The 72089-nt window shown below is 40.0% G+C and overlaps 1 protein-coding gene across 1 annotated transcript; it reads right to left on the bottom strand.

Moving 5' to 3' along the window:
* Positions 1-38452: 38452 nt before the first annotated feature.
* CCN3 (cellular communication network factor 3) lies at positions 38453-46731 on the bottom strand. The gene is made up of 5 exons (XM_043601639.1): positions 46348-46731; positions 45995-46220; positions 44708-44959; positions 43284-43498; positions 38453-39941 (listed from the first exon to the last, which is right to left on the bottom strand). Exons 1-5 carry the CDS (start codon positions 46417-46419, stop codon positions 39645-39647), a joined length of 1062 nt encoding a protein of 353 aa, XP_043457574.1. The 5' UTR covers positions 46420-46731; the 3' UTR covers positions 38453-39644.
* Between the last annotated feature and the right edge of the window lie 25358 nt (positions 46732-72089).

Below are 72089 nucleotides of genomic sequence, written 5' to 3'. Positions count from 1 at the left end.
TCAAGATGGGCTTTCTGGAGGAGGTGGCATGTGTGTGAACTGTGCCTGCACAGTCCTGGCTGGTGAGAAGAAGGTGTAGTACATTGTGAGTTCTTGGCTAAGGAGACTGCACGTCCAAGGGCAAGGCCGTGCCTGAGGGAGGATTTGCTGGGGTATCTGGACGTGATTTAGAGGAAATAAGGCCTGCTCACAAGTTAGGAAGCATTGAGAAATGAAGCTTGTGAACCAAGCTGGCACCAGATTACAAAGGGCATTGAACATCCTGCTAAGGATTTTGCACTTTATTCTGCAGCATTAGGATTTTTTTAAAAGTAAGTTTAAGCAGAGGATTAGCATAATCAGATTTGAGGTTTAGAAAGGCTCTGCTGATGGAAAAAAGGCAAAAGTGGGTAAGTTTGGTGTTTCTTTGGAGGCTCTTTCAGTGATTTGAATGAGACGTGATGAAGTATACCAGTGGCAACAGAAATACAGAAGAGAGATTGAAATGATTGATGTTTAGAAGGTGACTTCAATTGGGGCTTGATGAGAAAGGGGAAGGTGAGAGATGAGTCCAGAAAGACTCCCAGGTGTCTGGCTTGGGGGACTAAGCTGGTTGTGTCCCCAAAGAAGGGAAGAGGTACAAGAGACATAGTTTTGTGTTGGAAACTCAGGAATTCAGTTTCAGACAGGCTGAGTTTGAGGTGAGCAGGCAGAGGCTCGCACTGGTGGTATCACCTAGAGGACCCGGCTTGAGAAGCGAGCTCTAGGCGGAAGGTGTAGATTTGGGTTCCTTGGCTCTATTGGTTAATACAGGAGGGGGAGGAAGGATGTATGATGACTCCGAGGATAGAAGATTGAACCTGGTGAACACAGCACCTGGGGAGGGCAGGTCAAAGTGGAGGCACCTGAAAGAGGCAGCCATTGAGGCAGTTGGAGGAACAGGGGCAGGGATGCTCTGCTGGCTAACCGACCGGAGAGAGACTTAAGGAGAAAGTGGTACCTGCAGCCGAATGCCATTAAAAGGCCAGTGTGTGGAGAATGATAAGTATTTGTCTAACGGATTTAACCTCAGGATGGTCATAGTTGATCTTAGTGGTGGCAACTTTAGGGACGGTGGGGGAAGAAGCTGGCTGAACACCGAAGAAAGTGGACGGAGGTGAGAAAGTGGACCAGGGAGTTCTGAATGCCCTTGTGAAGGTAGTTTGGCTGTAAAGGGGACAAGAGATAAAGGACAATAATGGAAGGACCTTATGTGGTAAAGGGAGGAAGACATAAACTGAAGATGCTTAGCAGTGCTGGCGTGTTAACAAAAGAGCTAATACGGATCCAGATCAGGGGCTCAGCTACTGAAGACAGGGGCGTGGCTGGTACTGCGAGTGGCACAAAATGGGTGACCAGATGGCTCTGTAGCAAATTTCATCCACTGCCTCTTGTCTACCCTGCCGCCACCGCCCCCCACTCCTGGTGCCGTGGTCACCTTGCTTTGCGCTTTTCGCTCAGCTCCTGCTTCTTGCCCCTTTTGGTCTTATGACATAGTTGCTGGCATAATCTTTAGACAACTTCTCTGGTTGTGGGGTGTCTAGGAGTGGCTTACCAAGGACCAGGAGCAGAAGACACCACTTTTCTATTTCCATACACAGGACTGCTACTTAGGAACTAAGAATAAGCAGGACCTATACAAAGTTGATTTTGTGTGCCCCTTAATAAAATAATACTAATAAATAAGCCACAGGGATGAAAAGTACAGCCTAAGGAATATAGTCAATAATATAAAATAATATAAAATCATGGTGTACAGAGGGGTGCCTGGGTGGCTCAGTCAATTAAGCATCAGACTATTGATTTCAGCCCAGGTCATGACCTCACGGTTTGCGAGCTCAAGCCCCACGGCCAGCTCTGGACTGACGGTGCAGAGCCTGCTTGGGATTCTCTGTCTCCCTCTCTCTCTGCTTCTCTCTCTCTCAAAAATAAAAAAATAAACATTAATAATAATAATAATGATGTACAGTGATGGATGGCTACTCTACTTAGCATGGTGAGCATTGTGTAATGTATGGAATTGTTGAATCTATATATTGCACCTGAAACTGACATAAAATTGTGTGTCAGCTATACATCAATAATAATAATTTTAAAAAAGCATACTAAGAGTTTTCTATTTTTCCCAGAAGCAAAAAGTCAATACATGCAGTGGGAGGCCTGGTCCTAAGTCGCTGATAACCTGGCAGGGGTAACAGTAAACGTGTCCCTCGGCTGCCATTATTACTTTAATTAAATAGCAAATTGAAATGTAAATTTTGTGTCCCATTTTTTCTAAGTGACCAGTGTTCCCTAAAGGAAGAAGAAAGCAGAGAAGCTCATGATTTGGTCAGGGACTGAGAGCTGAATCAGCAATATCCATCATGATTTTTTATAGCTGGTGTTCACACAGCTCAGGATCTCTGTTTGGGTTGATTTTATGCTAAACATTTCAACTGCTGCCAATGCCCACACCCTTCTCATCCCCCACCCCCAAGCTCCCATTTCCAGCCTAACTCAGACTGGATACCGGAATCTTAATGAAATTTTTATCAAAGCATGACCCCGAAAGCCCAGGCACAATGAAGAAGGCACCTATGGAGACTCAGGCTGAGAAGGACGCTCACTTGGATGAGGGCAGCTTAGTGTGGGAAGTCAGAATCCAGATGCAATGGGGAGGGTGTCTGCATGGGAGACTGCTGGGGAACGTCAACACCTCATTGGATGGGAGGGCAACTATCTGAGGGAGGGGTTGCTGGGACTATGGAAGATTTGTTACATAAAATGGGATTAATCATGTCAGTAAATATATTAAAGATAATGAGAGCAAGACTTCTCTGTCAGAAAAAGGAGTTACAAATATGGAAAGAAAGAATACCCAAATTAACTTGATGGTGTTGAACTGGACTTGGAAGTATAATTGTGAACTCATGGTATTCAGTATATAGGTATATAGAAATACAGTGGCTGTACATGTGTGTATACGTGTGTGTGTGTGTGTGTGTGCATGTATCTGTTCCTTGTCTCTTTTTTTTTGTTTTAAAATTTTTTTTTAACGTTTATTTATTTTTGAGACAGAGAGAGACAGAGCATGAACAGGGGAGGAGCAGAGAGAGAGGGAGACACAGAATCCAAAACAGGCTCCAGGCTCTGAGCTGTCAGCACAGAGCCTGACGCGGGGCTCGAACTCACGGACCGTGAGATCATGACCTGAGCCGAAGTCAGACGCTTAACCGACCAAGCCACCCAGGCGCCCCAGTGTTCCTGGTTTCTGTTCACTGAGAGGGCCTGGGAACAGGGACATCCCTATAGTGGGAGGCATGCCTAGCACTTAGATCTTGGCTTCTTTTTTTTTCTTAAATGTTTATTTACTTTGAGAGAGAAAGAGAGAGGGGGGGAGAGAGATAGAGAGAGAGAGAACCCCAAGCAGGCTCTGCTCTATCAGCAAGGAGCCTGAGGTCGGGCTCGATCCCATGAGCACGTGAGATCATGACCTGACCTGAAATCAAGAGTTGAGCATGTAACTCACTAAGCCACCCAGGTGCCCCAAGATCTTGGCTTCTAAATTATGTTCTCCACTAAAAAGAACCAGGGCTCCTCAGAGAAGTGGCTAATTCCAAGTCCAGGGCAGGAAAAATGCAACATGAGCCTAGAACTTCTGCAAGGAAGCAAGGGAATGCTTAAACAGGGATGGAGATTTGTCAAAGGAAGTAGCAGCCAGTCTGAAGTGCTTCCTGCCAAGAACACAGAGATGACAGTAATGGGTGGTAAATAGGTGGTAAATAAATAGGTGGTAATGGATAAATTTGAGTAAATTAAGAAACTATATTCCATATAAATATATATAAATATATCTGTAGATGGATATATATAGATATATCAATTCATTTTTATATATAATTTATATATAGATAGATATAAATAAATACATGAATAAATTGAAAGTTTGCTGAGGAATGCAACATTTACATGGCTTCCAACCACTTTCTCCCAAAACATTTATTAATTTCAAAGGTAAAAGAATTACTTAGCAGAAAAGTCTGGAAGACATCATTCCAAATAAGGACTAAAGGGAATGCCATCACTAGCAGGACAAATGGAAATCATGTGTCACTTGATTAGATACAATGAAAACAAATTCTCAACATTACATTTGGGGTATCCCTGCCCAAAGTGGGTAACTTGAATCTAATCATGAGGATACTTTAGTAGAAAGACCTAAACTGAGAGCTATTATACAACGTAACTTGCCTGTAATCTCCAAAAGAAACAAGGTCATGAAAGCCAGAAAAAAAGGAGAGAAGTTGAGATCAGAGAAACTGTTAAGACTGATCAGAGAAACTGGAGAGACTTGATAACTAATGTAATAAGGGATTTCTTTCAGTATAGACGGTATTATCAGGACAACTGGTGGAGGTTAAGAGAAGCTGGAAGAGTGATGGTGGGAAGGTGTCAGTGTTAATTCCTGATTTTGATGGTTGCACTGTGGTCATGTACATGTCCCTGTTTGTAAGATATGTACCCTGGGGAGGTTAGGACATCATAGTTGCAACTGAATCTTAAATAAAGTTTCAACTTAAATCTTAAATCTAAATCTTAAATCATTAAAAAATCTCATTGTACTGTATTTGCTATTTTTCTGTAAGTTTGTGATTACTCCAAAAGGAAAACAGTATATAGATATAGTGTGTGTGTGTGTATCTATCTATCTATCTGACTTTATTTTTTAAAAACAGTTTTAAATTCACAGTAAAATTGAGGAGAAGGTACAGAAATTTCCCATATACCCCCTGCCCCACATACAAACAATTTCTCCCATTGTACTCCCTGCCAGAGCACTACATTTGTTACAATAGATCAACCTGGTGCTGTACATTCTATGGGTTTGGACAAATGTGTAATGATATTATCCATCATTATCGTTTCATGCAGAGAACTTTCACTGCCCTAAAAATCCTCTGTGTTCTGTGTAGTCATCTCTTTCCCCGTTCCAACCTCTGGCAGCACTAATCATTTTACTGTCTCCATAGTTCTGCCTTTTCCGGAATGTCGTATAGTTGGAATCACACAGTATGTAGCCCTTTCAGACTGACTTCTCTCACTTAGTGATATGCATTTAAATTTCCACCCTGTCGTTTCATGGCTTGATAGCTCTCCTCCCCCGCCATTTTTAAGCGCTGAATAATGGCCCCTTGTCTGGATATACTACCTCCATTCACTTTATCCATCAGCGAACTGAAGGACGTCTTGACTGCTTCCAAGTTTTGGCAATTACGAACAAAACTGTCATAAACACCCATGTGCAGGTTTTTGTGTGTCTTTGTGTATATCAATTAGAGGTAGATGTATAGATCAAACCTGTTTAAATCCAATCACTGGATCAGGAGGCATGAAATCCTAGCCTTTTCCTTAGATTCATCGTACTCAATAGGTTTCCAGGCAGGGCTACTAATATAATGTGCATTCACCTCATGACACAAATATGCTCATTTTTTTCAGATGAGGAGACTAATTCCCAGATAGTTTCAACAATGTGTTTTCCAGGTTTCTGGCCCCCTGACACCTAAAGCCAGCATCCTTTCTCCATGTCAGATTCATCTCTTCCCCTTTCGACATCTACAATGCTAATGGCCCAAGTAAAACTCTCAAAGTCAACATTTTCCATGTCTTCTTTTCCTATTTTTTTTCCTCAGCTAGATTTTTCCCTGTCAATGGCTTACTGGACTTGGTGCTCCCCTGGGGATACTTGTTTGAGGTTTTGGAGGTGTGGATGATGGCGTGCTTGGATTAACTCTTTGGATGTACTGCCCAGTCTCATTTCAGGTCAATTTAACAGACTCTTTGGATAACACAGCAGTATTTGGCCTTGGGTACTTCCATGCATAGAGTGCAAATGGCATGAACTTCAAAGTTAGCCCTTTCATGGTGCCAGTGCCATGAGTACTGATCATTTATTTGAGCTTTGACAGTTGTAAATTAATCTCAAATATACATGGAGGCCAGAACTAGCTGGAGGTGTGGGAACAGAGTGCTTTTACCCTTGCTTCCTGAAAATTTAGAATATTTCCCATTTTCAGTGTTTAGAAGTTTAGGGTCAATTTGAAGGTTATATTTATTTTCACAGCTTTAAACAGACCTGAGCTTGTTCTGGGATCTTTTCCTTGATCAAGATAATGTTATTTTATTTATGTCCCATGTATTTTATCAATATTTCTTTTTGATTCATTTTCCATTCTATAATCTTTTATTTTTATTTTTTAAAATTTTTACTTATTTATTTTAATGTTTGTTTGTTTATTTATTTATTTATTTATTTATTTATTTATTTTAGAGAGAGTGAAAGAGAGAGAGCGGACAAGCAGGGGAGGGGCAGTGAGGGAGGGAGAGAGAGAATCCCAAGCAGGTTCTGTACTGTCAGCTCAGAGCCTGATGTGGGGCTCGAACTCGCAAACCATGAGATCATGACCTGAGCCAAAATCAAAAGTTGGATGCTTAACTGACTGAGCCACCCAGTGCCCCTATTATCTTTTTCAGGAGCAAACCTATTTTTGAGGTATAATTTACAGCCAGTAAACACACCTTTGAAAATACAGTTTGATGAGATTTTATAAATGTGAATACCCATATGCACATCACTCCAGTTAAGATACAGCCTATTTCCACTAGCCCAGAAAGCTCCCTCATATCCTTTTGAAGCCATTTTCACTCTGTGTAGGGGGTTTCACCACTAAAATTTCTATCACCATTACTTTGGCCTGTTCTTGTAGTCCATATAAATCGAGTCATACAGCAAGTCCTCTTAGGTCTAACTTCTTTTGCTTAGCATAATTTTTTGGAGATTCATCCATGCTTTTGCATCTATCAGTAGTTCATTATTACTCTTTTATGCCTTTAATTTTTTTTCTTAATGTTTGTTTTTTAAAGAGAGAGAGAGAGATTGAGCGTGTGTGTGTGTGTGTGTGTGTGTGTGTGTGTGTGTATGTGTGCATGAGTGGGGCAGCAAGCCCAATGCAGTGCTGGAACTCACAAACCAACCATGAGATCATGACCTGAGCCCAAATGGGATGCTCAACTGACTGTTGAGAGGTGCCTCAGCTAGGCACCTCTGTTTTCTACTTTTAATATAGCATTTAATTATAAGTTTACATAATTTGTTCTTTAAAATTTTTATTCTGAAACAATTTAGACTTACAGAAAAGTGGCAATAATATTACAAAGAGTTCTTATAAACATCAGGGAAATTTCCTATTAACATCAAGGAAATACATGTGTTTCTACTAAGTCTTGTGTATATATATATATTTGTATCTATATGTACATAGAGCAGGTAAACACATGGATCCTAATATGAACACACACATCAGAACAAACATGAGGTCACTGTGGTATCTTTAACCTGAATCCAGCAGCATTCCGACAGTGAGAAACCTGATTCTCATTACCCACAACTTATTCACTAAATCGTTCATTCCTAACATACCTGTAAAGTACGTTCGGAATGGTTATCCATATTCCCCTGAAAAACAAATTGTCCAGCTAGAGTACAATGTCTGTATATAGTTTTTGTCTTTAGTTTTATAGTATACAGTCAAAACACGTTTGTTTGGGTTTTTTTGCTTTTTTTTTTTTAATAACAGATGTGTCCTCTCAGCCCCAAATACTTTTTTTTACAAAGATATTTAGGCCAGTTCATTTTTTCCCCATCCGCTTCAGTTGGGTGATATCCTTTATTTGTAATAAAGTTAGATTTATTTGTTACAGGTTGTATTTTTTTTTCAACATTTATTTATTTTTTTGGGACAGAGAGAGACAGAGCATGAACGGGGGAGGGGCAGAGAGAGAGGGAGACACAGAATCCAAAACAGGCTCCAGGCTCTGAGCCATCAGCCCAGAGCCCGACGCGGGGCTCGAACTCACGGACCGTGAGATCGTGACCTGGCTGAAGTCGGACGCTTAACCGACTGCGCCACCCAGGCGCCCCTACAGTTTGTATTTAATCTTGGTTTCTCTTCACTATCTTGGTTGAGTTTTTAAATTTTGCATATGGTAACATTCACTCTTTGTGGGGCATAGTTTTAGGGATTTTTAAAAATGCATAAAGAGGTCCCGGGGTGACTCAGTTGGTTCAGCATCTGACTTCAGCTCAGGTCATGATCTCATATGTCTTGAGTTTGAACCCTGCATGGATCTCTCTGTTGTCAGCACAGAACCTGCTTCAGATCTTCTGTCCCCCTCTCTCTGCCCCTCCCCTGGGCTCTCTCTCTTTCTCTCTCTCTCAAAAATAAATAAACATTTAAAAAATGCATAAAGTCATGTACCTACTACCAGTAACATCCAGAAAAGTTCCATTACTTTTGGGTAGTGTTCCATTGAATAAATGGTATATTATTTTTAGCAGTATGTATAAAGTGTCTATGAACACGTGTGTGCAGGTTTTCATGTGAATATGTTTTCACATCCCTGGGATAAATGAGCAAGAGTGCAATTACTAGGTTGTGTCATTGTTAATGTGTTTAATTTTTAGAAGAAATTTCCACATGATTTTCCAGATTGACTGTACCATTTTACACCTCCACCAGCAATGTCTGAGTGACCCAGCTTCTCCACATCCCCAGTACTTGGTGTTGTCGCTACTTTTTATGAGTCATTTTGACAGGAGTGCGGCAATATCCCACTGTGGTTTTAATTCAAATTTCCCTTATGGCTAATGTTGTTAAACATCTGCTTTTGTTTCAACTGTACACTCTTGTTGCATGCCTTTTGCCTACTTTCAAATTGAGTTGCTTGTTTTTCAATGTTGGGTTTGTAGAATTTCTTTATATATCCTATATAATAGTTCTTTGTCAGATCTGTGGTTTGCTCATATTTTATCCCACATTATAGCTTGGCTTTTCATCCTCTTGTCAGGATCTTTTGCAAAGTAAATTGTTTTTAATTCTGAGAAAAAAAATCCAGTTTATCAGTTTCCTTTCATGGGTCATGTTTTTGCATCAAGGCTAGCCTTTGATCCTGAAGTTTTTCTCACATGGTTTTCTAAACGTTTCATAGTTTTACATTTACATCTAAGTTTGTGACCCATTTTGTGGTTTTTTTTTTTTTTTTTTTCTCTTAAGGTGTGAGGTTTAGGCTAAGGATTATCTTTTTGTCTGTTGATGTCCACTTGGTCCAGCACCATTGTTAAAAAGGCCATTTTTCCTCCACTGAATTGCCTTTCCACTTTTGCAAAAAATTGGTTCTATATACCTACTCCTCTGCTGGTTCCACATGGTCTTGATTTCTGTATTTAATATTCTTGGTTTTCTAAATTGTTTTAGCTACTCTGTTTCCATTGCCTTCCTATATAACTTTTTGAGTAATCCTGTTTATATGTACAAAAAAAAATCTTGCTTAGATGTTGATACCAATTGCATTAAAATTTTGTGTCAATTTGGTGAGACTTGATATCTTTACTATATTGAGCCTTTCAATTCATGAACATGATATGTCTCTCTGTTACAGCAAATACTTGGTACCCAGGAAGAGACAAGCAACATGCACTTGGGGAATCAGGGAAGACTGTTTATTTTGCACTGGTGCCTGCTCAGTGGAGTCACCTCTGAAGGCTGAGCCCCGAGTCTTGGCATCGGCCTCTTTTTATGGGTGGGATTGTAGGGGCTCGAGAGAGAAAAAAAGGGGGGCACTTATCAGTTGTACTACAAGGGCAGTTGGCAGATGCAGGAGGCAAGCAAGATTACAGAAGCCAAAAGCATGCGAGGGGAGTATCCAACCTGGGACATCTGGCTGGCCTCTTTTATCTTGCTGTTCCCAGCTTTCCTTCTCATTTCAATTTATTTTATAGTTTTCAGAATACAAATCCAGACGTTTTATTGGATTCACACTAAGCTTTACTTTATGTAAACAGTTTATAGCTACCTATTTTATATTCTGAGCTTGATCGTTCTGTGCTCCAAAGTCTTAGGGAATCTAAATTGTCTGTTGCTGGTAGCTTTTACCCATGGTGGCTTATTTTCCGTGCTTGGTGACCTTTGATTATAAGCTCATATATGGGCTGCTGTGAATTTGTGGGAATTAAGGGTGTTGCCCTCCAGAGATTATTTATATTTGCTTTGGCTCAAAAGCAAAAGCTGATTCCAACTTGGGATCTTCCATGATCCTTGGTAAGTGTAGGGTCTAAAGTTTATCTCCCTCTTTGGAATCCTCCTTCTGTTCCAAAGCTACTTTTCTTATTTACATTGAAAATATAGCTTTAAGGCAACCTTAGCTTTTGTCTTTACTTACTTGCCGGTCAATTATTTTGAGGCTATTCTACATTTCTTTTTTATTCTATAAAGGCAATCTTGGAAGTTTCCTTTTTTTTTTTTTTAACTTTATTTTTTTATTTTTAAAAATTTACATCCAAATTAGTATATAGTGAAGCAATGATTTCAAGAGTACATTCCTTAATGACCCTTACCCATTTAGCCCATCCCCCCTCCCACAACCCCTCCAGCAACCCTCAGTTTGTTCTCCATATTTATGAGTCTCTTTTTGTTTTGTCCCCCTCCCTGTTTTTATATTATTTTTGTTTCCCTTCCCTTATGTTCATCTGTTTTGTCTCTTAAAGTCCTCATATGAGTGAAGTCATATGATTTTTGTCTTTCTCTGACTAATTTCACTGAGCATAATACCCCCAGTTCCATCCACATAGTTGCAAATGGCAAGATTTCATTCTTTTTGATTGCCGAGTAATACTCCATTGTGTGTGTGTGTGTGTGTGTGTGTGTGTGTGTGTGTGTATACCACATCTTCTTTATCCATTCATCCATCGATGGACATTTGGGCTCTTTCCGTACTTTGCTATTGTTGACAGTGCTGCTATAAACATGGTGGTGCATGTGTCCCTTCGAAACAGCACACCTGCATCCCTTGGGTAAATGCCTAGAAGTGCAATTGCTGGGTCATAGGGTAGTTCTATTTTTAGTTTTTTGAGAAACCTCCATCCTGTTTTCCAGAGTGGCTGCACCAGCTTGCATTCCCACCAACAATGCAAAAGGGATCCTCTTTCTCCACATCCTTGCCAACATCTGTTGTTGCCTGAGTTGTTAATGTTAGCCATTCTGACAGGTGTGAGGTGGTATCTCAGTGTGGTTTTGATTTGTATTCCCCTGATGATGAGTGATGTTGAACATTTTTTCATGTGTCAGTTGGCCATCTGCATGTCTTCTTTGGAGAAGTGTCTATTCATGTCTTTTGCCCATTTCTTCACTGGATTATTTGTTTTTGGGGTTTTGAGTTTGATAAGTTCTTTGTAGATTTTGGATACTAACCCTTTTTCTGATACGTCATTTGCAAATATCTTCTCCCATTCTGTCGGTTGCCTTTTCATTTTGCTGATTATTTCCTTTGCTGTGCAGAAGCTTTTTATTTTGATGAGGTCCCAATAGTTCATTTTTGCTTTCGTTTCCCTTCCCTCCAGAGACGTATTAAGAAATTGCTGCGGGCAAGATCAAAGAGGTTTTTGCCTGCTTTCTCCTTGAGGATTTTGATGGCTTCCTGTCTTACGTTGAGGTCTTTCATCCACTTTGAGTTTATTTTTGTGTATGGTGTAAGAAAGTGGTCCAGGTCCATTCTTCTGCATGTCCCTGTCCAGTTTCCCAGCACTACTTGCTGAAGAGACTGTCTTTATTCCATTGGATATTCTTTCCTGCTTTGTCAAAGATTAGTTGCCCATATGTTTGTGGGTCCATTTCTGGGTTCTCTTTTCTATTCCATTGAGCTTCATGTCTGTTCTTGTGCCAGTACCATACTGTCTTGATGATTACAGCTTTGTAGTATAGCTTGAAGTCTGGGATTGTGATGTCTCCTGCTTTGGTTTTCTTTTTCAAGATTGCTTGGGCTATTTGGGGTCTTTTCTGGTTCCATACAAATTTTAGGATTATTTGTTCTAGCTCTGTGAAGAATGCTGGTGTTACTTTGACAGGGATCGTGTTGAATATGTAGATTGCTTTGGGTAGTATTGACATTTTAACAATATTTGTTCTTCCTATGTAGAAGCATGGAATCTTTTTCCATTTCTTTGTGTCTTCTTCAATTTCTTTCATAAGCTTTCTATAGTTTTCAGTGTACAGATTTTTCACCACTTTGGTTAGATTTATTCCTAGGTATTTTATGGTTTTTGGTGCAACTGTAAATGGGATCGATTGCTTGATTTCTCTTTCTGTCGCTTCATTGTTGGTGTATAGGAATGCAACCGATTTCTGTGCATTGATTTTATACCCTGCAACTTTGCTGAATTCATGAATCAGTTCTAGCAGTATTTTTGTGGAATCTTTTGGGTTTTCCATATAGAGTATCATGTCACCTGCAAAGAGTGAAAGTTTAATCTCCTCCTGGCCGATTTGGATGCCTTTTATTTCTTTGTGTTGTCTGATTGCAGAAGCTAAGACTTCCAATACTATGTTGAATAACAATGGTGAGAGTGGCTATCCCTGTCTTGTTCCTGACCTTAAGGGGAAAGCTCTCAGTTTTTCCCCATTGAGGAGGTTATTAGTGTTGGGTCACTCATATATGGCTTTTATCATCTCGAGGTATGATCCTTCTATCCCTACTCTCTTGAGGGTTTTTATCAAGAATGGATGCTGTCTTTTGTCAAATGCTTTCTCTGCATCTATTGAGAGGATCATATGGTTCTTGTCCTTTCTTTTATTGATGTGATGAATCATATTAATTGTTTTGTGGATATTGAACGAGCCCTGCATCCCAGTTATAAATCCCACTTGGTCGTGGTGAATAATTTTTTTAATGTATTATTGGAGCCGGTTGGCTAATATCTTGTTTAGGATTTTTGCATCCATGTTCATCAGGGAAATTGGTCTATAGTTCTCCTTTTTAGTGGGGTCTCTGTCTGGTTTTGGAATTAGGGTAATGCTGGCTTCATAGAAAGAGTTTGGAAGTTTCCCTTCCATTTCTATTTTTTGGAACAGTTTCAAGAGAATAGGTGTTAACTCTTCCTTAAATGTTTGGTAGAATTCCCCCTGGAAAGCTATCTGGCTCTGGACTCTTGTTTTTTGGCAGATTTTTGATTAATAATTCGATTTCTTTACTGGTTATGGGTCTGTTCAAATTTTCTATTTCTTCCTGTTTCAGTTTTGGTAGTGTATATGTTTCTAGGAATTTGTCCATTTCTTCCAGATTGCCCATTTTATTGGCATATAATTCCTCATAATATTCTCTTATTATTGTTTTCATTTCTGTTGTGTTGGTTGTGATTTCTCCTCTTTCATTCTTGATTTTACTTATTTGGGTCCTTTCCTTTTTCTTCTTGATCAAACTGGCTAGTGGTTTATCAATTTTGTTAATTTTTTCAAAGAACCAACTTCTGGTTTCATTGATCTGTTCTACTGTTTTTTTGGTTTCGATAGCATTAATTTCTGCTCTAATCTTTATTATTTCCTGTCTTCTGCTGGTTTTGAGTTTTATTTGCTGTTCTTTTTCCAGCTCCTTAAGGTGTAAGGTTAGGTTGTGTATCTGAGATCTTTCTTCCTTCTTTAGGAAGGCCTGGATTGCTATATACTTTCCTCTTATGACCACCTTTGCTGCATCCCAAAGGTTTTGGGTTGTGGTGCTATCATTTTCATTGACTTTCATATACTTTTTAATTTCTTCTTTAACTGCTTGGTTAGCCCATTCATTCTTTAGTAGGATGTTCTTCATTCTCCAAGTATTTGCTAGATTTCCAAATTTTTTCTTGTGGTTGATTTCAAGTTTCATAGCATTGTGGTCTGAAAATATGCACGGTATGATCTCGATCTCTTTGTACTTACTTAGGGCTGATTTGTGTTCCAGTATATGGTCTATTATGGAGAACGTTCCATGTGCACTGGAGAAGAATGTACATTCTGCTGCTTTAGGATGAAATGTTCTGAATATATCTGTTAAGTCCATCTGGTCCAATGAGTCATTCAAAGCCAACGTTTCCTTGTTGGTTTTTTTATTAGATGATCTGTCCATTGCTGTGAGTGGGGTGTTGAAGTCTCCTACTATTATGGTATTACTATTGATGAGTTTCTTGATGTTTGTGATTAATTGATTTATATATTTGGGTGCTCGCACATTTGGCACATAAATGTTTACAATTATTAGGTCTTCTTGGTCTATAGACCCCTTGATTATGATATAATGCTCTTCTGCATCTCTTGATACAGTCTTTATTTTAAAGTCTAGATTGTCTGATATAAGTATGGCTACTGCGACTTTCTTTTGTTGACCATTAGCATGATAGATGGTTCTCCATCCCCTTATTTTCAATCTGTAGGTATCTTTAGGTCTAACGTGGGTCTCTTGTAAACAGCATATAGATGGGTCTTATTTTCTTATCCATTCTGTTACCCTATGTCTTTTGACTGGAGCATTGAGTCCATTGATGTTTAGGTGAGTACTGAAAGATATGAATTTATTGCCATTATGATGCTTGTACAGTTGGAGTTTCTGGTGGTGTTCTCTGGTCTTTTCTAATCTTTCGTTGCTTCTGGTATTTATATATATATATATATATATATATGTATATATATATATATATATATATATATATATATATATGAATATATATATATTCATCTTTTCTCCCCTCAGAGAGTCCCCCTTAAAATTTCTTGCAGGGCTGGTTTAGTGGTCACAAACTCCTTTAATTTTTGTTTGTCTGGGAAACTTTTTATCTCTCCTTCTATTTTGAATGATAGCCTTGCTGGATGAAGAATTCTTGGTTGCATATTTTTCTGATTCAGCACACTGAATATATCCTGCCACTCGTTTCTGGCCTGCCAAGTTTCTGTGGATAGGTCTGCTGCAAACCTGATCTGTCTTCCCTTGTAGGTTAGGGACTTTTTTTTCCCTTGCTGCTTTCATGATTCTCTCCTTGCCTGAGTATTTTGTGAAATTGACTATGATATGCCTTGTTGATGGTCGGTTTTTGTTGAATCTAACGGGAGGCCTCTGTGCTTCCTGGATTTTGATGTCTGTGCCTTTCCCCAGGTTAGGAAAGTTTTCCACTATGATTTGCTTACATAACCCTTCTACCCCTATTTCTCTCTCTTCCTTCTCTGGGACCCCTATGATTCTGATGCTGTTCCTTTTTAATGAGTCACTGATTTCTCTAATTCTTAAATCGTGCTCTTTTGCCTTAATCTCCCTCTTTTTTTCTGCTTCATTATTCTCTTTAAGTTTGTCCTCTATATTGCTGATTCTCTGTTCTGCCTCATCCATCCTTGCCACTGCTGCATCCATCCGTGATTGCAGCTCAGTTATAGCATATTTAATTTCATTCTGGCTATTTTTTACTTCTTTTAGCTCTGCAGAAAGGGATTCTAACCTATTCTCTACTCCAGCTAGTATTCTTATTATCATGATTCTAAATTCTGGTTCAGACATCTTGCTTGTGTCTGTGTTGGTTAAATCCCTGGCTGTCCTTTCTTCGTGCTCTTTCTTTTGGGGTGAATTCCTTCGTTTTGTCTTGTTGAAGGGAGAAAAGGAATTAATGAGGTAGAAAAATTGAAATTAAAAAATATTAAAATTAAAAATTAAACACACACACACACACACACACAAATCGAATAGATGATGCTAGATCCTAGGTGTGTTTTGGTCTGGGTGTAGAAAGTGGTTTGATGGATTAGAGAAAAAAAACAAAACAAAACAAAACAAAATAAAAGGGGGGGAGAGAGAAAAAAGGAAATCGTTTGAGAATTTGAAAAAATGAATATACTAAAGTAGACTAAAATACACAAAAGTAGAGAATATAGTGGAAAAAATTATAGAAAAATATTTTTAATAAAAATTAAGAAGACAAAAATATGATTTTTTCATTTTCTGTATTTAAGAAAAAAGAAATGAGAAAATGATAAAAAAAGAAAAAAAGAAAAAAGAAATCATTTGAAAATTTGAAAAAGTGAATACACTGTAGTAGACTGAAATAAAATGATGGGAGTAAGATACAATTTGAAAAAATTTACATAAAAGCAAAAAATATACTAATAAAAAATTAAATAAAAATATTTTTAAAAGAAATTGAAAGTAAAAATGAAGTTTTTCTCTTTATTCATTCAAAAAAAAGAGGAAAAAAAGAAAAAAGAAAAAGAAAGAAAAAAAGGAAATTGTTTGAAAATTTGAAAAGGTGAGTACACTGAAGCAGACTAAAATAAAATGATGGAAGTAAAGTAGAATTTGAAAAAATTTACACAAAAGTAAAAAATATAGTAATAAAAATTAAAGACAGATATTTTTAATAAAAATTGAAAATAAAAATGAGTTTTTTTCCCTTTCTGTATTCAAGAAAAAGAAAAGAATTGTAAAAGAGAAAAAGGAAAAAGAGAGAGAAAAAAAATTGAATAGATGAACCTGCTAACAGATTGAAGTAGGACTGAAATTGCTTCGTTTTCCCCTAGAGGTCAGTCCATGTAGCTCTTTATAGTCCATAAATGAAGCCGGAGGTGAGGTTTGTGTTCTTGAAGAGCGAAGTTGGCCCAGTTGGGCAGGGCTCGGTGTAACATCTCTGCTCTCCCCTAGATGGCGCTGCTAGCCTACTGGGGTGGATTGTTGCTGTGCTCGTCGGTGCACATGCGCATGCGCGGGAGTGGTGAAAAATGGCGCCACCCAGCCACCCAGTTTGTTCTCCCGGATCAGCAGTCACGTAGGGGTCCTCCGTCTTCAGCTCTCATTCACTCCCCGCTTTTCCACTCTCAGTGACCAGGCCCCAGGCAGTACCTTTCTCCTAAGTTTTGTCTCAGATGCGGCTGTTTTCCTCGGCCCCTTACTTCTGAAGGACTGCAGCTTTGACCCGCTCCGCCCCTCTGCAGGAGGGTCTCACCGAGCAATGACCGAATGAGCAAATGCTGCTGGACCCTGCTGTTGCCGGTGCCCTGAGACTGCGGCCAGGTGCTAGCCTGTCCCCCACAAAAAAAAAATGCAAGACAGTGTAGCCTCCAGCTTTTCAAGGACCATGGAAAATTGCAACACACATCTGGCACCAGGCTTCACCCTCAACAACCTTGCCCCAGCACCAGCGAATGTGGCTGCCTTCCGGGGTCTGCTGGGACCAGGTGGCTTCAACAGTCTCTACCAAATGTCCTTCCAGCAGTGGAACCACTTTTCCCCGTGTGGCCTGAGAACCACCCGGACCCCACGCTGTTCCTGGGGATTCACCTTTCCCACCAGAGCACCGCCAGGTATGGAGCTGTGGAGTTGCAGCCTTTGCGCTCCCCTTGTCTACAGTGTTAATGGAATTTAAACCCTCTCCTTTCTCCTTTCTCCCTTTTTAGTTTAGTTCCTGCGGCTGTTTCCAATTTTCCACTTTCTCTCCAGCTGCTTTTGGGGAGGGGTGATTTTCCCGTATGCTCCCCCCTCCCCAGTCTCTGTCCTCTCTCCGCCCACAAAAGGGTTTTCTTACCTTTCGGGGCTTCTTGCTCCCCAAGTTCAGCTCTTCGTTTCACGTACCTGCTGAATTCTGTGGTTCAGGTTGTGCAGATTGTTGTGTTAATCTTCCAATCGTTTTTCTAGGTGTGTAGGATGGTTTACTGTTGGTCTGGCTGTATTTCATGTATGTGAGACACACAAAATGCTTCCATGCTCTTCTGCCATCTTGGCTCCTCTCCGGAAGTTTCCTTTTCTTCATTCATTTTGAAAGCACATTTTGTACAGAATTTTTTTTTTTTTTTTTTTTTTTTAGAAAATAGGCCTTAAATTGTTGAAATCCATGCCTCGTTCTTTTAAATTTCTAGATTGGCTTTCCTTTCCCCTAAGTTTGGCCAACTCTAGTGGATTCAACCCATTTGTTTCCAAATTCCTTCTTTGCTGCCTTATTTGCATATATATTCTTTTATATTGCTCGCCTCTTGCAAATGTAAGAAGCTATTTGCTTTTTATCTTTTTTTACTAAAGGTAAATATGAACCACCTCTTACTTTTTTTTGTATTTTTACACTCAGTACAGTGCCTTACCTCTGACAAATGTTGGTTGAAATTTTTCTACCTTCCATATTTTCTATTAAAGTAGCTTGCACATAGTTGGAGATTTGGAGATGTTTGTTTCATGAAGAGTTTGCTAGAATTAGAGAAAAATGGAGAGTTGAATTTTCTTCTTTGGAAATATTTGAAAGAGGACTGTGGAAAGATTTCTGAGTTGTATGAAGAATGGAGATATGGGTTAGGAAGTTTACATGCTAATTTTCTTTGAAAAATCATGAATAGTTAAACAAATTGGGCCAGAAAAGAATTTTCATTTTCAAAACTGATTTTTGCCCTAAAGTAAATTACTTGAATGATACAAACTATATGTAACTATAATGCTCCCTAGTGGCTATTTTCTGCCAAAGCAAAGAACAGAATTCTAGCGTTCAACAAATAGATGTGTTGGATATTCTGAAATGCAAAGACTATATATATATTTTTCAAGTCTTTATTTAAATTCTAGTTAGTTAACAGACAGTTATAATATTTTTAAGTCAAAATTGCCCATGCAGAAATCTAAAAAAGTTTTCCTTTTTCTATAAAACATACCAATTACTCATAAAATAATATAATCTTGGCTGAAGAATAAAAATTCCTCCTTTAAAAAAAAAACATTTTACATACTAAAATCTTTTCCCCCCGGAAACATATGGACATTTGCTCTCTGACAGTCAAAAAGTTGAATTACTCATGACTCCTGCTTCCAAAGAGATTAGAATTATGTGAGGATACAGATATAAATAAAAACCATTGCTCACTGAGATAAATTCAATAGTATGGGTTTGCACAAAGGGAAGAGAGGGAGTAGATTGAGGATGGTCTAAAGAGAAAGTAATCTTTGATTTATGCTTTGAAGGGTAGGTTTGCATCTATTAGCTAGAGCAGTAGGAGAAGGGCATTCCAGGCAGATGACGGGCGTGGTACAAAAGTTTGGAGAGGAAAACATACCACCTACTCAGGCACTTCCTGGTAGGGGCTTGCACATAGGCTACATGTGGGACTCAAGCAGAAAATACTGGCAGGAGATGAGTACAGGAGTCAAACAATGCAAAAATAGTATAGTATAGTATAGTATAGTATAGTATAGTATAGTATAGTATAGTGTGAAGGAATTTGGGTTAATGTGTCAGAAATGGAAGATCACAGATTTTAATCTGGACAGTTTTAGTGAAAGATCTCTGGTACTAGTGTGAAGGAAGGATTGGAGAGGAGTTAGTACAAATCTATTATAACAATCCAGTAAAAAAAATTATGAGATGCCTATCAAGAATGTTGCAGTGGTGATGGAGAGCAGGAGAAAAATTCCAGAGAGGCTTTGTTAGACAATTGAACAGACTTGGTGACCAACTGAATGCAGGAGGTGGGAATAATGGTAAAAGCTGTTACCTGTCTGCATGGGGGAAATACAATTAATCCAGAGAAAAAAATTATAAAAGGAGAAGCAGACTGGGGCAGAGGTCAATGATAATAAGGATAATGAATTTATTTGGGGGTAAGTTCAGTATGAGACATCGACAACACATGTCGAGAGAGCTTTTACTAGGCATTTGGAGATAGGAATTTGGAGCTCAAGAGAGAGAGGTCTGGAGTGGTTCTACATTTGTGAGGGAATCTCCCGCACTTTGATTTGAGTGTAGTTAACTTAGTGATCACATCTAATGAGTGGAAAAGAATGGAATTGATAGTTTGTGTTTTCAGACCCCCAGGTTATAAAAGCATTGTGGATTTCTGCTTGCTTTCTTCCTTGGATCTCTTGTTCTGGGGGAAGCCAGTTGCCACATTATAAGGACGCTCACCTATAATGAAATCCACATGGCAAAGCAGTAAATTCTCTGGCCATCAGATAGCAAGGAACTGAGGCTTTCTGTCAATAACCTCATTAGTGAGACTGGAAGAGGATCTTTCAGTCCCAATTAAACCTTCAGATGGCTGTAGCCCTGTCCAAAATCTGTGCTACAAACTCATGAAATACCCTGCAACTAAGCTGCTCCTGAATTCCTGATCCACAAAAACTCTGCAATAATAATTTTAAAAATGTGCATTATTTTAAGCCACGAGGTTTGGGGATAATTTGTTATGCTTCATTAGACATCTAACACATAAGGCCACATGCAGGTACAAACAAGGAGGACAGTGTCCCTGACTGGGGAGCTGCATCTCTGCTACAACTCTTACCAGAGAGGAAGAGAAGAGATTTCAGTAGATGACAGTGGAGTTGTCTTCCCCAGCCTAGGGCAACTAATTTGGGTTTTATTTAAAATACAATGGGAAGCTGCTAAATAGAGGAGTGAACTATTCCAGTGATTTGTGATGAAAACAATAGAGCCAGGTTAGGGAAGATGTGGGAAGATGAGTCAGAAACCTCTTTAAGTAGTTCAGGCAAGACTTGCTTCTGCTTTGAACCTGGGTGGAGACAATTGGGAGACAGAAGTAGGTTATTTCAGAAGTAGGAAAGATGAGAGGACTAAAGAAAGGTTTAAAGTTTTCACCATTCCCCAAAAGTGTCCAGGCAAAGAGGAGAGGCCAAAGTTTGAAGCCCCACAAGACGAAGCCAGTGTGTGAGATAAATGTAAAGAACACATGCTAGAGCCCCTCTCAAATTTACCTCTGGACTCCCGTGATTGGTTTTGATCTGGTCTATGAGTGCATGTGCTGGCTGTGTTTAAGACAACCCAGTGCAACAGATGTAATACAGGTTTGCATCCCCAGGACCAAACACATTGGGAACCTAAATGAGAATGAGAGCTGCTGTATTTTGATCATGGTGCCAACATTACATACATCATGACATGTAATTCTCATAGCAAACCTGTGAGAGAAGTCCATTAGATTTACATTTTGCAGGAAAAAAAAAAAACAAACAGGCTCAGGGAGAATAAGGAACTTGACCAAGTTCACAAAGCTTGTAAACGCCAGAGTAGGATTTGAATGAGTATGTTTGACACCAAAGTCCTTACGCTTAACCACTAAGTGCATTTCTTCCCACCTCTGCTCAGAACCCAGCACCTCTCTGACACTTCCAACCTGGCCAGCTTGGAGCATCCAGAGACAGCTCCCTTGGATATTATATTCATATTCTCAAAATGGTTGTTGACAATGACAATGGAAAACCTATCTCAAGCAATTTGGTGGACAAGAATTGACTCAGGGAAATCAGAGCGAGATAGAAAGAATACAGAAGATTTTCAAATGGTGTCAGTAGCTAACAGACTGAATGTGAGGATACATGAACATTTACTTTGGAGGATTCTCAAAATGCTTGAGGGAAAAATTTGTGTGTGTGTGTGCGTGTGTATTCTGCAGATGTAGTTCGAGGTCAAGAAACTTTTATTATGGACGTAAAGGTCACTTCATTTTTATCTGCAGACAAGAAGGATCTGGTGACTTTGAGTTATAGCAGTGCCTGATCCAGGGAGTAATTTGTGCAGAACTGATAAGCCATCGATTTGAATAAACCTGAGTAGACTTAAACGTAGAAGCTTAGAGTTAGAAGGACTCTTAGAGGTCATATACTTTAGCTGCTGGCTTAAACGTGAACACTTCTGTTAGTAGGAAAGGCAATCATCTCCCTCATACTGGCCTGGGAATGATAAAAGAAGTATATTCTATATTTCCTTAAAAATATAGCTTTCTTACAGGGTTAGGGAAGAAATGGGAAGATTAGTCAGAAACCTTTTGAAGTAGTTCAAATGCAAATATTACAGAATGCAAATATTTTATGAACATTTCTCACACATTTCTCTGACGTTACCTGGAATATGAGATAAAAACTCAGCTTATAGACAGTGGCCTAATATTTTGGAAGTATAATAATAATGATAATAATAGTAGTTATATACATTATAACAATTTCATAATTTGATTATGAATTAATCATAATACTAGTTTCCATATCTTCTGAATTTGAAACATCACCTAATTCTGTTACTTTATAATAATAATGATGAGGATAGTCATTATTATTGACATTATAAGCAGCAGAATCAGGCAATCTTTCAAATTAAAAAGATTTATGGAAAAACCAGTATTTGATGTTTGTACATACACTACCTCATTCACTTCTGGAGTAGGTATGATGATCCGTATTTAGTATATGAGAATACAGAGGCCCAAAGAGTTGAAGGAACTTGTTCAAACTTACACAGATAATCAATAGAAGAGACAGGACTTGAACGTATGGCCTATTAAGCTTGTCTTGCTAACATTCATTCCATCTTTATCTAATATTACTTCAGTTTCCAATTGTTCTTGGGAAATCAGTGCTTTCCCACACGTAGTTCGTGGGTTGCCTCAAGTTGGGTCGACCACACTCCCAATGCAATAAATGGTGCCTTACTGAATCCAACCAGTCTTAGTGCTGTGCACAAGTCCTGTTGTATTGCCTGGTCTACCACTAATGTCCACTTCCTCCTTTTTATTGCCACCCCCTTCACTTTTATCAGGGCGGGAAATTTTAGGCAACGGGAGAAGAAATTCAACAAATTCTCACCACACCATCTCTCCACCTGCCTTACTGTGTGCTTACTTTCTCTGCATTACCTTCTGTTATTATGGATAAAATGTCTACATATAGCAAAGGCCAGTTCTTCTGTGTCTTAGATGCCATAGCTGCAGCGATTCTCTTCTCTCCAGCTCCTGATTCCGACAATTTTTTCCCTCTTTCTCTAGTTCGTTCCCATCAGCATTCAAAAATTCTGTGTCTTCCATATTAAAAACCAAAGCAAACCAAACCTCTTGACCCTATGTCATTCTTTTTACTTCATTTTATTGTAAGCTCCCTGAAATGTTATCTGGAATCACTGTCTCTGATTTATCTCTACTGAACCCAGTCTACTCAGGCGATCATCCCATCACACCCATGAAACTGCTCTGGTCGACATTTCCAATAGGGTGACTCACGTCTCAGTTTGTACAGACAGTTGTGGCCTCTGCCTGTTCTCCAGGGATAATTTTTCACTCTCAAAGTGTCTTCATTTGGATGACAAATTATATATTCACCCTATTTATGACCTCCACATTGGTAAATCCAGCTAACCACAGCACTTCTCAGTGCTCATTATACTTAAACCTATAGCATTTCACACATCCTATCACATCTTTGTTCACTTGTTTTCCAGGATCTCACATGGTCCTCCTCTTGTCTTTCTAGTAGCTTCTTTTAGCATCCTTAACTGGTTCCTTCTCATCTCCCCCATTAGTGGGGGTTGCAGTGCCCTCAGGATCAATCATTTGAACCCCCTTTTTCTTTTCTCCTCTATACTTATTCCCTTGTTAACCTCATTTGGTCTCATGGCTTTAAACACCACTTACATACTAATTGTGCCTACAATTAAATCTTTATCCTAGAATTTCCCCCTGACCTTCAGACTCCTATATCTATCTATTTACCTGATAGCATCAAAATCATGACATGTCCAGAAGTGAAGTTTTGGCCTACTCCCACACAAAAAGTTGCACTTATCCAATCTTCCCTATCGTAGGGACCAACTACAGTGTGCAGGAAGTAAACACCTTGATCTAATATTTGAGCCTCATTTTCTCTCATTATAGCACATTCAATATGTCATCAGACCCTGTTCTACCAGCAAACCCTACACTTCTCACCACCTCCACTACTTGTGCATGTATCTCTCACCCGGATTATTGCAGTATCCTCAAAATAGATCTTTGCTTCCATAGGATATATTCTCAGCAGAACAGCCAGGGCAATCCTTTTCACAGAGGTCATGTTATATGTCACTTTTTTTGTTCAAAATTCTCTAATATCATATCTCACTCACTATAACACCTAAATTCCATGCAGGGACCTACAGACCTGCTATTATCCTGCTCCTTTACCCCTCTGACGTTATTGCTTTCCTTCCTCCTCATGGCCCACTCTGCTCTAGGCATCCTTGTGTTCACTCCTGCCTCAGGACCTTCACGCTCACTGTTCCCTCTGCTTGGATTCCCTTCACACAGTTAGCCCTGTGAATCACTCCCTCACCTTCTCACTGAAGCTTTTCCTTCCCGTCTCTTTTCCAATGGTAATTCCCTCCCTTCCTGTATGGTAGCTTCTTAGAGCTGCTGTAACTTGGTACCACAAACTGTGTGGCTTAAAACAACAGAAATTTATTCTTTCATAGTTCTGGAGGCTAGGGGTCTGCAGTCAGGTTGTCATGAGGGCCTTGCTCCCTCTGAGACTCTGAGTAGAATCCTTTCCTGCGTCTTCCTAGCTCTGGCAGTGGCCAGCAGTGCTTGGCTTCCTTGGCCTGCAGCTACATCCTTCCAGGATCTGCGTCTGCCAGGGTCCTCCCAGTGTGTCTCTGTCCTCACTTGGGATTTTGTCTCCTTATAAGGACTCCTGCCATATTGGATTAGAGCCCACCCTAATGACTTCAGCTTAATTTGGTTACATTTGCGATGACTCTATTTCCAAGATAGAATTGAAGATCACATTCACAGGTACCAGAACTTAGGACTTCAACATACGTTGCTGGGGGACACAGTTCACCCTATAACACTTCCTTGACACAATATTTCTTACCTTTCTTACCTTTGAAATTTTCTGCATAGCACTGTCATTTCACTTATAAGACATTTTAATTCTTTAATGTTTGTTTGTTTGTTTAATGTTTATTTATTATTGAGAGACAGAGAGACAGAGCATGAGCAGGGGAGGGGCAGAGAGAGCAGGAGACACAGAATCCGAAGCAGGCTCCGGGCTCCGAGCTGTCAGCACAGAGCCCCACGCGGGGCTCGAACTCACAAACCGTGAGATCATGACCTGAGCCAAAGTCAGATGTTCAACCGACTGAGCCACCCAGGCGCCCCTATTTATTTATTCTGAGAGAGAGTGAGAAAGAAAGAGTGGGGGAGAGTCAGAGAGAGAAGAGGAGAGAGAGAGAATCACAAGCAGGCTGTCAGCCCAGAGCCCGATGCAGGGCTCAAACTCATCAACTGTGAGATCATGACCTGACTGGATATTAAGTCAGACGCTTAACCACGTGAGCCACCCAGGCGCCCCATAGGACATTTTATTTTATAGATTATATTACAGATGGTAAATGTGAGCTCCACAGTGACAGGGATTTTTGACTGTCTTGTACCTACCTTGCTGTTGCCCTGGTATTTAGAACATGACTGGAACCTAGAACACATAAAATAAATAGTTGTACCAATGTTATTAACTAAATGTTGATGTTCCTTCTTTCTGCAGTGATTCTTTCAAGTCTCCTGAAATTTGTGGAGGGCGTAGGCGTGGTGGGGCAGTTGTTGTGAGATTGAAGGAGCACATAGAGCCGCCTGGGTGGCTCAGTCAGTTAAGTGTCCGACTTTGGCTCGGGTCACTATCCCATGGTTCATGAGTTCAAGCCCAGCATCAGGCTTTCTGCTGTCAGTGCAGAGTCTACTTTGGATCTTCTGTCTCCCTCTCTCTCTGCCCCTCCCTCGGCTCTCTCTCTCAAAAATAAATAAACACTAAAAAAAAAAAAAAAGAAAAAGCACATAAATACTATCTTCCTTTGCAGAGGTTGGTACACTATTGCCTGTGGCCCAAATCTGGTCTGCTGCCTGCTTTTGTAAATAAAATTATATTGTAATACTGATATGCTCATTTGTTTCTGTATTGTCTAAGGCTGCTTTCCTGCTACAGTGGCAGGGTTGAGTAGTTGCAACAGAGACCACATCCCCCACAAAGCCTAAAATATTTACTCTTCCATCCTTTATAGAAAAAGTAAGTGTTCCAACCTCGTTCTTCTGCTGTTTCCATATGTGTAACAGTGGGGAATGTTAATCATTAAAAGAGGATCAGATTTAAGAATCAAGAAACATCTTCCAAGTGAAAATAAAATGAAGTGGAAGATGTTTTCCAGTAGCTCAGTTAATTTACACCACTGGGTGTCTCTCTTCCCTAAACTTTACAAGTAAATGTTGAACCAGACATCAGCCAACTGGGACTGTGACATACCAGACAAATATTGACAGTTGCTAAGGCAACTGGGATAAAGTATTGGCCAAAGGATAATATAGGCGCCAATTGTGCGTGCCATGTTTCTCACATAGGGGAGAGACACAGAGAATATGAATGAAAAATATATTTCAAGATCCCTTTTCAACTGCGGCTTAAGAACAACTCACAGATGATGTTTATCTTAACTCCTCTTTCAGCTTTTCTGGAAAATTAACACTTTGGGGACTTGGGGGCCCTTAAGTCAGCTAGCATATGTCACAAGGGGGAAATCTGGGTATCAATTCTCTTTTCCAGTTATCCCTGGAATTTACTGTTCTGCATTATGTTCTCATGGCCAAGTGTAAGGCCACATGTAGTTTTTTGGCTTGCCTGCTCTTTTCACAGAAGTGGTTTCTGCAACACCTCCTTTCAGAGATTTCTTATTAGTCAACATTGGAATAATTAGCCTGCCTTTTTAGTTGCCTCCTGCAATGTGGTCTGAGGGAGTTTTTAACCTGTGGTTGAATTTGAGCTTTTGTCACTGATTAAACTTGGGCTTTTGTCATTACGCTAGTGCAAGGCTTCCTAACAGTGGAATTAGTGACATTTTGGATGGATAATTCCTTGTTGCGTAGGCTGTCTTGTGCATTGCAAGGTGTTGGGAAGTATCCCTAGCCTCTATCCACTTGTTGCCAGTAGCAGCCCCCCAGTTATGAGGATCAAAAATGTCTTCAAATATTACCAAACATTCCCTGTGTAGCAAAATTATCATCAGTTGAAAACATTGTGCTAGTAAATGCTAAACCATATTTCTTTTCAGGTTATTCTTAAAGCATCCTCAAGTAGAGCTGGAGTTTCAAAACACCAATGGGAGAAACTGTGGAAATTATGGATTTTTCAAATTTCACAGGAGAACTTCAGTCTTTCACAAAATTAGGAAATTCAGAAATTAAAACATTGATGATGAACCCAGAGAGATCACACAACAGGAGCTGCTTTCATTCAGTGAGAAACTAGATAAGATCTCCCAGAGGATATTTTGGGGTCTTTTCTGTATGGGCTATTTAGAAGTCCTGCAATCGAGATCTCTTGTTTAGTGAGAAGTCTTTCAGGATGGTCTCTGAACATGCCCCTGCTTTGCTGTCCCCTGAGCCTTTCAAATGATTGAGTTTGGATCAGGCAGGTGGGATTGATAATGGCATGGCATCTAGGAAACTTGTACATCTGATATTTGTCTTCTGGAAAACCATCCGCCTGTCCACAGCCCCTGTCAACTCCCAGTCTTTGAGTCCCTCCTTGAAGGCTGAGTAATCTCATTTCCCCACTGGACAGGAGGGGCTGGCTGAGGTCATTATGACGATTCATTAGTAGCATGTTGGGCTGTAACTCCCAGAGGAACTTGAAATATTGATTTTATGCATGTCATGCTAAAGATTGAGCAGTTGTAATCCTACTTTGTATATTCCTTCCTTCAGATTTAAAACAAGATGGCTTTGCCACCAGGGTAGCTGACTTGCTCTAATTAATCTTTATGGAAGGAGTTGACATGTTTAAATGAGCTCATCCAAATAGCATCAGTTATTCTTCTCTGATATTGAGGATAAATTGGAATGAAGCATGATTTAGAAAGAAAAGAAATCTCACCCTTATTTCTTTATTTTTCTTGGCTGTATCTGTCATCTGCAAAATGGGTTGTGATTTATAAAGTCTATGAGAATAGTGTTGTATAACATTTTTTGCTATCCCTTGCAATACAATAGGCAAATAGGCAAAATAGGAAATAGGCAAACTCCCAGTGTATGATCATGGGGTGACATCCATTTAATAAAGATTGTCTTCTCATGTTCTCTAATGAATACTGTTTAAGAGCTCTCTAGAAAAGGCTGTAAGCCACAAAACCAGCAGGATTCTTAACTATTCCTTTGGAAAAGTTAGGCAATTAAAAGCTTATGTCATTTGCGGGAAACATGACTGATGGTTCAAATGAACTTATTATAAGTTATTTCTTTTGAGCTTACAGATTGCATATTTTTCTCAAATGCCAAGATCATTAACTAAAATGTGAGAGCACTAGAACTCTAAGGGATCTTAACAAGCAAAATGGGCAGAAAAATCAGTACCTCAGTGGGCAGTTATGAGAATTGAATGAGATAATGTGTGTAAGGATAATTTGGAATGAAAACCACCCTAATTAAAGTTGGAGCTATCTCATTAGGATGGAGAAGCATATATCAGACCTAAGAATCAAAGTTTCCTCCCTCAATAATTCCACGGTCAATTGTTTCCACAAAGGGTGAGGTCAAAATCATGCTGAGAGGACATATATCATTTTTCATGTATCAGAATAGACTTTTTTTTCCTTTTGGTTTGGGCTTGTTTTGTTTTTGACAAAAAAAATCAATCCTTGCCCTGAGATACTCTCCCTCCTTGGGCTAACTCATGAGGAAATCAGCTGAATCTCTTGATGACAAAAGATGGAACTTCAAACATTCATTCTCTGCCTCATTCGCAGGACTCTGATCCAGCTCTAATCTCTTAAGTCAAACAGGTCCAGTTGAGTAGGCCTCCCATCAGCCTGAGGCTAATTCCCCAGGCACCTGAGTTAGGGAGTTGAGTAGCACTAAAGGGACTTTATTGGGAAGGGATGAAGTTATCTGAGAGACCGTTTTGGACTTTGGAGTAGAGGGCTTGGGAGAATGTTATGTGAAAAAGAAAAGGAATATTAAGGAAATATAAAAATTCATTTGGAGCACACTTTCAAGAATTTCCTTCACTAGTGAGGCACAAAGGAGTGCCTGAAGTTGGACAAAGTTAACCTCTCCTTTATTCCCCTGTACTCTTCTTTTGAGATCTACTCTACCTGTCGCTTTATATGTTTCCATCATAGCCTAGTAAACGTTAGGTATAAGGAAGAAAGGTAAGGTGGCTCTCAGGGAAGGGAAGGTATTAGTTTCCCAGGCATCTTGTTGATTCTTGTGGTAATGTAATTGGGAGAGCATATTTCCCCTATTTTATCCCTCACTCTATGGTAGATTACCAAATGAAGCTATTGTTAAGTATCGGCATGATGGAGCAGGTAAAAGGTTCAGAATCTGGTAATATCAGCAGAAAAGTTCCTTCCAGGCTGGAGAGAAAATAAAATTGAATTCTTTGAGTACCCTACATAGGTTAGCAATGAGTATCTTTTGCAATAGGAAAGGAGGATCTTGCTGTATTTGTCTCATACGTGCTCAGTAAATGTTAGGTTAATTGATTCTCACATAATGATATACTGTTTTCATGGAATTAAGTTTAGAGTTCAAAACAACAAAATCACAGGTAGTTTTGCCTATCACCTTCATGAGAATAATCTTATCTAACTGGTTGCTTAGTAAACGTTGTTAAATTGAATCAAGATAGAGAGGTATTATTTGTGACACATCATCTTCTTACCATCATGAAAAATACTTGTAATAGGCGTTGCATTCTAAAACATTTGATATGATCGTCTGCAAAGTACAGAAACATATCCAAAACCAAGGTAATTGTTTTGTCTGCTAGTGGCCATTTATTCTTTTAGCTAAATGACTCACATTGCTTGACCATTTTTGCATATGGTCAAAAATTTTAAAACCTAGCTATAATATTTCCTTCTCTGCAGCACAGTTAAGATACTTAAACTTTATAGGGAAAATGTCTACAAGATGACAAACATTGACTTTTCCTCCTTATTGCTCCATTAATCATCCAGAGGGTTGGGACTAACATGTCAAATGGGCTTTTTCAAATACAAGCATCTGGATGATGAAAAATTTGAATTTATACTCAAATGTCTTAGAGTTATATAGACAGCTAATGACCCCTAATAATAGCTTACTCCAAGTGGGAATTTAGAATTTACAGATTACTTTTACACACATTTCCCTCCTAGAGCTGAAGAGAGTACTGCCTTCTTTAAAACACTATTGACTTAATCCTGATAAAAATTGGGTGTCTGGTGGTGAAGAAGAATCTCTAATACACAATGATGTTAGAGTCTTTTGTTATTCAGGCAAGGACAAAGGGAATCAACATTATTTAAAACTGTGCTCATTTTAAGTCTAACAGTTTAAGTAAGCTATCCAATTCATATGTCTTGATGGATAGTTGGGAGATGGAAGGCCAAACTCTCTGGCCAGGCTCAAGGAGACAGAAAGGACAAATTTAGGGAGAGCATGATTGGAGGACGTATATCAGAAAATGGGCCAGGTTAAGGCTGGGAGCAAGAATCAGCAGGAGCAGTGCAAACTAAGGCATATAACTAAAAGGAGGGTTGGGGCGCCTGGGTGGCTCGGTCGGTTAAACGTCCGACTTCGGCTCAGGTCATGATCTCACAGTCCGTGAGTTTGAGCCCCACGTCGGGCTCTGTGCTGACTGCTCAGAGCCTGGAGCCTGTTTCAGATTCTGTGTCTCCCTCTCTCTCTGCCCCTCCCCTGTTCACGCTCTGTCTCTCTCTGTCTCAAAAATAAACGTTAAAAAAATTTTTTTTTTTTTAAATAAAAGGAGGGTTGCTGCGAACCAGGAAAGGAAGCATAGGGCAGTATGTGTGGGCAGGTGTGTTGGAAAAATTCCTGACATCATTGTTGATGGAACTTTCCAGAATTTTAGTATCAGTTTTACAAAGGTAAACTGTTTTTTTTAAAGGATTAGGGAATGACAGTCATAAAATTCCATTTCTATTTGTTTACTCATCAATTAATAACTTTATCCACCCATCTACTCTTTTTATCTAATCATACTTCCATCTTTTCATCAACTTATTCTTTTATGTTTTATCCAACATTTTATTGAGTACCCATCTTGTGCAGAATTATTGCTTGGTATTTCATGGAGGAGTGAAGAGAGTTAAACATAGCCATAAGGTATTATCTATGACCCATAATAATGCATATGATAATTTCAGATGGAGCTGAGGTGGCTCAATGGACTCTATTATGGGTGAATAAAGGCTTTTCCTTAGTTGTGCTTATGTAGAGATTTATTCTGTGTTTGCTTTCCACCTCTTATGTTTAGAGGTAATCCCAAAGATGGGTTTGTAAACTCAATAAAGGCAATTTGAAAGTTTAGCCTAGAAAAGAGGCCATCAGTGGCCCACGGAGCAAATGTTACAACTTAATGTCACCCCAGTGGACCAATGGACTAGAGAGTGCCTGCACTTTCCAAAAATCTTTTGAAGAAAAGAAAGCAAGAAACTTGTAATTTGGAGAGAGAGAGGCAAACATAAAAGCTTGGAAACAAAGCAGAACCTTTCAATATTCCTCTAGGTGGTTCCTCATGAGTTGTGATGTATCAACTATTCCTTAAAACCAAATCATGTAACTAGTAGGGGAATCTGAAATTGCAAAGACCACCTACATAGGTTTTGTTCTATAAAATACACAAATCCTGAGTAGGTTAAAATTTGGCCAATTGCCTAGAAGAGCTCTATATAACCAATAAAAGCACATTTGCCTCTGGGCTTACTGCCCATGTACAACATGCTACATACACCTAGCTATCCAGGGTGGGGTGAAGGCTTGTAGCAAAAATCAAGGGGTCCTGGCTGTTACTATATATTTCAGAGTGAGACTGCAGAGTTCAGGGAATATCCAAGCCAAATAATGTTATCTTCCTTTCCCCCAGAATACAATAAAATGTCTTCTCTGGACATTTTCAAAGCTATTTGCTCACCAAAGAAGAGAAAGGCACAAAACTAAAAGAGTGGTAGAAAATCAGTGAAAACAATGGCAGGGTGTAAGGGAGGATTGGGTAAGAGAAAATTAAGTAAAACTTAATAGATAGCATTTTGTGATGGGCCTTGAATCATAGGTAAGATTTCAAAAGGTAAAGCTAATGGGAGAAGGACATCCAGGTAGATGATATAGCAACAAGAAGAGTCTGGACACAAAAAAACTTGAGCCCTTATGCCAAAGGGAGAAAAGAACACATGATCCCTCTAAATAAACTATTAAACATAGGCTTGGAGGGTAGATAGTTCTCTTAATGATTGAGGGGTTACTGGGAGGCCTCACAAACTCCTACATCACTGTCTTGAAATCTTCCAGATATGTGCTTATTGGGCACAAGAGATGCCCTTTTCCCATAGTTGCTATAGAGAGATCTCTGTGAGTAGCTGACCTTCAGATGTGAAACTGGCTTATGTAAGAACAGAGGTCTGAACTGCTTCAGACTTAGTTTTGGGACATTACTTTCTCTGGAAATTCTCTGGAATTTGGGGGCACCCAACGTGGGACTGAGCTCTAGAGAGTCCACTCTCATGAAAATAGTCAAAATGACAAGCAGAAGAGGAAAGGCTGGAAAGACTTGATAATTTAATATGAAAACCTGAGGTCTAAGGACAAACTAACACAATACCCCAGACTATAAGCTTCATGAGGGCAAGCACTGCATTTGCTTTGTTCACTGCTTCCCAGTTCCAGCACATTACTTGGAATGTGGTAGGTAATCAATCCATATTTGTTGAATTGATTTATTACTTAATTTATTAAGACATAAAAGAAGGAACTCTTGCTTTCATCCCACTGGTTGGTAAAAAGCTCAAGACCGCATTCCTCACAGTTCTTGGTCTCAGAATTATTACCCAGATTCAATGGTTTTTCTTGGCAAAGAGCTGCACATACCCCCCATGCCTCCTGTTAGGGAAGTTCCTTAGGTGGTGACCAGTACTCAGAGGACAATTTCTCCAAGCTTAGTAGTAGCCCTTCATCTATTTGACTGTCTTGAACATGTATTACCTACTTTCCCAACTGGACTATATGTAACTCAGAATGTAGACAATAGCACAGAGTGATTAAATGTACAAATTCTTGATTCAGAATCCAGGCTTTGATGTATAATAAATTTATGTTCCTGTATAAACTATTTATCTCCCCAAAGCTTTGTTTTCCTCATCTGTAATTTTGAGATATAGTAGTACCCAACTCATAGGATATTTATAAGAACTAAATGTAGTAATCTATGTAAAGCACTTTGCCTATTGCCTGGCACTTAATAATCTTGTAAGTATTATTTCTCTTTTTCCTCTACTTTTCCCTTAAAATTTCTAAATTTTATATACTCTAAAATCAACATTTAAAATATTTTCGTATTTATGAAAGTAAGATAAATCTCACAATTGATGGTGTGTCCTAGGTAAATTATCATAGTTTTTATTTCTTTTTGATACACAAATTAATGGTACATTTTACAACTGACATCATCTAAAATAAGATAAAAATTGAAATTATTGTTATTACTGCTAATTTGACTATGTGAGGTACACAAGGAGATACGAAGCTTCAGGGTAGACATTGTGCATCATTCTGGGGCATCAATTCTACTTGAAGATTTGGGTGGGAAAAGTCAAATACACCAGCCAATTAGAGATTTTAGATGTTAGGGGTGCCTGGGTGGCTCAGTCTATTAAGCATCTGACTCTTGATCTCAGCTCAGGTCTTGATCTCAGGGTAGTGAGTTCAAGCCCCACACTGGGTGTGGCACCTACTTAAAAAAAGAGAAATATTTTGGGGTTGCCTGTGTGTCTCAGTCTGTTAAGTGTCTGACTTTGGCTCAGGTTACAATCTCACAATTTGTGGGTTTGAGCCCTGCATGGGGCTCTGTGCTGATAGCTCAGAGCATAGAGCCTGCTTCCTATTCCGTGTCTCCCTCTCTCTTTGCCCTCCCCCATTCACTCTCTGTCTCTCAAAAAAATATTAATTTTTTTAAAAGAAATTTTAGATGTTATTTTTATATTTAACAAACATGGATATATGAAAGAGAAGTCAAGATTTACCTGAATTTTTTATTGAAAAATGTGGCGTGCCATAGAAACTTTGGCCTGAGATACTGGATTTCTGCTGTAGGTGTTCATTATGCTTTGCTGCTTGGAGTCATGTGACAGAAAAGTGTGAGAAGTACAGGTGTGAAGCAGTGGTGAGATAATCAGACAAAGTCCCTGCCCTCCTGGAGCTTAAAGTCTAGTGGGGGACAGACTTCAAAACTGGTAACAGGGGCGGGGCACTTTAGCTGTTGCGGTAGTCATTGTGACAAGAAGCAGCTGAGCACAAAGCAGGGTGTGGTCAGTTCCACTGGCGGCAAATGGGTGCCAGTCAAGAAATCTTAGAGAAGGTGAACTTACAGTAGATTCTTGAACAAGGATATGGAGTTTGGGGAGATGACAGAGCCCACCCAACAGGATCCTTGTAGTCTTTGTCCTTTTTTTTTTCTGGGGGCTGAGATGCTCTGCAAAGTATCAGGGAAGATCCTCATGGCTGAAATTTTAGAACTAGAACTTGCATTTATTGGCATCAACTCTGCCAAGGTCCTCTGAGCATCTTGGGGGTGGCCTTGCTTCAGCAGGGCAAATCTGGGTCCCTTTGGAGCATACTGACCCTTATTTAACCCACACAGAGAACTCTGTAACCTCTTCCAGACTTCTGAGCCTCTGCCACAAGCAGAGCCCGCTTCTCAGATTTTGCTAATAAAATAGAAGTTCAAGCAATGTCCTCTTCTTGGACTATAAAATATTCATTTCCAGGATCCTTCCAGTAGAGCCAGCAGACAGTTCGTTCTGTGAAACACTGCCATTTGAATGGAACTGTATATTCTTTTGTAGAGCTCCCTGGGCTGAAATTCAGACCTTCCTTTTCTTGTCCTAAGGAGAGATACACATCCTTTAGGAAGAATGGTACAACATTGACATCCTTACCCTTTGCACCTCTTGATTATCCCCAGAACAGCTGGCTTAATGTAACGGTAATTCACAGTCCTCAGCTGGATGGCTGCAGAGAATTCATCATTATTCAGAGTTCAGCAAGTGCCAGTAGTGTTATTGAAGTGGTAATTGAATTTGGTGAACCCTCTGTGGTCCAGACAGCATAGCACTGCCGGCAAGAGCCATGCAGTGTGGTTAAGATGAATACATTTCCAATAATAATGAACCTTCAAACTAGGCTTGATAGCACACAGCCAAAAGGACATACTGTTTTGATAATTTGACTTATGATACTGAGCATTTTGGATCGAAGCCATGTGGAAGGATGACAATGTGTACCTGCGGGAAGATCCTGGGAGAAAAATCCAGTACTTCCTAGAAATCTCTGTGGAAAGTTCTATTGATAATCTCATCAGGCAGAGATGTGTCTGTGGCCAATTATTTCCTTGTACAAAAACGTCCTTGCCACATTCTTGAACTGAACCCTTGTGTGGTAAAAGAAAAATTTCCAAATAATTTTCAATGAAGTGTGCCTTATCACTAAACAGCAATTAAGTGCTTTCAAAATTTCACATTCACAGAATGATCTCAACAATCTCACTACTTTGCAATGCTGTTTCTAAAAGAGAACATTTATAGTTTGGGAAAATAGCACAAAAATGAAAACTGCTGGAATTGTTTTGGTTGCTGAAAATATACTTGGCCTCATGGCTGCGGCACTGAAGAGGGAAAGAGCTTTGGCTCTGAGCTCAGGCAGACCCTGACTTTGAACCCCATCTCCTTCATTTACTGTGTCCTTAATAGGTCATTAGCTTCCTTTATATTCTCCATCTTTCCCTGTAAAAATGAGGTCAGTAGTATCTACCTCTGAACATGAGAAGCAATGAATAAGGAACAGAGCTTGGCTCCACTGGATACTTACTATTAGAATAGCTGTCATTTGCTGGCCTACTATGTGCCTCGTAGTCAAGTGCTTATGAACATGTATTATTTTACAACAGTGTGTGGTTGCTACTAAGGGTGACCTGGTTTGCCTGGTACTGTCCGATCTTACAACCGAAAGTCCTGAGTCCCAGAAACCCTCTTGGTCCAGGACAAACAAGGGTGGTTGGCCACTCAATCAATATTATGGTCTCCTCTTACAGGTGTGGAAACTGAGGCTCAGAGAGTATGTACAAGTTGTCCAATATCCCACAGCTAGGAAAGAGTAGGCCTGGTATTCAAACCCAGGCTTGAACAGCTCCCAAACCTGCACTCTTTCTGCAGCCTTCAACCCTGCTCAGTAAATGTTGCTTTCCTTGCTGTATTACTAGAACATTCTGGACTTAACAGATATTTGTAGATCAGATCACATTTTTTCAAATGTCTTCAGTTATTTCAGGATTGCATGCATGCATGTGTGCTTGTGTGTGTCAGAGAGTGGGGGATTGCTCTCCAAGTGATAGTAATAATGAAATTGATAGTTTAAAAGCCTAACATTTATTTCAAAGAAATTTCTACCTTTTGTTCATTCTTTCATTCATTCATTCATTTAATAGATATATAGTGAAGTCCTACCGTGTGCCAGATACAAAGAAGACTAAGATGCTGGCCTCAAGATGCTCAGTGTAAAGGAATTTAAAGAATTGGTTGTAAAAGACTGTGAGATTATGATGGTAGAGGGAAGTCTACATCATTCCTATCTCCCCTTGCACACTCAAGCCATGCAGATCTTCTATAATGAAGCTACAAGCTTATTCCTGACACTAGGTTTTCTGCACTAGCTGTTACTTCTGCCTTGCAGATTCTTTCTCCTAATCTTGGTCATTCAGATCTAGGATGAAATGTTACCTCTTCAGAAAGAGCTTCCTTGCCACCTCCAGCTAAATTGGCCACTGAGAAATTCTTAGCTCACCGTGTTTTGATGATCTTCTAGGATTTATTTATCACTATTTGATACTCATCTTCTTGGACTGTTTACTGCTTTTTGCCTGCTTGTGCCAACAGGAAGAATGGAAATTCCAGGGAGGAGAGATAACTTGTTTATTTTATTGTTTCTTTTACTGATGGCGATATTCCCAGAACTTAAAACAATGCTAGGCACCCAGAAGCAGTCAGTAAGTATTTTTTGAATGAACAAAATGAATGCCCTAACAAGTGTTTTGGATGCTGGAAAGGGCAGCCAACTCAATGAGTAGAGGTAGGAGGGGAACTTTGCTTGAAGGGATCTCTGAATTTAGCTTTGCCCTTCCCCCTCACCACCTGACCACCACCCCTCTGCTCTTAAAGGTATGTTTTTCAGTTAAAAAAAGAAAATACAAGAAAATAAAGGGCCTAACTTGGCATAACACTATACTGCTTTACTGCCCATTGTCTCTAGTTCTCTTTACATTTGTGTCCATAAATATTCTTGAACAAAACCCACTTTTTTTCATAGTTCTACACCTTTTTTGGGGACGTAAGTATTTTCTGACATTTTCATTTTAAAGGTAACTTTGTTCTTCATCATAATGACTGTACCGGGATTTATCTAAACAAATCTACATCATTGGACCTTTGGATGTCCCCATCTTGCCATTATGGACAATATTGGACTGAGCAGCCTCATAGATAATCTTTGACAGATCCACGTGATAAAGTAGAAACAAAAGGACTTTGGTTTGAGTTCTAGATCCATATGTTTAAAAATTTTTGAGTTTACTCATGTGTAACATGGGGAGGAGTGTCTACTTCACAGGGCCACTGGGAAATTAAAGGCTGTTAATGAAGGTAAGTGCTCAGCACAAAGTAAGTGTGCAGTAAATGTTAGCTATCCTCAATAATTTCCTTTGACTAAACTCTAGAAATCCAATTGGCTTTCCAATCTATCTTAAGGGACAAATAGAAACATCCTAGATAAATGGGTAAGGAAGGAGGCTGCAGGCAAGGGGAAGTAAAGTTGGGAATATGATTTTTTTTTTTAATTATGAGAGAACTATAGACCCATTGTATCCACCAGGACTTTAACATAAAGGTTATATTAACTCTGACCCTCACCCTGTCCAGATGGCAGCCCTGGTCCCTGCTGGGCTTTGCACTGCCCCTGGATATATGCTTTTCTGGGCACAAGGTAAGAGCAGGTTGATCGAGATAATGCTGGTGGTTTAAGCTGGGTAATTGGGAGGATGGAGAGCCCTTTGACTAGAGAATGAAGCCAGAGAGGCAAGTTTTGTTTGATCCATGTTTAATTTTTAATACACAGATGTGTCTAGCAGGTTGTCCAGAAAAAAATATTAGGGCTCAAGATGTTGGCTTGAGTAAACAGTGTGGAGAATATCCGAGGCCTCAGCAATAGAGATCACCTAACTCAGCAAGAACTGTCTTTTGCTTCCCTGCTGCTAAGACATTGCAAGCTCATCTAAAAATAGCTACATTGCTTTCAATAGATGCTGTCACTTGGTGTCTGATTGAATTTGTTAATTTTAATTTTACTTATATTTTCCTTTTAATATTGAAGTATAATGAACATATAGTGTTATATTAGTTTCAGGTGTACAATATAAGGGGCCAACAATTCGTTACATTACTCAGTGTTCATCGCGAGAAGTGTGCTCTTACCCTCCTCTATCTATTTCACCCTACCCCGGACTCACATCCCCTCTGACAACCACCAGTGTGTTCTCTGTATTTAAGAGTCTGGCTTCTTTTGTTTGTCTCTTTTTTTCTTTGTTTTGTTCCCAAAATTCCACATGTGAGTGAAATCATATGGCATTGGTCTTTGTCTGAGTTACTTCACTTAGCACTGTGCTCTCCAGGTCCATCCATTATTTATATTTTCAATGAACAACTCATAAGCCCATAAGTAATGGCATAGTCACGCACTGATAAAATCGTGTTTATTTAGTGATGTCTGACAAATAGAGAAAGTAAAAAGAATATTAAAAAATGTATAATTTACATATAAATACTTTAAAAGAGAAAAGCTGAACACATATGGTGACATTAAAAGGATGTATACATTTACGTTTGCAGGCTATCTTATAGCTTGACAAATTAGATAAACATATGTATACACATATATCTTGTTTGTGAGTTTGCATAATTAGGGCCCAAGGATAAGTTTTGGGCATGTCTACAATAATTCTGAACTCCCATAAAATTTATGGTATTTTACCACCACGGTCATGGTGATTTTGTTCTTCTTTTTCAAAATCTACTACCAGCACATTTGAAAGTCATCAGAGGGCCCCGGTTTCCTCATCAGTAAGGTGAGAAAGTCTCTGCTGATATGTTCTGCTTCTTCTGAATGAAAAAGTGGGGAGCTCCAGCAGCCTCCAGCATGTAGAAATGGAAGGGCTGAGCGGCCTGGTCTCCTCTGCATCAAGCAGAGTTTTCTGTTGGCTTCTTTCTTTGGAAAGGAGTCAACTCGTGTGAAATGGAGCAAGTTTATCGCACCAGTCCACTTAACTAACAAACATTCCATTCCTGTAGATACAGTCTGCTTCCTAGTATGCAACGAAACAGAAGACTAATGGTCTCTGGATTTCAAATTGAACAGCTACACGTGTCCTCGGATCTTGAACTTGGAAGTTCAGAGTTGAGCTGCTCAAAAAGAGCGCTCTACAGAGGCCTGTCAAGTCAAAGATATATGCCAAGATATTTGTATGACAACATGTTCAGTATGATATTAAACATCACTGACATTTGTGACAGTGACATTTTCTTGACATTCCACTAGTGTATAACAAAGTCAGATGAGTGTAATGTGATCATCTACACAGTAAAAACATGTATCTGATTTCTTACATTTATAGAAATTTTCATTTGTAGCCAATACCACAGAAAAGTAAATCACCCCTAAGTACTATCCTGAGCTTAACTTGATTTCAAGTTTACAGTTAATCAGATCTTTCATTAAAAAAACAAGACAGATATAACTGACCTCATATGACTACAGGCAATACATAGGACTCAGGGGTAAAGTAATAATTCTTCCTAATTTTTCTTATATTCATTTGATGTTGGGTAGCTACACTTTGCCTCTGTAGGTATCCTCCTCAAGGAACACATCTTACATTTCCCCTCTGCTGGTGTTTGGCTTTAACTCTTGGAGTAAGGCCTCGTGGTTATGAGGACAGTTGCTGTGACAGGTGCAGGTTCCGATGGTCATCACTGGTTTCTTGATGATTTGCCCTGGAGAGCACTGGAACTCTACCTGGATGGTTTTGGTGTTATGGGGGGTGCAGCACCGGCCATCGCTGCAGACCCCACAGTACCTGGGCTTGTAGGTGTGCAGGCTGGTACAGTTCTTGAACTGCAGGTGGATGGCTTTGAGTGACTTTGTGGTACGAAGACACTTCTTACCTTTCTAAGAAAGAAGAAAAGGAGCAATTCATGGAATGGCTACCATTCCTCTGTGGGACCATTTTAGGGATACGGAATAAATTGCTAGTTGCCTACCCAATATCCATTGTGCTTTCTTCTTTGCTGACATAGATTAGTTTTGTTTGGACAATCTGGTCAGGTAAAAGTATTTGCTTCCCCAGAGTATTTGGGAGCTTGAAATGGCTTTGTGCTAAAGTTCTGGCCAATGATATATAAACCAAGGAATTCTTGGAAACCCTTTGCCTTTCAGACAGGTACAGTTCTTTATTGCTTCCTGGATTCATTTTCTTTCCTGCCTAGAATGTGAAAACCTGGCCTAATCGTACACAACCATCTTTTGACCTTGTGCTGATAAGGATGAGGGTAAAAGTGTATATAGGCTAAAGAAAGCTATTTTTTCAAGGCACTGAAACAGTCTTTGATGTTTTTTTATCCAATGCATTCTTAGGTGTTATAAAGAGAAAGGAAATATACCTGGCAACATTGCACGCCTTCTAATGTTTCAAATACTTTTCAGCATTAACTCACTTAACCTTATTAACAACGTTCACCCCTACAAGGATCTGTTATTCACATAAGGGACAACTACCCACGTTTCACAGATGAGTAAATGGAGTCTCACAGGGTTAACATCACCAGAAATATCTAGTTAGTGAATGAATGAATGACATAAGCCCAATATTTCTAATATACTATAACCTCAGGAACGTCTAAGACAATGAGATATTAAGGTTATTTTCCATGAAGGCAAGGTAAGTGGAGAATTTATTCAATATGCCATTAGTAATGGTTGAGAAGGACCCCCCCCCCATATTTATAACTCAGGACAACATTGACTCTATGGTTATTTTCCACTTAGATTTCTTCACATACTAATTTGCCACAATTCTCTTCTGCTTTTCACCTTCTTAGGCAGAGCCCACAGCTATGGAGAGCTGAGGCTTGGGATTCTTTGAAATCAGTGGCTCTCAAATTGTATTGTACATCAGAATCTTCTAGAAAGTTTGCTAAAACATAGATTATTGGGCCTTAGATCCATGGTTTCCGATTCAATAGGTCTGATGTGAGCCCCAGTAATTTGCATTTCTAACGAGTTCTTAGATGCTGCTGCTGGTCTTTGAGAAGCACACTGAAACATCTCTTGGTGTTAGGAAGTAATGATTATTATGCTAGTATTTCCCTAGATTCCAAATAAATTTTGGAATCTTTATGAAATGTATGTATCTCAAATATAATACTTCCTAATATTAAACTGGGTGCAAGTTACATTAAAAATATAAATTTTGGCGAAAGAAACAATAGAAAAAGCAAAATTTTAGAGGCATGACATGGAAATGCCTTATTTAATAAAGAAGCAAGTGTGTCCTTGACAACAGTAAGGGTCTCTTGTTTCTTACCTTTTCATATTTAATGTGTAGCATATATTCTTGCTAATGTCCGCAAAAAAGGGTACAAGATCAGTAACATCTGAGTGTGTGGATGTGTGTGTGTGTGTGTGTGTGTGAGATAGAGAGAGAGAGAGAGAAGCAGAGAGACAGACAGGAGAGGGGAACAGAGACAGAAAGAGAGACAAAGGTGGCTTTGTGGGTGAATCTACATAACTGTGCAACAGGTATGTTAGAATTCCCTAAGTGTGTGGGGCACCTGTGTGGCTCAGTTGGTTAAGCGTCTGACGTCAGCTCAGGTCATGATCTCTTGGTTCATGAGTTTGAGCCCTGCGTCAGGCTCTGTGCTGACAGCTCAGAGCCTGGAGCCTGCTTCAGATTCTGTGTCTCCCTTTCTCTCTGCCCCTCCCCTGCTCATATACTATCTCTCTCTCAAAAATAAATAAAAATATTAAAAAAAATTTTAATTAAAAAAATAATTAAGTGGCTCAGTTGGTTAAATGTCCAACTTCAGCTCAGGTCATGATCTCATGGTTCGTGAGTTTGAGCCCCGCATCAGGCTCTAGCTTGGGCCTGCTTGGATTCTGTGTCTCCCTCTCTCTGCCCCTCCCCCACTCTCACTGTGTGTATGTGTCTCTCAAAAATAAATACACATTACATAAATAAATAAATAAACAAATAACTAAATAAATAGAATTCCCCTAAGTGTGGGAAGGTGCAGCTTCTAGCTTATCTTAGAGATAAGATGCTTCTAGGTGTTATTTCAAAATTGGTGGAAGAAACATAAATTAGGATGGACTTCCAAGTCATATAGCTAAGTAGATATTTAACTAATATGACCACTAGAGACTCTCATTTTAGCAACAAATGGAAATGAGGCCTAATGTTAAGTAATGGTGCCTAATGTTAACAGGGTAATCTATGCCCAGACACTTTGCAAATTCATTCTACTTAATCTTCATGACAACTTTGAGGTAGGTACTGTCGACGGTCCCATCATATGGGGGAAGGAATTGAGGCTTAGAGGTTAAGAAAATGGACCCAGATTCCACAGCTAGTTCATGGAGTAAGCCAGGGTTTTAGGCTGTCTGGCTCCAGGGTTGCACCCTTAGGCATTCGATGATATTGCCTCAGTGTGGAGATATGTAAATCTTTCATTGCTAGAAACTGTTTTATTTTAGCATTAAGTTTGTACAAATTTCCAAGTAATGGCTCAATTTGGGTATTGAATTTATCTGATCTAGGGCTCTGGTAACAAGGCGTGTGATGTCATCAGGAACCAATCAGAGCTTCTGATCCACATGCCTTATACTCCGTGTTAACATACTGAGTTGATATAATTCCAGCAAAAAAGGAAAGAAATGTGCTATTTTATTTGGCACATATCGCCTTATGCTGGCAAATATACTATTCCCACTAGACTTTTTAAAATACTGAAAATAATTCCCAGACACCCATTCATTTATTCATCCACGATTGTGTATCAAGCACACAATATGTACAGGTAGGATGTTGGGGACTGAGGGCTGAGTAAGGAAGACATGGTTTCTATCCTGTGCTTCCTGCAGATCAAGCCTAAAGGGGTGAAGAAAACTGAGGTCAGAAATCACTTCTCTCAAATCAACTGTGCTCAGCAACTGAGCCGCCAGTTTTTCTCCAAGAATGCAGTGAGATTTGCCAGATCATTCTCAACTAGGGCTCCACCCTCTTTACCTGTGGACCGGCTGTGAGTTGCTTGGGATATTTCAATACATTAAAGAGAAGGAAGAAAAAGAAGGTAAACTCACTCATTTCAGGAACCTCTCTGCCTTTCCTCTGGGGCTCACTCCCAGCTACAGCTGACCTCCGAGTCAACAAGTATCACAGTGTCACAGTGACTGTCTAGAGCCCAGATGCCCATCAGGCAACATGACCTCCTCTGGCTGCCTCCAGGCTCCTACCTTATCTGTCGGTTGCTTGTGTTCTTGTTCACAGGGCCGCACCATGCAGAGGCGAGTCTGCTTCACCATCTCACACTGTGGATTCCGGTTGGTGACCCGGGTGGAAAAACCCATGCCACAGCTCTTGGAGCATGCGCTCCACTCCGTGGTCTGCTCAATGCAGTTGATGCTAGAGTCGGAGACTGCAACACCTACAGTGGCTTCTGTCCTGTAGGCTATGGGATGTACAAATCAAGGTGGCCATATTGAGTAAACCATGGGGATTGCTGAGTGGTCCTTTCAACCATCATTGGAAAGAGGGTTCATTCAATTCTGTACCTACTAAACTCAGGTGCTTTCGGGGGCCAGAACTGGATCTCTGTATTTATAAACCCTAAAGAGGTAGCACAATACCAGCACAGTGTAGGCCTTTAAGAAAGCTTTGAAGAAGGACTGTTGAATTGTCCTTAAGAAGCTTGGGAGACGCTGTCTTAATGAAGTCTGGTAGTCTCAAGAATGTAGAACAGTATAGCATCAACAGCCATTCCATAAACTGTAGCGTTTTCAACATGCGATTTTGTACAGAAAAAGGATCATGATGGAATTTTAATTAGATGAGCAATTAGAACCTCTCAACTCAAGGCAATATTTTGAAATACTTTGCTCTAGACTGGTAAAACGGGTTGTTTGGATTATGGGATATAGACACTTGGACTTTGATTACAAAAAGTTCTGTCCCAACACTTAACATGTATGGCTTGGGGCTCTCTCTTCTACATGGCAGTTTTCCTATCTGTAGGTCATGGTTGATCATTTCTGACCTCAGAAAAACTGTAAAGCTCCATGTACTGCCAGTATAAATAATCTGGGTGATTAATGGCTTCTAAAATAGTCTCTCCTGACTCTTGAATTTTTCTTTTCAAAAAACAATTTCCTTTATACGATAAAACAAAAAGAAAAGCAAAACAAAGACCCTTCACCCTTCCACCAGTATCTGGAAAAGTGACATGTCTCTGTGATACCGGTTCAGGGAAAAGTAGCAGTCTTTACGGATGCTACTTGAGAGCCCAAGGTAATACACAGAATCCAGAAAAGAGTGATAATTTATATTTTTTACTTTTATCATTGTGATGTTTTTAAGGGTCAAATGGGGGCAGATGAAAATCTAAACAGTAGTCATCCAATAAGACAAAATCAATCCCCTTGCTCAAAAGAACCACTGAATGCAGCAGGTTCTCTTTAGGAGAAACTGTGTGCATACTTCAACAACTTGGCTAGGATTCCAACACGTGATGTGCTTGATCTCAGTGGGCAATCTGGAATCCACAACCGAATGGGCAGAAACTGAGGCCAGTTTCTCGTTGCAGATCCCCAAAGAGGATACGTGCCTCCTGCCTGCATTTAACCTGGGCACTGATCACCGTCAGGTATCCTGAGTATCTTACCTGGAAGGGCAAGGCCTCCTAATTCTGCCTTCTCATTTGAGTCACAGATCCACTTTTCACAGCACTCCCCGGGCACTTCGACTTTCCTGGGAGCTGGGCAGTCAGGCTGGGGCAGGAGCAGGTCTTCCTCGCAGCGGGGCACACAGCCAATCTGCCCGTCTCTGCAGGTGCACTGGTATTTGCAGCTTGGCTGAAAGGTCTCTCCACTTTGGTAAATGACCCCATCAAACACGCAGTTGTCTCCTTCTACAGCTAGGGCGTCAGGGGAGCAAGGCACAGAGGGAAGGGCAGAGAGAATAAACAACAACACAGCTAGAAAAGCTACATGCAAACCTCGGGTCCTTCTTTTCCTAGTTTCTTCTCTATCTCTGGCAGAGAGATGTTCTCCCGGAGGCCTCCCTGAGCAAGAAGAAACCCATCTCATCCTGCCACTTATTTTGCAGATGAAGAAAGAGGAGCACAACTAAGAAGTGACACTCCCCAGGTGCCACAGCTCTTGCTCCCAATGATAAAGTCATTTAGCTAGAACCTCCTTGATCTCTCCTATTCCAGCAGGTTAGAATTAAAAAGACAAAAGTACACTTCGTATTCTCCAAACAGGTTAACTGGTCAAATCGGGAAGGGTGCTGGGATTCCTTGGCACTCCAGCACAATAAATCATCACCAGCTTAGAGAAGAAAGGAGAAGGCTATTCCAATCCCTCTTGTGGGGTTGGAGGGATGCAGGCAGCCTCAGACTAAATGGTGCACCACGTGGAAAAATGACCCCCCATCGATTAGGTCTCACCAGCCTGGACTGGCCCGTTGCCTGCATTTTATTTTATTCACAGTCCAAACTGGGGTTACATAGTGGTCCCAGGAGACCAGGGGCTGTTTTAGCTCAAACAGGACCATTACAGGTGTGAAAACAAACGTGCTGGGGAACTGTGAGCATGTGAGTTATCCCAGAATCCCGTCACCCACAAGCATCCCCTTGGAAATGTCCAAAGGAAATGATTTCACTGGCTCTAAACTCTGCTCCGCTGCCCCTCTATCTAGAGGCAAGTGACGAATGCTTCTCACCTTTGCGGGCAGGTTTCCTCTCTGGCTTCTGGCGGCTCCCCAAAGCCGCAAGCACCCGCACCCCGCCCCGCCCCAGACCATACCTGGCGCACAGTAAGCGCTCCACAAACATCACCTACTGCACCATCACCATTATTATTATTTGCACGTCACCCTCTGGGAAGAGGAGGAGAGGAAAAGGCAGCTTGCGGGAGTAGAGGGCAGGAGGCGCAGGGGGCCGGATTACCCATGCAGATGCCGGTTCCCGCGCTGGGGTCCGCTCTGCGGTCGCAGAAGAGGCCGCGGCTCTCCTCGCAAGGCTCCAGCAGCGAGCAGCTCTCGCCGCGCTGGCGGGCGCACACCAGACAGCAGGAGCAGTCGTCGAGCACGGCCCTCACCCCGGGGGCGCAGGTTGGCGGCGTCTTGGGACACCGCACGGGACACTGGGCGGGACAGCGCTGGGTCGCAGCGACCTGGTGCAGGCAGGACGAGGAGAAAGCTCTCAGCAGGAAAGATCGAAGGCAGAGCCAGTCCGTCACCGGGCGCGGGCCACTCATTAGGGCAAAGTAACCAGACGCAGCTTAGGGGCGCGCCACTCACCTGTCCCAGGACGTGGAGCAGCAGAAAGCCCAGGCAAAAGCACCGCTTCGACAGACTCTGCACACTCTGCATGATCGGGCTTTTCCCTCCCGCTTTGACGAGACGAGACTTGGCGCCCCAGATCGGCCCGGCTGGCCCCGCTGCAGGTCCGGCGCCCGCCTCTGTCCCCCGGCGGCACCGGCGCAGGTTTTATAGCGCGTTCCCGGGACGCGCTCGCGCGGGTTGGCTGCAGGGCCGGCGAGGGGGGGGGGGGGGGGGGAATCTGCTGGGTGGGGAATGGAACGAACCCCGGGGTTGCCATGGCAATTGGCCGTGGGTGCCGCTCTCCTTAGGGCGCGGCCCCGGGGCCTGCGTGTGCCTGTGTGTGGCGACTGGGTTTTCCCGAAGCGCCGGGTGGGGCAGGGTGGAGTCTCGGGGCCGGGACCCAGGGCTCGCTCGAGCGCGTGGGAAGGAAACGCCCGTTTCCTCCTGGAAGCCGCTTTGCCTTCCCCCAGGACCGAGACACCGGCACTCCCCACCACGCTGCGCGCTGGCCGTTCCAAGCACACGTGGGGCTCTCCTCCGGGGGTGCCTGCAGTTCGGGGCCATCTGTGGGGGGTTGGCGAGAGGCCCAGGGGTTTAGTCATAAGGGAAGCACATGCAAGTTTGTCACCGTTTAGGGCACTCTTTGAATGTGTTGAGAGAAGGGGAGGAGAGGAAAGAAGGGAGGGAAGCAGAAAGAGAGAAGCAAGAAAGTGGAGGGGAAAGCAAGAGAAGAAAAAGAGCAAAGCAGAGCATCACAGCTATGGGTTGAGGGATACTTTGGGCCAAAGGGCAAAGTTTCTTTGATTCTAATCATTCCCAGCCTCCTCCCCCCCGTCCCCCATTCTTAAACTTACGATTTCTGCAGGCTGGGAAGAAATAAAAGCAAAACATAATAACATAAAAATATAAGAGGTAAATACAAACTTTCTTCCTGATGGAAGAAAGCCTTGAAACACCTGTCGTGTCATGCCTGATGTGAATCAGCACATGGCAAAATCCAAGAGAAGTTGAGAGTCGGCGAGGCAGGTTCAGCTCAGCCACTGTCCAAACGTCAGTGAATCAGGTGAGGAGTGAGGCCGGTCGCTGCTTTACTTGGCTGACTCCTGCAGCAAACCCGGTCTCTCCCTCATCACTCTCCCTTACCCACGTTCAAAAAAGGGCCGCCGTGCCATTTCCATCGTTGGGCATCTCTCGTGAGGTGGAGAGTGGTTTTGACCGCTCCGAAGGTGATATTGCTCCATGGAGTAACAGAAAATGTCTCCCCTGTACTTCAGCTTGGCTGCTGCCTCGGGAATAATGATGCCCAGCTCCTTTGAAGATAGCCACATTGGAAAGACACTTTATAAGAAATACTGTACGGTCTTGTGATGTAACTCTACACTTTAAAAAGAAATGAATTTCCTCTGCATCATCCATCTCCGGCATGAAGAAAATCAAAGGCAGCTTGTATAAGGGGCCAGGCCTGCCCCCGTAAGGCCTGTGCCCCATGGTGACGTCATCCCAAGCCCCTGCAGGATAGTTCTTAGAGCAGCTGGAAACGGCTATTACCTATTTCCAAGCCTGCAGTCATTCTGCTTTCTGTGAGGTAAACCAGACTCTGCAGTTCTCGAAGCTTGACGAGAGATTGAGCGGTTAATTTGTGCCATGTCTAAGACACTCCTATACTCTTCAAGTTGACAAGCTTCTTGGCTCATCTGGCCTAGTGATGCTTCCATCTGGCTGCACATCAGAATCAACCAGCGTGTATTTTTTAAAACTACGGATTCTTGGGCCCTACTCTTGGCCTACTTTCAGTTGGATTCTCTGGTGAGGGCTCCTGGTTGTAGTTTGAAATGGGAGTTGGCTTTGAGAAACCTATCGATCCAGAACTACTAGAGGCATAGCTAGAAGCAAGAATATTGGCCAGGTTTTCAAAATATAAATAGCCAGAGTCAGGAGAAATTGGCAGCACTGAGGCTGGACTGACTCTTCCTGGAAAGGGGGAAGAGGAGAGGAGCAGTGTGAAATCAAAGGTAAGGATGAAAATGTCAAGAAGTTGCGGCTAACGTGAGACTCTTGACTGCAAGTGGTAGAAACCAAATTGGAACCAGCTTCGGCAAGAGGACTTTTGCAAGGATGCTGTGGTATTTTCCATGTAATTGAAGAGGAAGGGTGCTACTAGGCCTCAGGGGCCGCTTGGATCAGGGCCTTGGAACTATCAGACTCCGTCTCTGCCATCTATTTTCATTGTTCTTTTGGGTGTCAGCTTCTTTACTCTGTCTCACTACAGACCAGCTTCTCCCATATAAGGGAAGTGTCCATCTTAAAGTTTTCCTAACCTCTTACATTGTGACCTTATCACCACAGAAGGAATGTCCCTCTCCCTTGGCTCAATTTGGAAAGTTCCAGGAGAGGAGTTGGATGAGTTCACCCTGGGTTAAGTGAAGGAGACAAGAAAAATGAGGAATGGGGATTAGCCAACACCACATAGTTGGAATGGGGTGGGAGAACAGTTCCCTAGGAAAGAAGGGATTATTCTTTAAGAAGAAAGCAAGTGTGACAGGCAAAGCCTTACATGTCCACTCTACCACCTGCTGTAAATGCTTCTATACAAGGATCTCCACATTACAACAATGGGAAACTGAAAGTGAAGCTATCTGATGATTATCAGGTCATGCTTTGCTGTGTCCAGGTCATCTTCTGGCAAATCCTCCATGCTGGGATAGATTTTTGTCCTCCGTAGGCCTGACACTGGGTGCTTTCCCCCTCTATCTCTGAATACATTGAATAACAATGATATGACCATTTCTGGGTCTATCTCCCTCTCCTGCCCAGGAGAACAGGGAGAATGTCATAGTTCCCATAACACTCCCAAGGATGGACTAGTGGTCAGTCCACTTGTTTTGAGTCTGAGATACTGCACACCTCGCTTTAAGTTTTGTGACTTGTTACTGCTCCGCATAAGTTGAGGTAAGAAAGAACTGGGGGGCTCTTTGTTCCTCAGCAGCAGCCTATCAGCCATCACCATCTGCTTCTGACATGCACTATCTCTCAATCTTTCCTGGCACTATGAGTCTAACCGATGGCATACAGGCTGGTGATTGTTCTGTCTGAAATAGACCCTGTGTCAGCAGAGGTCTCTGGGGAGGTCAGGGGAGGTCAGCAACTCTTCATGAGTGGCTGGTCATGGCTGCCTATCAAGATGGCAGCTCTCCTTGGTTATGAGGTGCAAGTACTTGGGTGGATTCATTCCTTTCCTTTCCTTTCCTTTCCTTTCCTTTCCTTTCCTTTCCTTTCCTTTCCTTTCCTTTCCTTTCCTTTCCTTTCCTTTCCTTTCCTTTCCTTTCCTTTCCTTCTCTCTCCTCCCTTTCCCTCATCCCAGATGTGACACCACAGACTCATTTCTTCTTCTCTACCTGTTAATTGATTTATATTCTTATTACTTATCAATCAATACTCCTACCCATAATACATTTAGAAAATTTCCTACATTCTATAAAAGTTTCCACTGTTGTTTTATATTTTCCAGTTTTATAAAAGATTTAAAAATATTTTGGCCCTGGTTTCTGTAGCAGGAAATACAAAGCACAGAACCTCGTATTAAAAATGAAGTGAAGAAAAAGCAGGGTCTATGATGTTATCACCTCCAGGACAACTCTATCCCTCTTCTTTCCTCAGTGATTACATTCTCCATAAACTCATAGACATTTATTGCATCTTCGTTCAGTCATTGTTTAGTGAAGCCACATGTCCTTAGCTCTTGTAATGTGCCTCATAAATCACCCTCACAGCTCTTTAATAATTTGGTTGCTCTTTTCTGAATTTCCTTCATATGTCCCTTTTCTGGGGCCCTCGGGAGTTGGTAGAACACAAGGTAATTCCCATTATGTGTTAGGCAGTCCAGCTCTACATGGTGTACAGTGACATGGCTAATTTCAATCACACCCTCTTGCTTTTCTGACAGATCTTTTGAGTTCTTGCTTTTCTGGAAACAATGAGGGGCAGAGAAGAGGCAGTGATGGGAAGTGAAATAGCAAGCATATAATGTTTAATGTTATCCCTTTTGGAAACATCTTGCTATTGCCCACATTTTTAAAATTTTCTTTTTAGTAAAAAAAAATTTTTTAGTGTATTTCTTAAAGAAAACAGAAGTCCAGAAGATTGAGTAGAAAGAAACTCAAGCTAGAAATTAATTAGAAATGTGAGAAATATGTTAATTTCTCCCACTGTTAAATGACCTCCTTATAGGGAAATGAGCTCTTTGAAAAGGAAATAATTTTTTTAAAAGTTTTTGAACTGGAATGGAGCCAATCAAACTTATACACATGTCATACTCCCTGCCCCCTGGCACTAACACTACCCATGTCCAGCCCCAGCTGAGGAAAGTGGCCATGAGCAGTTCTTTCCATGTGACTCTTCTATAGCTTATAATAGCCAGCTAGAGTATAACCAGTTCTGCTCCATGGACCAGAATCCTTTGGACCAGGAATTTGTGTCAGAGACAAAGGCACATGTATATGGACTGGATATCAGGTTAGTCAGTAGCCTCTCGGGAGGGCTCCATATTAGATGACACGGGCCCAACTCATAAATGTTGGTGGCCAAGTGAGCATAGAGAAGGGAAATGGCATCACTTAAATATAGGCAAAGTCCTGAATAAATTTAAATGATTGTTTCTTAAGAAAGAAAAAAAATGTAGATTGTTTTTTGGGAGAGTCCCTATTCCCAAATGATATCTCAGAGCCAGAAAAGTTTGTACAGCCTCTCCTACCCAGTTTATGAATTCACAGCAACAAATAATGTAGACTTTTAGGAGAGGCGTGACCACAGAACTGTGTTGCACTTGACAATGTGAATGTTCATAATGTCTAATTTATTAAGTGATAGCTTTTTATACTTCATGGCATGAATCAAAAAGGAATAGGATGTTTTGTGCTTTCAAGGATTTTATAGCCTAGTATGAAAATGAGGTAAAAAAAAATAGCTATCACGTAAGGCAGAATGTGGTAATTTCTGCAAACAAATATAGGCAAAGTAACAGAGGAGCATAGAGGAGGATGAGATTAATTGCTGTGAGGTCATGGGAGTAGTGGAGGCTGGGGAATGAGTGTTGGGAAAACTAATCACTCCATGTTCATGGTTTGTCTTTTCATGAAGCCACATTGCCTTGAAGACTAAATAACATTGAGCTGGATAATGCATGGGTGGGATTTTGCAACCTGGAAATGTGGGTTGAAGAGGGACAATGGAAGAAAAGTGTAAGGATAGAAAAACTCAGAACTTCTTCAGGAAATGAAGAGCAGCTTAATTTATCTGGAACAGAGAAAGGTAATGAGAAATAAGGTTGGAAAAGTGGACCACAGCCACCAACCCTTGGAAGGATATAAATGCCAAACTATAGAGTCTAGTTGGTTTTAAAAAAATATCTCTCCATATATTATCTATCTATCTATCTATCTATCTATGAGCCATCTGTCAGCAAGGAATTACATGACCAGAGCCATATTTAGGAACATTTTCTTCAGAAATGTATGCTTGATTACAGGAGAAGGTGACTAGGGGTGAATAATGCTGTAATGATATTTTTGCAACAGCTCAGGGAGAGATAGTGAGGACTGGACCTAGCAGACAGGAACTGGGAATGGAAAGTGGAGGTTGAGATAAAAGAAGATTTGCTTTCCATGGAGCTCTGGATGGCTGTGGAAGGCTGGGGTAGTGTTTATATGAGTCTAGGTTTTGACCCTAGATGACTAAGTAGCTGTGACAGCATTTTGGTGGAAAACAAATAGTTTCTGTGATGAAACACCTCTACCAACAGACAACCTGGGTTCAAATTCTTAGATCTTAGACTATTTACCTGGCTAGTCTGTGCCTCAGTTTCTTTCTCTGTAAGATAGAAATGATAATAATAGGTCTTTCTTTCCAGGATTGTTGATTGCATGAATAAGGGGTAGATGGAAAGCCCTAGGGTCCTTCTTAATGGGGCTCTGTGAAAGAATTAAGCCCTAACACCATGAGGCAGCCCTTTCAATGACTTAACTTCTCCTTCCACATCTGGAACAGTATTATCATGGAATGCACACTGGGGAATCACAGGGCACCTCAGAAAGAACTTAGGAGAGACTTACAATACTCGGGCTTGGGTTAGACGATATGGAGGATAGTTCAAAGAACTTGGATTCTGTTCTGGATTGGGCACTGATAGAAAGTAGAAGCAGTTTCACAATTTGTTATCTTAATCTTTATTGCAAAAGTAGGATAAATGAAGTATGGATAGAATTGTTTTGGAGGAAGAAATAATAGTTGCTCAGGTTAGCTGGGCAAGGGGAAGCTCGATCATTTTTGTGTTCGCACCATATCTTTATTTTAATTTCTGTCACACATGATTATAGAGTCTTGTCATGGAGAGGCCTCATCAAATGTTAATTATTTGCAGCAGCAGAAACTCACAACCTAGTTGGTAGCAACAGTTTTAAGTAGTCAGGGCTGCTCTTTTTTCTTTTTCTTTTTCTTTTTGTGCGTAGCTTTGATTTTTTTTCCCTCCCTTTGAGAGGAGTAGAAGTAGTTTTATCAAAGCAAAAGTTTGAGTAATTTATGGTTTGGGATACAAATTTACAATTTGCTTTCTAGGAGTATGTCAATGTACTCTTCTGCTAACAGTGTATGATAGTAGAGTAAATGTTGGACAGTTACCAGAAAGCCAGTCCCTGGGTAGTTGGCGTGATTTATTAGAATGACCCAAACTTGTGATGCTTTTAATGGTTCTTCCTACCTGTTCTCTTTCTTGAGGTTTTACTGCTGAATTTGCTGCTCACATGAGGAGGACTCATTCATATTCATTCCTTGCCACTACTTTTCCCTCCTTCCTGTATTAGCAGACTCTTTCCTTCCTGTTGCTTGAGATCAACAATACCAGCCAACACTGGGAACCATTTTTTTTCTCGTTACCCACTCCTGCCCATTTTGTCCTCCCCATGTCACGAATCAGGAATTGCTATAATTCATTCCTTCAAGTCATGTGTCCTTCAGGTTAAATGGACCAAAAGATGTCACCAAGCAAACTTCTCTTTTTCATGGTCTTTCTGGACTTTCCAGCATCCTGCTAGACACTACGAGTCTTCTTTCAGAAGAAACTCCTCCTGTTGGTGCTCGCCTATATGTACCAGGTCACTTGTAAACCAGCAAGAACAGCGGTTCTCAAATATTTCTGACCGTGACACTTGGTAAGACATACTGAAAATTTACATCATTGGCAGATATGCAGAAATGCATGTTCACATACACACATACCAGTTTATATAAATCATTTCACACGTGTAGCTGTGTAATTGGAAAAAAAGTTTCACAAAACATCCCCTGTGTCCAGATATTTGCTATTCTAGTCTCTTTTATTTAAAGAAAAAGCTTGTCATGATCCTCTATAAACTCATGTTTTAGCTTCTTAGTGATGGGGGAGTGTCTTCTTGGTTAGGGGAGGTGAATGGTAACATGTAACAAATCTCTTCCTGCATTCCTGTTTTCTCCATCTTAGAATTTCCTCCTTTTTCTTGGATCAAGAAGTTTCAGTTTGGTTGGTACAGCTTAGCCCTGATTCCAGATATTCATAACTCACCACCAGTTACCTAAACTAGAATATTTAATTCATAATCTCTGGTAAATTCAACCACAACCATAAATTCAGCCTGCTCTGAAATGATGTTTCCTTCCTCTTTGGATATTACCGGCATCCATTTTCATGAACACAGTCCCATATTTTTGTCCAAAGCTTGACAATTATTTTATGAGTTGTAAATCTGTACTCCCTTCTTCTGGATTCTGAAGAATAGGAAGTTAGGACAGGAGGAGAATTGGACCACCTGGGCAAGGTTAGAGTCTCAGGTAAAGAGGAGGCCTGCCTTTAAGTAAGAGAGAAAACATCTTTATTAGACAAGGAAAGAGGAGCTCCTTCTGTTGCTAAGCTATTCTTAGAGGGATCTGTAGCCCCATTTCAATTCCTCTTATCAGCATCCAACACTTTCCTTATCTCCAGGATACTGCTAAGGCTTAGATATTGACTCCACTGACATTTCTCCACTGTGAAAAAATTGGGTTTTGTTTTGTTTATCTCAGCCTTGCAGCTGAAAGAGAGGAGAAGGGATGAGATTCTTTTGACTTTGCTAAGAGATTGCCCCTTCATCCTCTGCTATCCCATCAATACCACACAAAGTGGGAACTCTCCCCCCAGGTGGGTAGAAAGGTTCAATATTAAAATAGATAAAAACCTACTGTCTGTATACTATGAATAATTTTCTAGTTTGTCCTGTACCCGTAAATTTATTTTTCATAATTTTTGACATATAGAGGTTTATAAGTTTAAGTCAACAAACTTGTAGATATTCCCTTTGTGTTTTTTCATTCAGGTAGTTATTTTAATTAGTTTTTAAAAATTTCAATTTTTCATCAGAAAATCTTGTGGTCTTTAAAAGTTAGCTTTTATGAAAACAGTACTTAGTCTAAAAATATCGACAAGTGCTATGCAATTGTAAGGGACAATAGTCTTCTGCCCTACCCCTACATTAATTTTCATTCTTTATAGTCAAACATTTAAAAATCTTTTAGCTGGTTGTATGTAAGCGATGAATCATGGAAATCTACTCCTGAAGCCAAGAGCACACTGTATACACTGTATATTAGCTAACTTGACAATAAATTATATATATTTTTTAAAAAATCTTTTTTTAATGTTTATTTGTTTTTGAGAGAGAGAGAGAGGGAAAGAGTGAGAGTGAGCGGGGGAGGGTCAGAGAGAGGGAGAGAGACACAGAATCCAAAGCAGGCTCCAGGCTCTGAGCTTTCAACACAGAGCCCAACGTGGGGCTCGAACCCACGAGCCGTGAGACCATGACCTAAGCCCAAGTCAGATGCTTAACTGACTGAGGCACCTAGGCATTCCCCCCCCCCCAAATCTTTTAGCTGCATTTATCTTCAAATATTTGTCCATGTATTTAGTCATAATATAGCTTATACTGCTATTTTTTGCTTTTTCAAATTTTCATATTACCCACTGACTTTCTTGTTTGGAAGATGAGGGTTTAGGTTTCTTACATCACGACCACAACATATTCCTATGCTTCCTTCTCCCCTGTAGATTCTTTCTTCATTTTTCCAGTTTTTTGTCCTAATGTCTGTTTAAATAAATACTATCTACACCATCTACTACTGTAATATGAGTTACAGGTGACAATGTACTATAACTACATTTCCTTTCTTATAAAACCCTTTGTTTTCCCTGGAATTACTATTTCATCTTTTTGCTTTTCTTTGTATTCATTAGTAATTAAGCTTCAAATTTTATGATAAACTTATAAAATTCCTCAAAAAATGGCCAATAACTTCAGATAAATGGCCTGCTGCCTTTTCTTTGCTCTTGGTTACATCTTACCTGGGACCCTGCAATCTTTTATTCCAGATCGGAGTGGTACTTTCCAAATCTGCTTATTAGCTGTTGCACTGAGACCTCCTTACCTCTGGGGCCTCCTTTTGCTACACTGCTGTGTTGGATCTTCTATTTTTTAAATCCTAGGTATTACTTTACACTTAAGATAATAACTTATATTTAAGTAAAGCTGTATTGATAATTGTTAAGCAGTGGAATTAAATGATCCACAAATACAATAGTCCCCTTGTCTGCAGGGTATATGTTTCCAGACCCCCATTGGATGTCTGAAACTGCTAATAGTTCTGAACCCAACATATACTGTGTTTTTCCTATACACACATACATATGCACCTATGACAAAGTTTAATTTATAAATTAGGCACAGTAAGAGATTAACAACAACTAATAAGAACAGAACCATAAGAATAGAACAATTGTAACAACATTCTGTAATAAAAGTTATGTGAATGTCGTCTCTCTCCAAATATCTGACAATTCTGTACGCACCCTTCTTCTTATGATGATGTGAGATGATAGAATGATGTACCTACGTGATGAAATCAAGTGAGGGGAATGATGGAAGCATTGTGACCTAGTGTTAGACTACTATTGACCTTCTGATGCTACATCAGAAGGAGGGTCATCTGCTTCCGTGGTGCTTAACCACGGGTAAGTGAAACTGTGGAACGTGAAACTGGAGATAAGTGGGGGGTGGGGTGGGTAGAGGGTGAGGGTGGGGTGGGTAGGTGGTGGTGACTATTGTAATCCAATTCAAGAGTTGACTGGGTGGACCAAGAGGGCATGTAGGGAGACTAGTTAGACCACTGCAATTGTCCAGCTAAGAGATGATGGATGGCCTGGACCAGAGTTTGGCAGTGGAGATGGGGATAAGAGAAAATGTTTCAGAAACAATTACAAAGTAAATGCTCTGGATTTATGATTTTTAGTAGAAGTGACAGAAACCAACCAAAACTAGAAGAATAAGCCTAATTGTACGATTATGGGGATGCCTCCACAGAAATGAAGGTATATAGCTGAGGCTTAGAAAGTGCTTGGAACCAAGAAATGGACAATCTTAGAAAACTCATACAGTATTTTTTTGTTTTTTAATTAATTAATTAGTTAATTAATTATTAAAATTTACATCCAAGTTAGCATATAGTACAATAATGATTGTAGGAGTAGAGGCAACTTGTTTTTATCTCTCAGTGTTATTTCTAAGTTTTCACTACCTTCTCTATCTATGCACACTGGTTTAATCTACCCCATGGACATAGGGTGAAAGATGGCCATAGCACATTGCCCCCATTTCTATCTCTATTCAAAAGAAAACATGCAAAACTGTATTTTTGGTTCTTTAGTTTCAATTCTAATTCTTCAAGGATGTGAACCAGGTTAGTCCACTTTGAAACTTTTTAAGTGGATTCAGGGAGAAGTTCTTTGGTAAAAATAAGATTCTGAGCACCCACCATATTGAAGGGGGCTAAGGTTAGGGTTAAAAATCTAATGATTTTTATTTTCTCATAAAGAGGTAGAGGAGGTAACTGTTGAGAGTAAGAGAAAGTGGTAGAGTCAAAGATTTTAAGAGCCTGGTTAAGGTTTGAAATTGCAATTGCAGAAAGAGGAGAGAGACTTAGTATGAGTTTAGGTAACATTGAGAGCCCACTGGGATGAATAAACCTCAATATATGATGGTACAAATCTGAAAATTGACCGGCACAAAGAGTTTAGGTATTAGATAATGACATTGATGGACCATGCATATTAAGGATGAGGACATATGTAAAGAGAGGAGACTTCCTAGAAAATTGAAAGAACAGCATGTATAAAGGCCCTGAGGTAGGAGAGATTTGGTGGGTTTGAGGCACCATGAGAAGTATAGACTGGGCACACTATTTGCAGGCTGGAGTCACAAGTTAGCTTTTCTTTATTCAGCAGAGTGATTCCAATGTCCAAGCCAGTATCTGTTTGTAGTTGGTACTCAGTAAATATTTGTTGAATGAATGTAGCCTTATCTCTATCTAGCAACTTTCCTTCAAATTCTCTGTCCTCTAGATGGCACCCTTCCATAATTTACAGAGGTAATGCAGGCTTTCATCCATTTTTATATTGGAAAAATTACTTAAATATTTTGGGTCTCATTTTCCTGATCTGTAAAACATAATAATAACCCCAACTTCATAGGTAGTTGTGATGTTTCAATCAGGTAAAACATAAAAGTGCGTAGCTTTTGATTTGGTAGTCAATCAATACCTATTACCTAATGTAATTATTAATTTTATTGTTGTTATGGGTATTATTTCAGCCTACGAGACTATTTGTGTTCATGTCCTTGTCTTGAACAAAAACCTTACAATTTTTACTGGACATTTGTCAGTTGAAGGACACCAAACACCCTTTTCCCATCTTAATTATATCCTGACTTTTCCTTTGAGATACTAGCCCTTCCTAATTCTGAGTCCACAGTGTTTCGAGTGAGATATTTGCTCCCAGTTACAGGGGAGCCACCCTAAAGGCTTAATGTCAATATTTGTATTTCATCCCCCTTATCATGGGGAGTCTGGGAGTCCAACCAGAGCCAATGAAATGTACAATAATTTGGGACTTTTGTCTCTCCTCTGTGGAAACCGCGAGATCATCATTTTTTCCCACAATAATAAGAAGTGAGGTCGTGAGGTCTGTATCATCCTGCTGCTAGAAGGATGGCTGAGAGGGTCAAGGAGATCCTGAGGGTCAAGCAAAGGACAGAACAGAGAGAGGCTTAAGAATGAAGTTCTAGGTAATATTTTTTTGAGCCCCTGGATTCAGCCCTGCCTGAAACTAGTTGTATTTCTGATCTTTTTGCATTATATGAGCTAACACATCTCATTTCTTGTTTACACTGGTTTAAGTTGGGATTTTGTTCCTTACAATATACAATCTTAACTTACACATAATTTTTATTAAGAATCCAATATGTCCATCTTATGTTAAATATGCAGACGAAAATAGAATATTCTTTTAGTAATCTTTATCTAAAAATTCCATTAGTGCAATAATCAATTGATGTTATGCCATTAAGTAGTACATTCATTAATGTTTTCCAGTACAACTTAAACTCTAGGACAATATGGTTTTTTGAAAATTAGTGACTGTTATAATAATTTTTGTGGTTTTCAGGGGCTATAACTGGGTAAAGACATTTCTACATACAGATTAGTTTTTATTTTATGGCTTATTTCACTTTTCAATATAAAATAAGAAAGTTACTGAAATTTGTTATTGTCCACTTATTATAAAGTTGAGTTCAACTTTTTGCTATTTAAATCCATTATTTAATTTCTACCTTTCCATTATATCCAAATTTTGAGAGACTATGGTTTTTATTACTCACAGAGGGAACATTTGAAGTGGAAGGAATTTTGGACTCAGACAGAACTGGGTTCCAATCTCAGCTCTGCTACTTGCTAGCTCAGTGAACTTAAACTAATTATTTAACTCTAAGCCTCAATTGTTTGTTTGCAAATTGGGAGTGACAATACAAACTTTCAGAGACAGAGGAATAGTGAGGAATACTGAGACAGCATACATAATACTCCTAGTGTATACTATGATACCTAAAGGCTCATAACAAGTATGATTTCCCTTTTTCTAATTAGTACATTTAGCTTTGTCTCCAAAAATTTTAGTGAGAAGTCATGCCAAGCCAATATATTGTTCTGTGAATCAAAAGTATTAAATGTTTTTTCTTTATTTACTAGTTTCTAAATACTTAGTGAGAAACTAACGTGTATTCAGATTAGATCTTGTTCATTGCTAATGTGATGTCAGGTTTACGAATTACTTGATGTGGTGTATCTATGGATGACGATAGGAATACCCATATTTCTTAGCACAGTGTATGTTTGGAATTATGGGGAGCTTAGAAAGCCATTAACTCCCTCTCTTATCATAGTGTCCATACATCAGTTTTTCTGTGTAGTGTTTCAGTTCCACTGGAGAATTTTGGCTTCGTGTTTTTTCATTTATTTTTAAACTTTATATTATTTTGTGTTGCTGGCTGTGTAGCTCATAATAAGGAAATTAAAAAAATATGTGTGCAATCATGCTACACACTATGACCCATCCATTTAATATGAGCTGGGAGAGAAGTAGCTCCCCCTTTGTTTTATTTGTATTGTTGAAACGTTCTCGACATTTGGGTTTCAAGTCCAAAGGAAGAGTTTTGTTCTTCACAGTGTTTTTTGTATAAATGTCTTGAATGGTTTTCATGTGAAATAAATTTTGCTTTCCCCCTGGACCTCAGTCCTAACTCTGACAATCATTTTAGAATCTCCCAATTACATACCCTGCCCAATGGACTAATGGCCATGACCTTTTCCTGCCAATTGGATCCTTCCTCAGTTCCCAGCTGGAGAGTGAGCTGGAGTAGCTAAGGAACCTTCTTAAACAGAGGGATAAACATATCCAAGTTTAAATTTGTCTGAGTACTAGTATAATTACATGAATGACTTAGCTATCCTTTTTTATTGTTCAAGTTGAATTCAGAAGGGAGAAATAAGCTCCTGAAAGATAGTGAAGACGGAAGTCAGGACAGGACACTATACCAGAGATGTCTCTTTACATGTAATGATACAATTTAGGACCAAGATACAAGATGGTACGATGGTTAGAAGCAAGGGCTCTGGTGCTGCTGGGTGTGAACCCAGATCTGCCACTTGGTAAGCGTGCGGTGTTGGGAAGGGAGCCTCCTGTGTGCTTCTGTGAAATGGAGATAAAACACAGGACCTACCTCATGGATTCTCGGAGAAGAGGTAAAGGTAAATTAAATACATACACTTAGAACAGTGCCTGGCATATTGTAAATGCTCAAGAAAAATGTTACTTTTGGTGGTTACTGTTGTGTTTCTGGATATTTAATTCAACAATACTCTGAACAGGAATTTCACATAAATAAGTAAATAATATATGCTGACTAAATACAAATATAATTTTAGGATTCCAGCAAATTCAGTCATGTGGGAATCAGGGAGATGATATATTAATTTACATCATCAAAATGGTGCCCATTGGCTCTCATGTAAATTTTACAGAAAGCTTCAGAAATCTCTTGATAAGCACAAAAAATAGCATTTTACAAACAGACCCTAAAGCCGAAAAGGGACGAAAGCATTTTGGCTTCCAAGCGGTGTTTCTGTTATTTTTCTGGAAACCAAATCTGATACCTTCTTTAAGCTATTCCAGTTCTTGCCTTACCTGCTTTCTTAAACCAAAATTATTGAATGAATCCTCTCCACTTGAGGCTGCAATTTATTACCTGCAGTTTTCTCCTGGCCCCAGCATAACCTCACTTTGCTGTTCCTCTGCAGCTGTCTTTTCGGAAGCCACTGGAAAATTTGGAACTTCTCAAACGCAATGATCCTTTTTAGTCTTTATTGATGGATGCTTCAAAACATCAGACAGTGTTTGCTTTTCTTTCCTTCTTGAGGCTCTTCTCCTGCTTTGGCTTTCTTATGCCTATTCCCGCCACCCCCCCCCCCCATCTCTCTGTACTTCCTAATCTTCTCAGATACTTATTTTTGCAGCAATTGTGTCAATTATTATATTCCTTAGGATTTGTACCCCAGACATCTCACTGTGAGACTCTCCTTGGTTGATTCGATCCAAGCGACTAATTTCTGGTGCCACCTAAAATTGTCCCAGTTTATATTCCTCAATTTCTGTTTCAGTTGTTTATATTTCAGTCTCTTAGATACCAGGGGGCCCCATAAACATCTCAAGGTCACTGTGACCTCAACTAAAACTAAATATTTTTCTTCCGACTCCAAAGTTGCTTCTACATTAATCCTTATTTAGATGAATGATTCTACTCTCAACATACTCATCTAAGTTAGAAACCTTGAAAGTACACTAGACTGTTTGCTTCGCATTTTCCAATATTTCCCATCGGTCACCAAGGCAAATGGAATTTACCTTTTAAATTACCAATCCTTTTGTTTATATTTATAGTCCTATAACTTGGTTTCAGGTTTCCTCATTGTTCGCTTACATTATTACAACAACCCCTACATTGAAGGGGAAGGAAAGACCATAAAGACACCTGAAGAATATTGAATTTTCAGAGAAAGAGAAATCTAGATAAGTAGAACCTTTAATATAAAGAGAAGAAAAGGTGCGGGTAGTTGGCATTTGATTGTCTGAGAAATTTTGCAATAAGATGAAATCTCGAGCTACTGTCACTGACGTGTTATCCTGAAGGTCAGATAATAGTTTATGGGTGACAGCGGCATTTGAAGACTACTGAGGGATTGTCTACTCTAATGATCAGCCATGCCAGTCAATGCACCCTGCACAGATGCATTTTTAAAGTTTTAATTCATTTCAGAAGGGTTTGTCAATTGTGCAATAAAAATTTGGCATGCATAGATACAGAGCTAAACCTATCACCTTGCCCCCAAACCATCCTTCTTTCTGTTTTTCCTCTCTTGGTAAGTGGTACCCATAAATGCTCATTCTCTCACTCTGAAACCCCAAGAACTTTCCTCCTTTCCCATCCCAGAATGATCACTTGATTCCCCACTGCCGACAGCTTAGTTCAAAGTTCACTGTTCATTTTCTTGAGAGGTGTAGTTAATTTTGGATCTTTAGCGCTCTATTGGACATTGACTAGTTTTTTTATTTTTATTTATTTTGAGAGGGGTGAGGGGCAGAGAGAGAGAGAGAGAGAGAGAGAGAGTAAATTCCAATCAGGTTCTGTGCTGTGAGCGCAGAGCCTGATACAGGGCTTGACTCCACAAACTGTGAGATCATGACCTGAGCCAAAATCAAGAGTTGAAGGCTCAACTGACTGAGTCACCCAGGTGTCCCTGGACATTGACTATTTTTAAATAACTTTTTATTGATTCACATTTCAAAATCCTAGACATTGTCATCTATGATGTGGACTACTCCAATAAACCTCTACCTTGACTTTCTAACCCTAGCATTTTTCCCCAGTTTAACTTATCCTCCATGTTGCCTGCACAGTTGTCTGCCTGAACACTGAAGTCAGTCAGTCCTTTCTTCTTCTGGCCTCCAACAGCCTCAAGTACAAAGCTTAGTGTCCTCCATTTGCCAGTCCAGACCTTTTACCACTTGGCTCCACTTTTCCCCCTATAGCCATATTCCTGTACTTTCCTTCCTACATCCTATGCCCCTGTTTCTTCTTGTGGCTCTCAAATAAGCTACACCCTCCTCCCTGTGTTTTTGCACATGCTGTTCCCTTTGCAAAGAAGCCCATCTCCCTTCGTGGATACCCTGCAAACTTCTTTTGTGTTCACAGGTCACTCAGGCAGCTAGCCTTTCCCCCACCATCCTCACCACCTTCACAAGGCTCCATTATACCTTTTGGTATTCTAATAACTCATTCTTGCCTATATACCCCACACTTTATGAGCACCTAGAAGGCATGAATTTTGATGTAGACACCTCAATATTCTCAGAGCTTCTTATGCAGTGTGTATGTAGTTACTCCAGTAAAGATTTATTAAATGAATAATGAGATTCTAAGATGACATTCTGTTTTCAGCTATGTACATATCTTAAGGTCTTACACACCATGTGCAGGTGCATTTTTAAAGTTTTGTTCTAATATTTGATGAGAGAGATATTTTTTATGTATGTTCTACAGAAAAAAAAGGAATCACTGTAATTTCAGAAGATTTCAATGGAAGTATTTAGTGGTCTTATTAGGCTCTTGAAAGAAAGAGAAAGAGAGAGAGAAGAAAAAGAAAGAAAAGAAGGAAAATAAAGAAAGAAGAGAAAACAAAAGGAACGGAAAGGGAAGAAAAGAAAAGAAAAGAAGGGAAAGGAAAGGAAAGGAAATGAAAAAAAGAAATGTTAGTTAAGCACAAATGCTAGAAAAATAATAGACTAGCATGGGCCTAAATGTGACCTGGCTCCAGTAAATGAGACCTTTTATAATGAAAGTTCTGAGTTGTTAGCTCCCTGGCAGTCATTCTGCAGTGGCCCAGCCCACTTTTTCATCCATATCTTCAACTTCCTCCAACCATTCAGTGTGATTAATTCATTACTAAGAACACATCTGCAGTTCCCACTCTATTTTTTACTCCACTATTTCCTTTGTCAGAATGTCTTTAACCCTCTATTCTTTCTCTCCTCTCAAGATCCTACCTAGTACTGAAGACACTTCAAGATGTCTCCTCTTCCAGGAAGACTTTTCTGATACTTCCACTAAATGAAAACTTTTTTCCTCCTAACTTCTTAAATACTTTATACCTTTTTGATGGCACTTACCACAACCTGCTGTATACTATGATTATTTGTGTACTCGGTTCATCTTACCTATCAGAGTTTAAGTTTCTTAAGGTCAAGCACATTTTCTTTTTTTTATTCTTCCACCTTCACCCAAGCAATGTTTGGTACAGTTTTGGTATTCAATAAATATTTGCAACATAAAGTTGAAATGAGTTATGAGCCTGAATTTTATCATTGATAAATTTCTTGGGGCCTTGGCTATCAGACACATACATGCACATGCCTTAATCTCTGTTAAATTGTGTGGAATGTCCCTGTCTACTTATTTCCACTACTAGAAATCTCTTTTTCAGAGCTATTACACAAAAGGTTGTTATAACAACCATAAGAATAATTGTAAAGATATTTAAAGTAGCAATCCCTAGACTTCTTAGCCCTGAATCATCATCATGTTGAGGAGGCAATAAGGTGTACTGTCAGGAGCACAGACTCTGAATCTGGAGTTGGTTAGGTCTGAATCCTGGCTCTGTCACGTACAAGCAGTGTGATATTGGTAAACTACTTAACCCATCAGTGCCTCACTTTTAGTATCTATAAAACAGGTATTATAACAGTACCTACCTCATGGGGTTGGTGTGAGAATGGAATGAGTTAATATATGTAAAATATGTAAAATGTACAAGTATGGCACATGGTTAGTTTTAGTTTTTACTGTATTATTATTATTATTATTATTATTATGTGCACGTAGGGTATATGCCTACCACCTATTTGAAAGCATGAGCTTTTAAATGGTTGAAACTGTGTTTTCTTCGTCTTGGCATTTCAGGTGACTGGTATGGTACCTCATACAAAGTTAACACTGAAAGACATGAACCTGGAAGAAAATTCCTCCCTGCCCTAGAGGTGAACCTGAGCTTGCTTTCTCCCTGTCATGGATATCCAAAGAACTTCCTTTTTGTGCTCTCAGCAACCTCATATTTAACCCTGCTGGTTTTCATTTACTTTATAATTGAATCATAATGAATTTTAAAATCCATTCTAACTTCCTAAGATCTCTAGAGATTTGCTTCATCAGTCTGACATCACGTTCATTTACATTTCTTCTTTTTTCGTTTCCTTGTATGAGGTCTAAGAATTGTTCCAATAAAACACTTTTAAGATTGTATTACACATACTGTATGCTATTTATTCCTGGCTACATGTTCAAATTAACAAGCACGAAATTGCTAATGCTGTGATCGACTATTACAAACTGTAATGCTATAGCTGTCATAATTGAAAAAATTGGAACTGGACTATTCTTTTGTAACCATCTAAGCTAATAGTTTAAGTGGAAAATATTTATACAAAAATCAAAGCCAATTCAAGTTCAGGGAGTTGTTAGAGGCCATCCAGCTTGGTCATTCTCCTAAGATGGTAAGTTCCTCAGTAGCCCCCAGGATAAATAATCGTCTTTTGCCTAAATTGTTCCAGGAAAACAGAATACATTAATTCTAAGGTCATTTTCTTGCCTTGGTGGGCAATTCTAATTGGTGGGAAACTATTTCTCCTGTTGAATATAAACCATTGCTCTGAAAAACAACATAAGTTAGAGTAGATCACCATCTTCTGTGATAGCCTTCAAATATTTGCAAACAGGTGCTTTATTTCCCACTATGTTATAAATTAACAGATCATAATGAAGCAACTCAAGAATTTTTAGACCTACAAGGCACATGAATATGATTTAATCTTATTGTTTTATAGATGAATACATTAAAAAGAAGAGAGGTTGAGTAGTTATATGCCCACATAACACATTTGTTCATTTGATCATTGTGTACTTAGCTACCAGCTTAATAAACTTATAATTTTGTAATTTAAAATAACATAGTTTTATAACTTAATATAACACAACAATTTACTATTTATTATAACAAATAAATTATGAAGGAATTTATAGTTTAATACATAAACAACATTGAAGACCTTGGTGAATTATAGCCAGCTCATTCTCCTTCTTTCCCCCCAAGCTATCACTAACGTATAATTGTTATCCAACATCCCTTTTTTCTTTTAAATGCTTGTTTATTTTGAGAGAGAGGGAGAGAGAGACAGAGAGAAAATGAGCAGGGGAGGGGCAAAGATAGGGAGAGAGAGAGAATCCCAAGCACTCTCTGAGCTGTCAGTGCAGAGCCTGATGTGAGGCTTGAACTCACAAACTGAGATTGTGACCTGAGCTGAAATCAAGAGTCAGACACTTAACCAACTGAGCCATCCAGGCGCCCCTATTCAACATTCAAAGATTCAAATATATTGTGTCATTACTTCTCCAGCAGAGAAACAGAACAACTACAAGTGATGTGGAATAAGGGATTTATGATGAGGATTTGATTTTACGTGGTTGTAGGTGTGGAAGAAGTGGAAGCCTCTGCATCTGGGCCTGAAGTCATTGTTGGTTAGTAGAAATTGCAGTCAAGAACACAATCCAGACGTGAAGTGGGATGAAATGAGGACAAACAGGAACATGCATCCATCCCTCACTGCCTCCAACCTTGACAATGATGGTGAAATGGAAGGAGCCGGTGCTTGTTGCCATGGAGCTGCACACACACCTACCATTGGACTGAGTAGCTGAAGGAGGAGTTGTAGGCCTGCCTGCTGTTCCCTGCCAACAAGATGGGCAACAGCTAGACACAGTGCACATGGATGTAGTGACTCCTGGCACCCACGCTGACCTTTGGAGCAAAACAGCTGCCCCACAGAGCTCTGCAATTCTCTGAATGTTGTGATTGTCTATGGTTGAGTGTTTAACCTCTGCAGATCATATAATGCTGGGGCTCATCACCAGTTATGAGCTACAGGTCTCTTCTCTCACCCTGTTTATTCCAGCAACTTTCTGTGTGTGGTTCAGTTTTCTTATTTTCTACAGGCTCCTGGGTTGGACTAAAAAATGGCATCATGCTGGTCAATTCCAATATCTGAAACATTTGCTCCTTTAATCACTAGCAAATGGAAAATGAATGATGAAAAATGAGAATCAGCATATTTCCTACATCATCTTGAGGGTGAAATGAGATGTTTATGAAATACTAAGTTTAGTGAGAGGCATTTGCTCCATAAATCTTTGTAAATATTAATATTATTACTGCACCTAAAATCTCTTGCGGTTTCTACTTTGTGTGTCTCACCATTAAACTATACAGTTCTTGAAAATAGGATCTGTGCCCGATTCAGTCCTACATCCTCAGAAGCTTAGCTAGTAAAGCCATCAAATTTGGGGGGAAAATATGTAGAAATGAACATGAGACCTTGGAGTAACATTTTCCAAGCCTGTCACCAAATGAAGATTTGATAAAAGATTTAATCTTATAAGATAAGAAAAATGGTCTATTTAAAAATCTTAATGAACTAAAGAAGAAAAAAACAAATTATAATGATATTTGCAAGTGGTATGTCTTAGCGTTCATATTCACAACATGAAAGAGACGCCAATAAACAAGTACGGAAAACAAAAAAAATCCACAGAAAAATGGAAAAGAGCATGAACAGATATTTCAACACATGTGTTCTCTTAAAGTTCTAGAAGTCAGAAGTTCAAAATGCATCTTATGGGGTTGAAATCAAAGTGTCAGCTGGGCAGCTCGGTTTTAAAGTCTCTAAAGGAGAATCCATTCCTTGCCTGGTCCAGCGTCCAGAGGCTTCCAGAATTTCCTGGCTCATGGCCACATCACTCCAATCCCTGCTTCTGTGGTCACATTACCTCCTATCAACTTCTTTCTTTGTTCTTGTAAGGACCATAGTGATTACACTGGGCCTATTGGAAAATCCAAAATAATCTCCCCATCTTGACTTAAAAATATCTCCAAAGTCCCTTTTGTCATATACGTAAAATAATATGTTTGCAAGGTTCTGGGAAGTATGATGTAGATAGACACTTTTGGGGAACCATTATTGAACCTACCAGAGTAGGTTAAAAGTCATTGACTATTATCTAGATTTGTCATACTCTTCTCCTCTAGGAGAGAGCACCAATACTCAGGGCAATCGGGAAAAGTATGCTAGTTAGTGACTGACTATAACAACTTTCCTGGCATTTGAGTGGTCTGGGCATGGCCACATGACTCTACCCTTTTTAATTAATTTTTTTTTCTGATCATCTCTGCTACATATTTCTTTTTTTTTTCTTCAATATATGAAATTTGTTGTCAAATTGGTTTCCATACAACACCCAGTGCTCATCTGAAAAGGTGCCCTCCTCAATATCCATCACCCACCCTCCCCTCCCTTCCACCCCCCATCAACCCTCAGTTTGTTCTCAGTTTTTAAGAGTCTCTTAGGCTTTGGCTCTCTCCCACTCTAACCTCTTTTTTTTTTTTTTCCTTCCCCTCCCCCATGGGTTTCTGTTAAGTTTCTCAGGATCCACATAAGAGTGAAACCATATGGTATCTGTCTTTCTCTGTATGGCTTATTTCACTTAGCATCACACTCTCCAGTTCCATCCACGTTGCTACAAAGGGCCAGATTTCATTCTTTCTCATTGCCACGTAGTATTCCATTGTGTATATAAACCACAATTTCTTCATCCATTCATCAGTTGATAATTTAAGCTCTTCCCATAATTTGGCTATTGTTGAAAGGGCTGCTATAAGCATTGGGGTACAAGTGCCCCTATGCATCAGTACTCCTGTATCCCTGTATCCCTGTATCCCTTGGGTAAATTCCTAGCAGTGCTATTGCTGGGTCATAGGGTAGATCTATTTTTAATTTTTTGAGGAACCTCCACACTGTTTTCCAGAGTGGCTGCACCAGTTTGCATTCCCACCAACAGTGCAAGAGAGTTCCTGTTTCTCCACATCCTCTCCAGCATCTATAGTCTCCTGATTTGTTCATTTTGGCCACTCTGACTGGTGTGAGGTGATATCTGAGTGTGGTTTTGATTTGTATTTCCCTGATGAGGAGCAACGTTGAGCATCTTTTCATGTGCCTGTTGGCCATCTGGATGTCTTCTTTAGAGAAGTGTCTATTCATGTTTTCTGCCCATTTCTTCACTGGGTTATTTGTTTTTCGGGTGTGGAGTTTGGTGAGCTCTTTATAGATTTTGGATACTAGCCCTTTGTCTGATATGTCATTTGCAAATATCTTTTCCCATTCTGTTGGTTGCTTTTTAGTTTTGTTGGTTGTTTCCTTTGCTGTGCAGAAGCTTTTTATCTTCATAAGGTCCCAGTAGTTCATTTTTGCTTTTAATTCCCTTGCCTTTGGGGATGTGTCGAGTAAGAGATTGCTACGGCTGAGGTCAGAGAGGTCTTTTCCTGCTTTCTCCTCTAGGGTTTTGATGGTTCCCTGTGTCACATTCAGGTCCTTTATCCATTTTGAGTTTATTTTTGTGAATGGTGTGAGAAAGTGGTCTAGTTTCAATCTTCTGCATGTTGCTGTCCAGTTCTCCCAGCACCATTTGTTAAAGAGACTGTCCTTTTTCCATTGGATGTTCTTTCCTGCTTTGTCAAAGATTAGTTGGCCATACGTTTGTGGGTCTACTTCTGGGGTTTCTATTCTATTCCATTGGTCTATGTGTCTGTTTTTGTGCCATTAATTTTTTTTTTTTTAGCTCAAAGAGAAGTGAGTCTTTCAAGTTGTTGGTTCTGAACCTAAAAAACATTTTTTTTTATTTAAAGAAATTAAATAACCATAAATAATAATTTTTTGCTTCTTCGTCTCTCATTACTCAGCTTTATGGTATGTTGAGTATTATTTTATGCCCAAAATCTTTTGGGGGAGGGGCATTAAATTGAGGGCTGAAACAAAGGAAAACATCTCATCAAGGGGTAATGATACTCTCTAGCAGCATGGGGGAATCACCACTCCCCCCATCTTCCCAATCTGGGCCCTTCTTGCAGTTCTTATGGGACAAAAGATTGGGTTGCCATCCAGACCCACTGACCCCCAATACATCATTCAAAATAGCCATAAAATCTGTAAAAGGAAATTATAGCAATTCTTACTTCGAGCTTAGTTGCATGTTTATTTGTCCAGCTTTGGCAGGAGGTTAGGTTTCTTTGAGGGCATTGATTAGTACTTTATCCAGCACATAACACAATGCTTGACACGTAGTAATTACCAAAATATTTGTTAAATATGTAAATGAATGGAAGGATGCATGACTTCACTTTATGGCAGCCTGTCTATCGAGTGGCCCCTGACATGGATAAGGATGATTAGTATGTAATTTTAGTACCTTCAGTTTAAGGAGGGAGGGGAATACTTTAGGAAAAAGTGTTCGTTCTTCTTAGATGTTTGAATATATATCTGACTGCCATTGGCAGTGGAAGAACTGACCTCAGGGGTCTGGAAAGGCATTTCTTAGGCATTTTCCAGAAATATTTAGAAATTGCAATTCCTGGGGAGAAAGGTTGACCTCAATGTTGCCCAGAGCAGGTGTGGAGGCTGCCTATTGGGTAATCAATTCCTCCCACGCATCAAGCATTTTCTTGCTTAAGGCATCACCTTGAGACAGCTGGAGCAAAACTGTGAAAAGGAATTGAATGTTCTCAGAAATAGTTTGGATTTTAAAAAGAAGGTCCTTAAGATTAGAATCTTAGGATCTTAGAATTCTAAGGATTCTAGGGATTTCTAAGAGTCTTAAGAATCCTAAGATTCCTTAAGAAGTTCACACTATAAAGGACTAAAATAAGCCAGATATAAACGGGAAGAAAGAGGCAGATGAGAGGCATTAATCTTATGGTGCAAAGTTTTTATTTTATGAGTAGAAATACATGTAGAAAGTTACACACAGGACACTCGAGTCGACTGGAAACTTTGGGAAGATTTGATTCCGAATTCTTCGTCCTATAAATCAGGGGCCCGTGGCCAGGGTGTTTAAGGGAACTGTCCAGAGTGACACAGGGAATCGGCGGCAGAGCCAGGATTGTAAAGTGGGGCGCCCAGTTTCTAACCCCTCTTTCCACTCTCCGAGCCGGCGGCCCGAGCCCAGTGCAGAAGGAGAAACCACTCCTGGGGTTTTTTGGAAGAGCAGCTGTCATCTGGCTGCCACACTCAGGGAAGAGCCAGACCACTTGATGGTGGAAAAAGAGGATGGAAACGCAAAAGGCGAAGATGCAACTGCAGATTTTATATGGAAAACATGAACCAACTATGGTTTGAAATATTAAAAATAGGTTAACTTCGATTTAAATTCTATTGGACACCAACTTAAGGTCTATAAAGAAAATGTCTGGAAAAATTTGTGCAGCTATCTCTCTTTTTGCTGCATTAGGCAAATTAATAGGATTGTCCCCCTCCTCTAGGAACTTATTTAAAACTTGAAAACAGGGGCGCCTGGGTGGCGCAGTCGGTTAAGCGTCCGACTTCAGCCAGGTCACGATCTCGCGGTCCGTGAGTTTGAGCCCCGCGTCGGGCTCTGGGCTGATGGCTCAGAGCCTGGAGCCTGTTTCCGATTCTGTGTCTCCCTCTCTCTCTGCCCCTCCCCCATTCATGCTCTGTCTCTCTCTGTCCCAAAAAAATAAATAAATGTTGAAATAAAACTTGAAAAAATTAACCTTAATAAAGGAACTTATTTAAAACTTGCAAACATTAACCTTAATAAAGAAAAGGGAGTGAAATATAGAACAAAGATTACTCCCATGATCTCTTGGTCTTGCCCTCTGTGATGTAGAACCAACAGCCTGGGCTGGAAATGCCAGAACTAGAATCTAATCCTGTTTAAGCTACGACTTTATTCAATTCATCAACAACATTCTGGCATTCAGTTTATTTATTGTAAAAAGGGGAACAGATTAGATGGAGGGTCTCTATCAGTCTTTGTCAAATTTAACATTCTAAAACAACTTTTTGTTTTGTTTTGTTTTAATGAGCACAGATGTTCATTTATTGACTACTTGCTATGCATCATCAGGTCCTGGGTCTGATGTTGTGCATAAGGTGGTGAATAAGACAAATATGATCCTTGACCTCATGGAGCTCAGAGAGACAAGAAGTAAACAGGAAACACTAAATAGATAACTCATTACACTTTATCCATAATAAGTAGATAATACAACTAGTAATAGGAGTTAAGATGGATTAAAAAGTAAACATCAAGGATGTT

The sequence above is a fragment of the Prionailurus bengalensis genome, chromosome F2 (assembly GCF_016509475.1).
Source record: "Prionailurus bengalensis isolate Pbe53 chromosome F2, Fcat_Pben_1.1_paternal_pri, whole genome shotgun sequence".
Classification (NCBI taxonomy): Eukaryota; Metazoa; Chordata; class Mammalia; order Carnivora; family Felidae; genus Prionailurus; species Prionailurus bengalensis.
This window is presented reverse-complemented; position numbering and strand designations above follow the sequence as displayed.

Bases quoted from the DNA above. Each gene is read 5' to 3' on its own strand.
- CCN3 (XM_043601639.1), bottom strand. From the start codon at position 46,419: ATGCAGAGTGTGCAGAGTCTGTCGAAGCGGTGCTTTTGCCTGGGCTTT. The intron at 46,221-46,347 runs GTGAGTGGCGCG...TGCCTGCACCAG, and splicing joins TGCTCCACGTCCTGGGACAG to GTCGCTGCGACCCAGCGCTG. The intron at 39,942-43,283 runs GTAGGAGCCTGG...CTTCTTTCTTAG, and splicing joins ACAAGCAACCGACAGATAAG to AAAGGTAAGAAGTGTCTTCG.